General features: G+C 43.0%; 1 protein-coding gene across 5 annotated transcripts; it reads right to left on the bottom strand.

The window, feature by feature from the left end:
• Window positions 1–3,416: 3,416 nt before the first annotated feature.
• LAS1L (LAS1 like ribosome biogenesis factor) lies at window positions 3,417–23,367 on the bottom strand. Of its 5 annotated transcripts, none has more exons than XM_016123410.2 (14): window positions 23,256–23,367; window positions 22,172–22,297; window positions 21,115–21,184; window positions 20,194–20,275; window positions 19,078–19,362; window positions 18,755–18,801; window positions 17,829–17,938; window positions 16,007–16,092; window positions 15,625–15,675; window positions 15,117–15,323; window positions 14,621–14,768; window positions 9,020–9,552; window positions 5,956–6,106; window positions 3,417–3,755 (listed from the first exon to the last, which is right to left on the bottom strand). In XM_016123410.2, exons 2-14 carry the CDS (start codon window positions 22,234–22,236, stop codon window positions 3,620–3,622), a joined length of 1,971 nt encoding a protein of 656 aa, XP_015978896.2. In that variant the 5' UTR covers window positions 22,237–22,297; window positions 23,256–23,367; the 3' UTR covers window positions 3,417–3,619. The 5 variants fall into 5 exon arrangements, 4 of the variants coding, with proteins under 4 accessions (XP_015978896.2, XP_015978898.2, XP_015978895.2 ...); XM_016123412.2 differs by having other exon boundaries at window positions 23,025–23,350; XR_004952759.1 differs by lacking the exon at window positions 3,417–3,755 and adding an exon at window positions 11,763–11,878 and having other exon boundaries at window positions 5,971–6,106; window positions 23,025–23,352.
• Window positions 23,368–63,136: the final 39,769 nt, after the last annotated feature.

Here is a 63,136-nt window from a genome sequence, read left to right as displayed (position 1 = left end):
GGTGTCTGCTCTTCCTATCAGGCCTCTCTAAAGTTTCCTACTCATCCTTCCCCACTCCCTATTCCTAACTCTTACCACTCCAGGCCAGTCTCATTCTAAAGGCACAGGTGGCCACAGTGGCTGCAGGGTAGCCCAACCTAGGAGCCTTTGGGAGGCTATTCCTGAATCTGAGACTATACGTTTTTTTCTTTTATAATTCTTCTTGAGACAGTACTTATCTCTCCATGTCCTCCTCCTCTTCTGTCTGTTTACTCTTGCTGCATTCTCTCACATTTCTCCAGCATACCTGTATTAAGTTATTACTGAGTATTAAATAGGGACCTGGCCTGTACTGGGCTAGGAAGAGACCAAACAGGAGGAAACAGTTCCTGTCTTCTGGAACTTGTACTCTAGTGAGGGAACGAAGTATACTTATAAATTAATAAAGGTTTTCCTTGTTATAAAATTGTATACCTGAAATTTATATTATGTTATGTTATTAACCAATGTTGTCCCAATACATTTAACTTTATAAAAGACTTTCTTGGAGGGCGGTGGCAGCATGAAGGTAGGGGGAGTGATAAGAATAGTTAGAATCCAAAAAAAGGACAATTCAGTGTCCCATGCCTCTCCCTAATCCTGGGAGGAAAAACTAGTTTGAACATATCCCTCTTTAGCTTACCTCTTTGGCCTCAGGACCTATGTTTTTTCATTTAATCCATGTTCCAATCACCTTGGACCCTTCACAGGTGCCACAACATGACATGCTCTTTTTTTATCTTATCTCTTCCAGATTTTTAGTTTCCTTCTACTCCTTATTCTGACTAGCAAACTGTTGACTCTAAAGACTCACTGCTAATGTCACCTCCTCCATAAAGTTACTCCACCTTTGTCCGGACATTGTTAGTCCTTCCTCACAGTGGGCCTTGCACTCAACTTGAATAATACCTCTATTTTAGCACTTGTCACTCTATTATGTTGGAATGCAGACTCCCCGAAGAAACAGAGTAGGAGTCATCTTCTTCATCAAAGATGAATTATCAACTTTCAGAAGGGGTGACTCAATTACTGTTGTTAAATAATAATATGGTCTATACCCTTCGCTTGATCCCCAACCCTGTTCCACAGTTAAATGTGTGCTGTTGAAAGCCGTTTTCTAATGTCTCTATTCTCTATTCAGAAGGAAAAAGTCCAAGGACAGTGGGTTAAGGTTGCTGCCTGGCTGGTCCTCCATCACCCTCCTCCCTAACCCCAATACCCACCATCTGAAGCATCCCACACAGAAACCTGGCTTTGCAAATCCCAGGTTTCAGAATTCTAGTCAACAATAACCTTTAGCTCTTACACTCCCTGAACCTGAACTAGAAATTATAGTCCAGATAGCTCAGATAGCCTGCTCCCCATCTTTAGGCTAGTCTTTGAGGGCCAGGGAAAAACACTTTGTCCTAGGTTATATAGAGATTTGAGTCCTGAATTTAAGACCCACCAACCCTGGCATGAATCCACAACACTCATATATACAAAGCATGATAAACTTTAGAGAATATTTTCACATGTTATCTTTTTTGATCCTTATAAGAAACCTGTAAGACAATTATCCTCCTTCTACACTTGAAATTGTGGCACGATCTGCCCAAGGTTGCTCCCATTAAATGGTGGGGCTTGCCTAGAACCTAGTTCTTTGTGTAACTTTCTCCTCTACTAGTACATCTCAAACTTTAGCATACATCTGAATCACCTAAAGGGCTTGTTAAACCAGGTTACTGCCCGCTCTCAACCTCCCTGATTCAGTTACTGAGTAGGGTTCAACATTTGCATTTCTAGCAAGCACCCAGGTGATGCTGTGGTTGCAAGAAATATGGATCTACACCAGGCTATTAATGTGTTCTTTGTCCTTGGACAAATCCCTTCTTTTTGTCTGCCTCAGTGTCTCAATACATGAAATAAGGGGGCTAGACTAAAACTATGATTTCGAAACTTTAGCAGCAAAAACTCGTTTTGCAAAAAGAAAAAAAGATCCCATGTATGATACTAAATATACACAATAGATAAAATCCAGGCTGCTCTAAAGGGGTGGTAGAGCTTATAGCACCTATCTTCCCATGGAGCAGGTACTGAGTTATCACAAAATACTTTTGCAAATCCGTTGACTAGATGTGGCCTAGAGGCTCTTGAGCGCTCCTTTAGCTCTGACATTCCAGGATGCAAAAAGACAGCATGTCCTCTTGTGGCAGAAAAGGAAACTGACTTTATATTAATCAGTGCAGGAGACTGCTTTGCTCATGCCTAATGCTTGGGTCCACACAGGACAGGAAATCGTAACTGTTGAGCTGGTGGGCTCATGGATTCCTTTGATAATTGGATTTGATCTGTGGACCAGCTCTAGAAAAGATTATATTCAGGATACCCTTTAAAAGGTGTTGAAGACTCCCAAGGGTCCTGACTCAAGTTAAAAGCTCTGGCATGACATTTCCACTAAATTCCTCCTTGGCATTTTCATAGTATTAGCCCTCTCCATCATTCCTTGGCTTAGCCACTTCTTGGGCCAGCTTCTTGGCTAAAATATTGCCCGGTTCTATTCCTGTTGACAAACTTGACCCCAGAGATGCCCACTGTCTTACTCAGCTACTCTCCTCAAAGTGGAGGCAAGGAATACTGTAGCCATCAAGCAACCACCACAGTGTAAATAGCATCCCAAGAAAAACAAAGAACTGTGGCACACTAGAGCTCTGCTGAGACACTTAGCAGAGGCATCAGGTTATCATAATTGGTGACATTGTCTTTTCTCACGGGGTAGAGGGATCTGAGGGGTGAGAACATGTTTTATTCATCCCTATCTCTTAGAAGCTCAGGGCAGACACAAAGTAGTCACTCAGAGTCTGAGGCAATTGGGTGACCATAGAGGAGCTGTGGGTCAGTCTCTGAGGCATTTCTCTGGCTCCAGTGCTCACTGTGGGGAAGTCCACTCTATCTCTTCTAGGCCAAAGGAGTGGGTAAGTAACAAAGAAAGGTTTCTCTTTGGCTTTTAACTGCTGTTTGATGCCCAGGGAGGGCAGGCGGGGAAGTGAATGAGTCAGAAGCCTGCTGGGTAGCATCTGGAAGGCCTGGATCGGATCTTCCCACTGTCTGGGAGGTTCTGAGCAGATTCCCCTGATGCTGGCTGGACTCTGTGGCCAGCAATGCCTCTCTTCTGGGGTCTGATGTTTCTGAGTGAGCTGGTCTCACACTACAGCAGAGTGGAGCAAAAATGTTTTGAGTCAGGAAGAAGGTATAAGTGAAAACTGGTAGTAGAAATAATCAGGGGCAGTGGGCCCAAGGGGCCTCAGGACCCAGCTCCCACTCAAAGCCTTGTTATGATCCCACCTTCTCTGGAGCCCCCAGAATAAAGGGAGAAGTACATTGGTCTGCCCCAGCATATACCACTTCATCTCAGAAACACCAAAACAATAGTTGCCTGTTTATTTTTTTCAAAAAGAAAAAAACAAAAAAACAAAGCATGATTAAAATTCTATCATAGTGAAAGCTGAGCTGATGCGGCTGATTCAGGACGTCTCCCAGGTTGTTTCATGGAACATCAGGTGCACTGTGGGGGTGGGGGTCGAGGACTGCTGCCCCAGCACAGATGGCACCAGGGTGGGTATCAGAAGAGCTGCAGGCCAGTTTTGAGACCATGCAGCTGGCCTTGGCTCCAGAGGAGGCCCTCCAAGTTGCTGCTGCTGTTGCTGCAGTTGCCACTGCAGTTGACACTGCCGAGGCCACAGCTCAGGCCCAGGGTGCTGTGGAGAGGGTGGGGGTCAGTCAGGGAAGAAAGCAATTTTAGGCTCCGGAAAGACTAAGGGTGCTTGATGCATGTGTGTCTATGGAAAGGGCCCACCCTCCTTCCTGGCTTTACAAAGAGACTAGAGCAAATCTGAGAAACTACCTCAGATGGGCCCCTTTGGTGACTCTGCTCTCCCCTCAGTTGAGGGAGAGCGGGAAGAAGTAGAACTTTTCAAGTAGGACTTTATGCAGAGTCCCAGTATATAAACCAATTAAAGCAGAGCTATTTGGGTTGAGGTAGGAGAGGGAGACCTGTACCATCCCACCCACAGGAGGATATTGAAAGTGGCTGACTTAACAGGCCTTCTTCCAAGGCCCTAGACCTTGGGGGCCAGAGGACCCAGGGCTTGATCCCTCCCACCCTCAACAGCTGATTAAGAGGCCCAAGGCCAGTCTTAGGCTGCAGGGCTAGACCCAGTTCCCAACCCAGGATTTCAAGATTGCTCTCAGGAGACACTGCCCCCTCTCCTTCCCTGGTCCTACTCAGAACACTCCTGCTTTCCCTGCTTACTGCAGGTCAAAGGTCCTTCCAGGTAGATGGGAGTGACAGCTGAGAGCGAAGCCATCATCCCTCCTCGCAGGCAGATCCATGGTTACACTACTGCAGCTGAAAAAACCCTTATAAATCTAGTCCCCTCCCATCCTCCCCCCCCACCCCGCCCACCACCATCTTACAGATAAGGGAACTGAGGACCAGAGATGAAAAGGGACTTGCTTAAGGCATAAAGCCTAGTCCAGGCTTGAGCTGAGACATGGAGCAGGGGTGGGAATGTGTGCTCTAGGGGAGGAAGCCTCCCTAATACAGGGGGTGTGGGAGCTGGGCAAAATCAGCTTCCTTCCAGATTTAACAGCAACATCTGCCCACACTTCACTCTTGATAGTCTGGTGTTCATCAAGCCAACCTTTATCCAAGGGGAGAGAAGGTGCCGGTATCTCACATGTGTGGGCCCCACTCCCAACTACACACCACCTGGCTTCCCCAGCTGCCTCCTCTTCTCTCCAAGAAGCCTGCTGCCCCCTGACCTTGGATAGAGTCCATAGCACTGCCTTGGGCCTGGCCTGCTGCTGGGCCTCTGGGTCTATAACCCCCTTCCCAAATGTCCAGAGGAAGAGGGGCTCATCTCCCAGGGAGTGGGCAGGTTACACAGGGATACACTATCAGTTTCAGGGTCCCACAGAAGTCCATCACTGGTTACATACAGGATTCTCCTAGTTACAATGGCTCCACATTCCAGAATGTACAGGACCCCTGGACAGGCTCATTTGTGTTACCAGCAGAACCCTCTTCAGTAAGGGCTGCTTGGTTCCTGAGGCTCCCTGATAACCCAAGGGCTCTCACACCTGTGACCAGAGGTGAGTTTTGAGGGAGAACTTGAAGCTCTGTGCAGGCCTTGCTACAAAGATACCTGGACAGTGTGGGAAGTCCTACCGATTATTCTGTGCACCTTTGGACAAATCTCTTCCCCTTTCTGGGACTCAGTTTTCTCCTCAGGAACATGAGGAAGTTGTATTAGAGCATCCGTTATTGACCTTTTGGGAGTGGTAGGCCCTTTAGAGCAAGGGTCCCCAACCCCCGGGCTGTGGACCGGTACCAGTCCTTCGCCTGTTAGGAACTAGGCCACACAGCAGGAGGTGAGTGGCCGGCGACCGAGGGAAGCTTCATCTGTATTTGCAGCCGCTCTCCAGCGCTAGCATCACCGCCTCAGCTCCACCTCAGATCATCAGGCATTAGATTCTCATAGTAGCACCGGTCCCTGGTGCCAAAAAGGTTGGGGACCGCTGCTTTAGAGAATCTGTTGAAAGTTATGGAACTCTCTCCTCCCAAAATACACATGCACACATACATATACACTCACACACAGACACAAAGTGGATGGAATCCGAGAGGGGTACCAAGCCAGTTCTGCATGGCTGCCTAACTGGCACTCCCCACTAGGGGCTAGGAGTCCTGGCAAGGGCCCAGCCATTGACTGGAGCTTATACTTCACTTATTTAGGCCCTTATTTAGGCACCCCACTTTGTGTCTTCTTCCTTCCTCCCTCCCTCACTCCTTCCCTCCTTCCCTTCCTCCTCCCCTCCCTTGTTCCCTCCCTCCCTCCCTCCATCCTGCAGGAGTCAGAGAAAGGGCTGAGGAACCTTGCCGCCACGGGCACTCACCCCATCTTGCATGTTGGGGGTTCCAGCCGCTGCTCTAGCACAGGCTGGTCCAAGAGATACATGGTTTCATAATTCTCCAGCATAAGCTCTGCTGGGTCCTCAGTCTGACCTGGCATTCGGCCCAAGGGAAAGGTGTCCCACCGTACATCTTCTGTGGAGCAAAGGGAGGAGACAAGAGTGCATTGATTAGCTTGTTCTCAGGCCCACCTCCACAGGGCATGGGCTCTGTGTATCTCCAATTTCACTTCTCTCTGTAGCACTCTCCTGAGCTCCTCTACCTTATTACTCCCCACCCCTTCCCCATTTCCCCATGTACTCTTTATGGCCCTTCTTCCCCTCTATATATTTACATACACCACTACCACAACTCACCTACACACTATGCACAGAACTCCAGACACTTTTATTCCTCTTTACCCTTCTTCTCCCATGTCCCCAAACATGTCCCTACACAGACACAGACAATGATATCTGCTTCATACCTGGCTTTATCACTACCTCAACCTCTTACCCTCACCCTCACCCCTTTTTCCACACAAACATATGTCCTGGAGAGTCTGGATGCCTCAGAATTCCCACCACACCTCCTCTCCAAACCCACAGATACCTCAGAGTCTCTGAAAGATCCAGATTTCCTACTTATGTATACGTAAACTCCCTGACATGTTTGAATGCAATGCCATTTTTTAGTCACCTTGTCTTGACAGATTTACACACATACCCATATATTACCTCAGGGTAGACTCACTCTCAGAGATATTATGCTCCCCCTGCCCCCTTCAGGGTCTTATTGCCTTCTGCTGCACACAGAAAGAACATCTCTCCTTAAGGGAGGGGCTGTCTCCCTGCATACCCCCACCCCACCACCTAAGTGTATACAAAAGCACACAGAACAAGCCCTCTGTTAAAAGAATGTTCCCAGTTTCACTCCCTGCCTCCCATACTGCTCATTCACAAGCACGCAACCCAGAAATCTTAATGTCACTGCATCCCCACATATGTGTGCACACAGAGGAAGCAAAGGCTAAGGGAGAGGGAAAGGTTTTGATGTCCTAGTCTTTCCACATTCACAAACCACTCCTTCCTTACCCTCCCCATTCCCCAGATACTCCACTTGAGAATGGACTATGTTAGGCAGTCTCCACCCACTCTGTTCTATCACTTAAACACCCTCCACACAGTATTATACTAAATCTCTGTCCCCATTCTTACACCAGTATATCCAATGTTTTCATTTGAAGCTTTCACTGATTAGCTTCTCCAAGGAGACAATTTCTGGCCTGTTTTTTCCTGATATCCAAAGACTTCTCCCTGTCATAATGCATTCTAGGAAATATCGACCCTGGACTAGCTTTTCATGTTATCCATAGAAGCCCCTCAGGAAGGCCTATTCCTCTGCCTCCCTATTTCCCCGCCCTTGGCTCTTTTACAGGAAGGAAGTTGTGCCTGTCTTGATGTCCTGCATTGCCCTGTACATATAAAGATATGTGAATACACAGGACCACTTCCCCCATGTCACTGACCTGATTGTCCTCCCTCCCCATCACCAACATCCACCACCCTGTCTACATCACTGCCCATCTTTCTAGCCTGACACCCTTGTACATGTTCCTTCAGTAATGGCATGGATACACACAGGCCATCTCTGGATGGCTGTCTCACTGCCTGTTTTCACATCTTTCCATATACCCCCACCTCATTACTCCCACTTCTGTCTCTCATACACATACTTCCTGGTCCCCACGGGTCTCGGCAACCCTGCCTCCTCTTTCAAAAACATACATGACTATGGGTGTGTGTATGCACAGATGCATGTACAGGGACTTCACAATGACTTCTTTTCACAGCCCCTACTTTCTCCCCTCCACACACATTCTGCCTGTGTCAATGCCCCTAACTTTCAATATTTACAAAGACCCACAAATACAAATGTCCTTGCCCTAAGAGATTTCTGTTACTGTGCTTTGGTTTGCCCAGTATGTATAGGCACATACCCATTCCCATTCCCATTCTCTCATTCTCTCATTCTCTCATTCATTCTCTCTCTCTCTCTCTCTCTCTCTCTCTCTCTCTCTCTCTCTCTCTCTCTCTCACACACACACACACACACACACACACGCACACACACTTTCCTTACCCCTAGCACTCAGTCTTATGTCCCAACCCTTCCATACACATCCACAGAAGGAAAAAGGCTATACTTTCCCCCCTAAGTTCCTTCACTGCCTCCTCCTTCTCCCTATTGTTCCCCACCATACCCGCCCTATACCACACCCAGTCCCAGCTGTTTTCCCTCCCTCAGGCTCCATCGCATAGGCTGTGCCCCATATGTAAGTGTGTACGCATACGATATGCCCACACACACAGGCCAGACTGTTCATCCTTTGGGGTTGCCCTGCCCTAAGGTTCTTGTTCTCTAACCTAAATGAGGGTACTCAAAAGACTACCCTCAGGAGGAACACATTCATGTTCCCCCACTTTGTTATCACCCCTCTCCCTGAGCCATCCCAGCTTTGTCTCACTAACTTGTATGCACATCTGAAATCCATGTCAGTCCTTATTTTCACTCTTCTGATCTTACTTCCACTTCCTCTGACTTAATGCCCCTGGGTTCCTTCTTTTTCATACACACAGCAAAATCCTGTCTCATCACCACCCAGCCTCCATGTGTACATACACATTCATATATACACAGAAAGTACTCTTCTGTTTTGCTTTCCCTGCATCACTTCACATGAAAAACACGCAGAATCAGACATATGTCCACCCCTTAGCTCTTTCTCCTGTTTTGCTGCACAGACCTCACACCCACACCATACCCTCTGAATGTACTCTTTGCATGAAGCACCTGGCGGCATGACAGTGCTTAGGTCCCTGGCACTTACATGCTCTGTCCTAAGGGGGAAGGGAAGCTTGTCATTATCCATATACCAGGCTGCCTCCAAGGCTCACGCGGACTACCTCCTGCTACTTTCCAACACTTCTCTAGAGTGAAGGGAAGCCTCAAGAGCCAGTCAGAGAGAACAGATTGGTATGGAGAGAAATTGGATATCAGGCTTTTTACCTGAACTAACTTGCCATGCAGAGCCCTGCAAAGCTCCTCTTTTCTGGGCCAGGAGACTGACATTCTCAGCAGCAGGGGACTCCTCTACTGTAGAGAAAGGTTCCACCTGCATTCTGTCTTCCTCCTCCTCTTCCTCCTCCTCATCTTCATCATCTTCATCTTCATCATCATCATCTTCACCCTTTTCCTCCTCCCACTTCTTCCAGTCATTATTTTCCTCTTCCTCCTCCTCTTCCCCCTCTTCCACCTGGTCTTCCATGACCTCTTTCTCCTCTTTCTCATCTTTCTTGACATCATTAAGGCTGCCCTTCTCCTCCTGCTGCTGGGCTTCTCCTTCAGGCACTGAGCTGGAGTCGGCTGGTTTGAAGCTCCAATACAGGCTGTCCAGTGTATACGCAGACTTCCCAATGGGGGAGGCCTCTGAGCCCTCCTGCACCAGACTGTTTTTTCCACTCTGGGTATAAATGGAACAGATGCGCAGTAGTTTCTCCTGCTCCTCGTTTGGCAGGACCTGCTCCATGGCTTTGAAGATGCTGAGCAAAGGGAGGGATGAGGTAAAAAAGACTCAAAATCTCAAGTCACTTCATACCCAATGCTCCACGGTTTGAATTTTTATCTCTGAGCTTCCAGACCTGCCTGTGAAAGGCAGAGCAGTAGAGCAGACAGAACACAGAAACAAGACCATGGACCCTGAACAAGCTCTGTGATTCACCTCTATGGCTTACTTCTATTCTCAGTAAAATGAGGACAATAATGGCACCTGACTTATAGAATGCCTGGCACAGTGCTTGGCACATAGTGGGCATGCAATAAATGATAGCTATTATTAATCTGTACTAAAATGCTATGTAAATACACAAACTAGTCAAAAGGCCTTCAGGGCTGGACATGAGAATGGCAGGTCCTCTCTTCGTCTGGCCTAGCTGAGCAATCTGTCCTGAGCTCCAAAGATATGCCTGGAAATGTGCTGGGCTCCTTCTGCATGGAACAAGTGTGATCCCTTTCTGGGAACAACTACAGCCCAGCCTGGAATGGAGAAAAAGAAAAAAAAAAGCAGCAGTTGACAAGACAAAGCAGGATGTAGGAGGGAAGCCAGATGAGCACTGCGGAGCTCGGGCACTTGGGGAGCTTGGAGAGGCAGGAGCACAAGGACAGCAGGAGAGATCAAGGGAGGGCTTTGTGCAGACAAGAGCGAGCACACTGTGCTGTGTACATGTGGTGACAGAGCCTGGCTCAAGGGGAAGGGCTGTGCTGAGGGACTGTGGGAGGAAGAGCAGGCTGCAAAGGTTAAGTGTGTGTGTTGGGCAGAGGGGATCACCTGATGACTGGGCACAGGTGAAGGCTGCATTTCTGAAGATCACCATGGTGTCCGTGTGGAGAATGGCCACATGGAGGATGGCCTGGATGTGGCAGCCTGGAGGCAGGGAGACCAGGGAGAGCTGGTGAGGGCCGACCTAGGGCACTGGCAGTGGAGATGGGAGGGAGAGAAGCTGTGAAGGACAGATAGACAGACAGACAGACAGAGAGCAGGGCTTGAAAACTGGATGGCAGGAGTCAGGCGGAGGAGAGTTAAAGATGATGACATGGTGCACACAAAGGACAGTGCTAACAGCAAACCCACCAACAGATACAGAGCCGCTGGGAAGGAGAGTTTCTGGGGAATAAGAGTGTGAGCACCCCTTGCAGAGCCTCACACAGAACTGGGCACCTAGCCGGCCCCTGGTCACTGATAGAAGTGTGGGTGGGGTGGAGAGATGGATAGTGTCTTCCAGGTGTATCGAGTTTGATCTGTGGGCCATTCATGGAAGGACCATATATTCTCATGGGGCTGTTTTCTTGGCCACAGGAAGACTTGCTCCTGGTCACTGGCTGCTGGTTGCTGGGGGCAGGACTGAGAGCTAGTGACTCCACTGGGAAACCCTCTCTGCAGGGCTAATTTCATATTCCAAGAGGATACTGGGTCAAATTGAATTGATATTGGCTGGCTCAGACAAGCTCCTAAAAAGCTTCCAGCCTTAGAAGAAAAGCCAGAAACTTTTCCCTCTCACTGTGGTCCATTAGTATGATTAGTAATAAATATTCCCAGGCACTTGACATTGGAAAGATGCCATATCACCACTGTTTTTTACTACCCACTTGCTATCCTGAACTGTCTAGTCTGACCACTGAGGTGCAGGGGTGATACAAATCTTGAAATGCATCTCCTTCCTCGGGTTTGCTGGGAACAGTCAGGTTGGTGGAAAGAAAATTGACTTTGGACCCATGAGAGCTAGACCAAAATCCCTGCCCCATAATCAACAAACAATATGACTTTTGAATAAGTCACTTCACTCCTCAGAGCCTCAATATCTTTCTTATCTGTTAAAAAGGGTATTATACTTCCACCTCCAAAGATTGCTGTGTCAAATGAAATAATTTATATTAAAAATACAGCACCATGCCTGACACTTAATTGCCAGTAGTATCTTCTATTTTTCCTCTGGGGAAAACAAAAGCCAAGTTTTATATGTGCCTAATAATAATGCTTTTTGCAATACTGTGATCTAATGGAACACTGTAGGAAGAGTACAGGAGTAAGGGCAGGATATCTGGATTTTGGCCCTAGCTCTGACTTGCAGACTCGCTACTGACTTGTAGCATAATACCTGGGGAAATCTTGTTTCCCATTCTTTGTAATGGGGTAATTAGGACTAGATTCACTGATTATCTGGGAAAAGCAGGATCTGTGCACAAGGAACCGTACCCAAGTGAGCCGCTGTTACTGCTGGCATGTGTCGCATCCCTCTGGTATGCTTGGGTTGGGAGAAGATCTCTGTGGTCCAGACTTCTCCAAGACCAGCAGCTTCCACTCTGCAGGCACTTAGGATTGGAAAGTACCTTGAAGGCCACCTAACCAAACCTCTTCATGCTGCTCTTTTCACTCCCTCCCCCCATTACATACACATGCCGTGTTCTGGCTTTGAAACTTTATTCTTTTTTTGTACTCAAATTGCTTAAATAATTCATCTGTGATGCTTTCCTGACCCCTCCAGGCCTTTTTAGCTCTCCTCCCCATTTCCCACCCATCCATATCACTTTAGTCTAGAGCACACACATCTGGATATATGGCTGTTTGGTTCTGTCCCATCTCCAGGTCTTGCCCTGGCTGACTTTGTCTATGAGGCTATGGTTTTCTCTTATAAGCTACTACTGTGCCCCAAATAGCATCAGGGCTCATGAAAGATTCTCTGACTGTATGAGGGAATCAGGGAACTAAGAGAGTCTTGGCATCCAGACTCCCATTTCATTCATTCCCCAGGCATGGAGTCGGCTCTCCCACCAAAGATAGCACTGCTGGCAATGAGGCAGCAGAGTATAGTTTAGTTCAACAATGTTTACTGAGGCCTGTTTGGGGCCTGGACTTGTATAGTATGCTGGGGCACAGATGGCTAATGCAGAGCCCTTGTCCTTGAAAAGCTTAGTCTGACAGAGGGAAGGAGACACTAGGGAAGTAGACATGGCAACACAAAATCTCAGATTTGGGAAGTACTTGAGAGAGTCAACAGGACAAGGTAGATGGTGCCCGCATCAAGTGAGATAGGGAGTAGAGGAGGAAGACCACTTTGGGGTTGAGGTGGGGAGTGAGATGACCAATTCTGTTTTGGTCATAGTAAGGTGCCTGTGGGTCACCCAAGGGGAGATGTCTGACATACTGTTAAATATAGGAGGTTGATCTTGAGGGAAAAGTCTGGGCTAGATAAAGAGATTTGGGCCTCGGCAATTTATGGGAGCTAGTGAAAAAAAAAGCACAGGCATTTCAGGGGAGGAGTGGTAAACAGCATCAATGCAGCAGACACAGCAACGGACAAGGGCTCACTGGATTTGGTAATTAGGTCAAAGCAGCTCTGGGGGTGAACACCAAATTGTGGCAAGTTGGGGTATAAGAGGGTAGTGAGGAAATCGAGATTGTTGAGTGTAGATTACTCTTTTGAAATGTTTTGATGGGAGAGGAAGGAGTGACAAGCTGGTGATAACTCAACAGAGGGATGGCAGGGTCAAAGATTTTACTTGTGTTGTTGTTATTGTTGTTTTGTTTTAAGATGAGAAAAACTCAGGCACGTTCATAGGTTGAAGAGCAAGAGCCAGTAGAGCAAGGGAGAGGCTGGGATGAGGCCCCAGCGATGCTGGCAGAGGTGGCTCCAGAGCACAGGTGGAGGAGCAGGCTCTGAGGTGGGGCAAGACCACCTCATCCTGAGACTGGCGAGAAGGTTGAATGTAGCCGCAGATCAGTTCACGAGGACTGGACCTTGGGTCGAGGGGGCCCTGCTGGATGCCTCCATGTGCTCGAGGAAGCTAGGGTGAAATGGGAAAGGGGGAGGGGCTTGAGGTGAGTGGTAAGGGTTTAGAACAGTCAGGAAATGGGAAAGTGGGCAGAAAACAAGTAAAAGTTCAGATAAGCAGAACTGAGGCCTGGCCCAAGATTAAAAATCATACCTCTGCAGTGGCAGCAATCCGCAGGGCTATGTGGTTTTCTCCAGCAGAGCTCAGCTCCCTGGGCTGAGGAGTGGGGGAAGCAGAGTGGGGATCAATCCCAGCTTGGGGGTTTGCAAGTCAGATACGACAAAGGATGGGCAGAGCCAAGGGTGCTGATGAGTGGCTGAAGTGATCAACCACAGACAGGATTGAGGGGAAGCAAGGTTGAGGGAGGTAGGAAATGGAGGGATGGAGGTCTAGATGCAGGCAAAGAGCAAATGCTATGGGATGTGAGGGTGGGGGCTGAAAGGACAAGAGGCGGTGGTTATCGAATGAGATGCTGGGATGTCAGCTTTCAGAGATGGAACAGCTCTGAGTGTAGAAATGAGTTGCTGAGTGTTGTGGAAAATGAAGGTCACTGGAGTTGAGGAACTGCAGTGTCAGATGGGTCACTCAAATGAAACAGATATTGCTCCAGGAAGCAGAAAGAGAATAGGGTGTTAAAGCCTTTCATGAGTATGAGAGAAGGGACTAGGGGTCAGGAAATGACAGAGAAAGGAAAGGGAGACAACCATAGGTATTTACAGGAACCAGTGCAATATTCAGTTTGAACCACAGTGCCCAGGGCGGGGTTGGGTAAAGGGGAATCACAGGAGGTACAGTTACCATGATGGATTGGGGCGGAATCAGAAAGATCTTTGAATGTCAGGCTAAGAAGCCTAGACATCATCAGGAAGGCAATAGAGAGCCACTGAAGGTTGCTGAGCACCTATGAGAGGTATACTTTGGGAAGATAACAGAAGAAACAGCACTGGGCTTAGAGTCAGAAGACTGGGTTCAATAATAAACAGCAGCTACCATTTATTGTGCACTTACTCTGTACAGGCCACTGTGCTAAGCACTCTAAGGGAGTTGTGTCATCCATTCTCACATTGGACTCAGTTCAGCTAGGTCTTAAGCTGTGTGATCTTAGGCAAGAAGACCCTACCCCTCCCCTCTCTGGGACTCAGTTCTCCCATCAGTTAGCAGGAAGGAGACAGGACTAAGGTGTCCTTCCAAGGGCCCATCTAACTCTGCCATTCTAGGGTTGTGTGGCCCTGAGGCCTGCAGGGCCTCACCCTCTTACCAGATGGAATTCAAGAGACTTACAGCTGAAGGAGTTGGGGGCTGGCCCAGCAAGGTGAGCCCAAGCAGGACTCAACCACCTGGGGCCAGTCAAGGGAGGCAGAGCAGTTGAATAGCCTCCAGCTCTTTCTCGCTTCCCACTGGTGTGCAGAAAATCGGCGGGCATTCCTTCCTGAGAGAGAAGAGAGTGCCTGAGGAGAAGGAACCAGTAAGCCTACCATCCAACCTTTCTGTTTGAAAAGCTTGGCTCTGTCCCTCCCATACCCTCAGGCTCCCCACTCTATACCTCCCAATTGTTCAAAGCATTCAGGGCCCTTTGCCCCCAGCACAGTTTAGTTGCCTCTGAGATGAAAAAGTTGGAGAGAGATTTGTCCACTGCTGCCACAGGGCCCTCTTAGGCAAACCTAAACCTTTAACAAAGGATGTGTCCGCCTGGTGCTATTCAGCCGAGCTGAGGGTAGTGGCAGATGCTCTTGTCTGGGCTGCATTAAGCCCTGGGACTAGGGCTAGTCTCCCTCACCAGTCTTGGCGTTAGCCACGATCAGTTCAACGGTCCATCTGAGGATGTAGGTGGGCCGGATCCCGCTGTTCCCCAAGGCTGGCAGCTCGGAGAGCATCCTCTCTAGCAGGGACTGCGTGAAGGTCTGGGAGTGCAGGCCCCTGAGCAAGGGCTGCCAGAATTGAGAGAATGGCTTTGGCACCAGGACATCATTGAAGTCCATGTTTTCTGGTTGTGAGGGACACCCATTGAAAGAGAAAGGGGAGGGGTGGCCAAGGGGAGACAGGGAAAGGGACGGAGAGGAAAGGAGGGAGGGAGAGAAGGGGAAAACAAAAGGAAGGGAGAGGGAAAAAGAGAGGAGTCCCCACCAACAACAAAAACAGAGTTGCCACCACAGAAGAGGAGGAAAGAAGAGAGTAGAACAGCGAGGAGAAAAACTAGTTAGTGTCTGGCAATGAACAACTGACTCAAAACAGAGTATAAAAGAAAAAGAGTTCTGGTTCTAGCTTTAGCTTTGTCAATAACTCACTGTGTGACTCTGGGTCAGTACTTTCCCCTTTCTGGACCTCAGTCTGTCCATCTGTAACATGAGGATGTTGGACTAGATGACCTCACAAGGCCCTTCCAGTTCTGCTGTTCTAGCTCTCTAGCAAGTAGCTAAATCACAATTAACACAGCACAATAATGGCATTAAGACTCCCCATCCCACCCGGCCCACCCCACCCAATTCCAGACCACCTAAGGAAAGCCCAGCAAGGGCTTATCACCGAGGTTCCCTGTCCTGCTCAGCCCAGAGGGGCTTCCAGAGGCTATGGAATGGCAGGAAACAGCCCTTGCCCCCCAGCCCACCCCTGGCACTCTGGCCCAAAAAACACAATACCCTAGGCTCCAGTGAGCCCCCAGGACCCTACCTTCATACTCTATCTGCAAAGCGGCCAACTGCTCAAATGTGGGGATGAGAAAGCCATCATCCAGAAAAGCATCCAGCACAGCTTCCCTGGAGCAAGAGGACACTCAATCAAGCAAACTGAAGCAGGCAGAAGATCCTCTCCTACTCCCCAACCCACTCCTAAGGCAGCTAATGCCTCTGGCTCAAGTGGTCAAAGCAGCATGGGGAAAAAGAAAGGTAAGTTTTCAGGCCTCAGCCTCCTAGGGCATGGGCTAGGCCAGAGACATGGATCAGTGGGTTTTGAATAAGCATTTACCAAGCACACCTAAGGCCCTTAATGAAAGCGGCAGCAACTAAACGAGCTTGAAAGCACAGATAGAGAAAAATCTCAAGCCCACAATGGAGTTAAACGCTTGGGGACACAGGATCAAGGGCTTTTAGACTTTAGTTCCTGCTCAGACTTTCTCTTGACAGTCCTCCAGTCTTCTATCCCTCCCATTCTCACCAGTTGCTCTTTTTCAGATCTGAGAAGCAGAAACTTTGGGGACTCAATTGCTAAATCAAATGTGATCCTTATTCCTAAGGACTCCAGGAACCCAGAAGCAAGTAATAGAGGCTGAAAGTGTAAGCTATAGGAGTAATTCCTCATCCCCATCTAGCTAAAACTGAAACCAGCAACAGCCTAGTTCTCCAAGAGGTGCTCTCCCAGCTGAATAGGCCTAGAGGGGGAACAAAAGCTCCCAAGGTGTCTCAATGTCTGGAGAATCATCATGCTCAGATCCCTCCCTCCACCAGGCTCAAGGAGGAAAGAGTTGTCTATCCTCCCACCCATCTCCCATTTCATCACGTCAGTACCCAAGAAGAGCACTTAAAGCAGCCAGTCAGCTGCCAGCTCAGCACATCCAAGCAGATACTATACAGGGGCACAAGGATAGTATTCCCAACTACTGAGGGGGACACTCCTTTTCTGATGGGTGCAGTAACGAAGCCCAGGCTGGGCATACATTGATAGAATACCTTTGGACCTAGAAGTATCCTGGGAGTGAAGAAGATTCCAGGGACAACCCCAACCCACACTGCAGGCTCCTACCCAGGCCGACTCTGCCACCTGTACACCATCTTTATACACTCTGCTCCATCCCAGATTCCTTCCAACCTCTCTCTAGCTGGAAATATCTAGCACTGCCTCTATAGATTCTCAATGGAAGGTTACCCAAAGCCCTTCCTAGCCAAATTTAGGTAGCAAGTCTGCAAGAGCTAAGGAAGAAAGGAATGGATAGACATTATTTGGCTGCTTTGGATTGAACTAAGCACTATTTGGGAGGGAGTAAAAGAAGGCTCACAGCCATATTGAGGAAGAAGGCACTTAGTCTTTTGAAGAGCCAGGCCCTGGGAAGGCCCCAACCATGAATATCCAGGGAATGCTGATATTCTCCAATAGCATTTCAAAAGAAAAGACCAGCAGTGCCTGCCATTATCTTTTACCTCAAACTTATATGAGGGCTGGGCAGCAAGGCTGTAAGGATTAAAGGTTTTTCCTAGTTGCCAATAGCTCCACATGCCACTAGATAGAGAGGAACAAAGCTAGCTAGGGGATGGATGGCAGGAGACAATCCTGCCTCCAGTCATTTTAGTGATTCAGAGTTGGCAAGCCCCACCTGGTAGCTGGCAGGACCAGGGTAAAAGGGTCATGCAGAATGCAGGGTCACCCTATAGGGAATCAGGATCATCCCTGCAATTTCCTACAGCAGAAGTTGGCAAGCTGGGACATGGAAACTGATTTCAGTGAGGCTGCTACACTCTACCCTAGAGAGTAGGCAGCCTCTGATTACCTAGTTACACACCTGTTCTCCCATGTAATGCCCTTGAGCTCTGCCAGGATGCATTCTACAGGTGGGGACAGGTTATTCCACGCCTTAATGGCCGGAGGTAAATGCCTAAATTTCTCCAGCACCTGCCAGCAAAGAGGGTCCCATGAGAAGGCTGACTTAGCCAGTCGACCCACCCCAACCCCTCCAGGATCCCTTCCCATAGGACCTCTCAGCACCTCCCTTCAGGGGACAGGGCAGGGCATGAAGAGGTGGGCCCATGACTCCCCTATTAGCCCTGCAACTAAAAATATCCTGATCCTTAAATGCCAGACTTTCTCCTCTTCCTCCTCCTCCCCCTACCCCCAAATTCCCTATGGCTCCCAATCACCAGATACTCCAATACTGAGCAATCAGTGGGGGCATTTGGTTGGAGTTGGAAGAAAGAGAATCAGGAGACCCAAGTTCTAATCCTGGTTCTATCACTAACTGCACATGTGACCTCGGGCCAGTCCCTTCACTCATCCATGGCTTCAATTTCTTCATCTGTGAAAAGGAAGGGTCGAGCTAAATGGTTTCTAAGCTACCTCCCTTTCCTGCTAATAACAGCAGCCCCTCAAAGTTCCCCTGATCTAGGAAAGTTCCTAGGCACCATCTGCTGATCAGCTGCAGTACCGCAGGGCTATGCAACCAACTATGCCGTTATTCCCTACCACCCAGTGGAACAGATTATCCACAAACTTCCATCATCTGCTCCCTTCCATCGGTGTGGAGAATCAGCCAACTGGACTCTGCTCCTCTTGTCTCCTTCCTAGTTCCCCCCTTTCTCTTTCTGAGAAGTTCCCTCAAGCTTTGCCACTTTTCTTTCAATTTTTTTCTCAGGACTTCTCTCAGGAAGCTGGCAAGAAGGAAGAAATGGCTAGGGCAGGTGAGAACATACCAAGTCAAGGGCACTTTCTTACCTTAAACTGCTCTTCTTCATATGATACCAGCAGTTCTCGGGCTCTTTCTGAAAAGAGAAGAGGAAAACAGATAGGGCAGCCACCTCAGCCCCTTCTTCTGATGGGATTCTGAGTCTTTCTCACCTCATTTCTTGAGTAATGAGAATCCTCACCTCTCCCACTTCACAGGGCTTAAGGAAGATAGTTTGTGACAGTAATTCTTTTGAACTAAGACTCACCATAACCCCAGAGGAAATGCTGAGCCAGGAAAATAATCAGTGTCAATCCTAAGCCTGAGTCTTCCAGGTTCATGGGCCTCTCTTTATTCACTCAAGGACACCTACCATATAGCTCTTTATGTCTCCGAGCCTTTTCCAAACGTGCATCAACCTCTTTGTTGTCTTTACTGTCTCCATCAGCCCTGGCATCCAGTTCTGCATCTTTCCCCTCATCCTTAGGCTCTGGTCTCTTTTTTGTGATGTCATCAACAACAGTATTCTTTTCTTCCTCTTGGTCATCTTCATCTGTCTCTTCCTTGTCCTCCTCCAACTCCCAGGTCTCTCTCAGGCTGTTCTCCAGCTGGCGGCACCAATAGGTTTTCTGGAGCCAACCCAGGACAAAATAGCAGCCTAAAGGAGAGGAGGAAAGAAGGCAGTGTCATAAAGCAGCCACTGGCAAGAAGCATCTAGCAAATCATTTTGCAAGAACTGTGGGAAGGCCCCAGAGAAGAGGCTTGGCTCCAAGAAGGAACAAATTTCAAATATCCAGAAGCAGATATAGAAGCCCCTCCTGCTCTAGGTTATCCCTGTTCTTTGCTTTCTCCTGCTCAGTAGTACCTTTCCTAGAAAAAAAAATAACAGATTTGGAGACAGGATGCCAAAAATGGCACAGGGCTGGCAAGTAAGAGAGAAGGGATAGCCCCACTCGTTAGTTACATGGCCTTGGCCAAGTCTTTTCCCTTTTCTAGATCTTAGTTTCTCCAACACAAACAGGCTAGGCTGAATCAGGGGTTCTTAGTTGGAATAGGGTATCCAGAGAACCCCTGGGTTCTTGACACTTGCTGGCTCATGCCTCTCAACCCACCTCCTACTCATCACTTCTTCAGACACAAAATTTAAGAGAACGCCATAAAACTCAATAATTGAGATATCAAACAGGATCAGAACAGTGCCCTGCCAACCCATATCGGAGCCTAAAGCAAAAGAATTCAGTAACGCTAAACCTGTCTTCGTTTAAAATTTTGATATTTTGTTCATCATCAGTTTTTCCACATTAAAATGTTATCTATCTTGATTACTAAGCTTTTTATTTTCCTTTAAAGTTTGTGCCCAAGGCGAGTGCCTCACTTGCCTCACCCTAGTCTTGGCTGTGACCTGAGGTGGAGACCCTCCTCCCTCTCCTTCTACCCACAGTGCCACTCAACTCAGGCCTCTGGGCTTAACTGTGATAGATACACTCACCTCTGCGGCAGTCATTTATATGGGGCATTTTCTTGTGGGTCAACTCATGGCGAAGTTCAACAATCCAATCTGGAATGTTTACCTGATTGTAGGGGAGGGTGGGAGTGCAGAAATTAGAAAATATTATTAAAGCTGGAGGGGACCACAGAGATGAATTAGCCTAGCCTCTCCTCATTTTGCAAAAAGAGGAACTGAGGTCCTGAGAGGGGGTTCTGGTCTTAGTGGCTGAGTCAAGATAAGAAACCAGGTTTCTTGATTCTGTTTACTGCTCTGAAAAGGTAATCTTGAAAATCAGAAAAGATACTTGTCTCTCCTCAACCAACCACACTCCTCCAACAAAGAGATTTCTATGAAAGAGCATTAATAATCACTGTCTCCAGCCTCCTTCAGCCTTGTCTGTACTAGTCCCTTTCCCTGGGTATCCTTACCCCTCCTCCCTTCCTCCCTTCCTCCTTCCCTCCCAAACCCCTCCCAGGAAGTGTCTCTTGACTGCTGAGAACCAGCCTGCCCTCCTAGACTCTACACACCTCACATGCTCACTCAAGGCAGGAATACCTGGCATTTTCATGCTGCTTGGCTGAGCTTGTCTCCTCCCTCAGACTATCAGCTCCCAGAGGGCAGGCACTGTAACTGCCACCTCTTTCCTGTCCCCACCCAGTAATGCATTTCATTCGAGCACCTCAGCTTCACTGAGCCACTCCCAGCAAACTGGGCAGGCCAAGCCCACTGAAGATAGCAGCCATGAGCTAGGGAGCAAATCTGCTTCTTTCAAGCTGGAGGCTGAGGCTCTAGGGTTCTTGCTGGGCTTGGCTGGAGTGGTGGGATGAGCTAGTGTGACTATGTGTCCACGTCATCACATGCCCCATTTAGTGAGCTCTCCTGGGGAGAGAGAATTGAGCAAGACCACTTTATCATACGCACCTCCTGAGCCAGGAACTTGAGGGGAAGCCTGACAGACTTTGTCTTCCTCTCCGAGATAAGATTCACAAACCTAGGGTTGGGGTAAAAATAATTGGCACAGCCCAAGTATCTCTTTTATTCAAATCAGTGAGGCTTCAAAACACCTTGCTGAGTTACTGACACCTTACATTTCCATAACCTCTCCACTGACTTTTCTCTCTTGTTCTTATGGTTAGTGTCAGCCAGAGCACGAATGGTTCCATCCAGTCCAACATTTAGTGAGAGTCTGCCCTGTACTGAAGCCATCCATACAGATGAATAAGACACTGCTCTGACCTTGAAGAGTTCAGTCTAGGATAGTTATAACACAATATAGCATCTTATGCTAGAACATACTATGTTATAAATGCTAAAACAAAGTACTATGTTGAATGATATGGGGAGCACAGCTAAACAATGGAGAAGGTAAGAACAGCTAGGAAGGACCTCATGACAGACAAAGGGTATAGGATGAGATGAGCAAACTCAGTAGCGGCTTTTTTCCCAATGTACATGAGAGAACTAGAACCACTCTGAGTCCCTTTAAGTCAGGAATTCCCAGCCCATGTCTCCACTTCCATAACTCAACAACCTTTCAATGGCCATGGAGAAAAGAGGAAAGGGTGGAATGGGGTAAAGTTGGAAAATCCACATTAAATCAAGGCCAGAGACATTGAACCATTCAGGAAAGTTCCTCTGCGTGAAAGAGTTAAACGGGAAGAAAAAAAATCAAACTGTCAAAGCTGGAAGAGTCCCACAGAGATCACTTGGTCTGAACCACCCCCACCACACATTCCAAGAAAGAGAAGGGGAGAAAAATAGAAGACAAAAGGCTCTCAGGAAAAGAAAAAGAGGAATGCGTGTTGACAGGCAGTAACAAAAGCTGTCAAGTCAAGCAATCGCAGGGTAACCCATAAGCAGGAAATACAGGGATTTTTGCTTCAGGTAACACCTGAAGCCAAGATTCAATTATCACATGCTACCCCCTCCCCTTCCCTATCCCCCAAACCACCCACCACCCTACCCATGTAGGTCTTACCTGACCAACGCCATGCCATAGAGCAGTCTGAGTTCATCAGTGCCCAAGCCACCAGTTGCATCCATGAGCTTACAGCGTACCAGGTCAGCAGTAGAAGCCACTGCCAGGGGGAGTTCGTTGCCTAACCTAAAGGGCCACAGTCCAGCACCATCATAAAGGTCCCTTACACTAGTCCGCCCTCCACCTCAGAACCTGGGTTGCTGTTGGTTATTCCAAAGATATACTGGCTCAAGAGTACAGGAACAGCCACAAATCAAGAAGGTAAGAAGAAGAAGGGTGACATTCTTGGAATCCAAAGGGCAAGAGTGGCTGGCTAGGTTACACACAGGACATTTAACACAATCGACCAACAACGCAGTGTGGACATGCCCCTTTCTTTCACCCTGAAATCCTCAACTCATTTTGTTAGAGAAGACCCTTATCCCTTGTATGCTGCCAAGTCAATCTTACCAACTGTACTGCAGTGCCCCATTCAAACACGGTTTTGCAGGCAAGTCACCTGGAACCTCCCTAATTCAAATCAGAAATCCACCCTGGGGTACTAACCTACTCCTCAAGCCCTGGCTCAGCCACAGTGGTCCTTCTGGCACCTTCCCCAAGATGGGGATAAGGGTCTAAACTCAGATTTGACAAGAGGGTTGCTGAGACACACCCCCTTTCTGCAAATGGGATTAGTAAGAGAGCTTGGCTCCGACTTCCCCCCAGGCAGTTGAGAGAGAGGCAACGCCCAAACCACTCATAGGGGCATCAAGGGATAATTCTAGGGAAAACTGGAGAATAAGACCTCATAGGAATTCCACAAAGGAAGAGTTGAGATGCCATCCAGGCAGGAGGGCGGAGCCTGTTGCCTTACCTGCTCCTCCACACCGTGATGCGATTCAGCGCGTACCGCTGCAATTTATGGTCGTCACAGAATAGATATACCGTCACCTGATCCCACTCGGCCCTACTGAGCCAGGCGACCACGATGCGCTGGGCCCAGAGTGGCGACAACCCTTTCTCTTTGACACACTTCCCGCACCACGCACTACACACGCGATCCATACCCCGGGGACCCAGACCTGACCCGGCCCCGTTTTCCCACCAGAAACTGGGCTAGACGCCAAGCCTTGTGTCGCGCCACTCCACACAGCTTTCAGTCAACGTGCAAGCCTCACTCCAAACCGCCGCCGCGCCAGCAGCCAATGAGAGAGCGTGACCCCGACGCAAGTCCGCCTCCCGGCGTTAGCGTGGCAAATCGGAATGTGATAGCTAGGGGACGACAAAACCACAAGTTGGGGTTACAGCTTCGCCGGCCGGAAGTGTCCTTTTCTCAAGCAAACGTACCAGCTGCGAGTGTTCAGGCTCAAGGTTCCGCTAATTTCCTGGTTTCCCCTGCCACCTGGGGCTGTGTCTGGACAGCAGGAGGAATTTTAGTTTATGCCCCCTGGCGGGCATGGGAGGAATTGTGATTGTCATGTGTACTGGAAATGCGCTTATATTTTCATTGCCACGAATCAGCACCTGACCCAGTAAAAACACTATGGACACTGAAGCAAGACTACAGAGCAAATACCTAATATCTAAAGTTGGGTTGAAAAATCTGCTGGGTTTTCACATCTGTACAGTGAAGGGCTTAAAATGTGTGATCTCTAGGTTCTCTTCCATAGCTGAAAATTGTAGTTTACTCTGCCAGCATTCCACTACTATGTTGGTTTCAACATCCACAAAGGTATAGTTTTTCTGAGTAATTCCTTGGAATTCTGGAGTTCTGAGGGTAAAGCAATTTTATGAAGCTCTTGTGAATCTATAGGTTGCATAAAATGTGTTCAGGACTGTCCCAATCCTCACATAAGTTGTTTTCCAGACTAACACTGGAGAGAGAACTGTTGCTAGCAATCTTAACAGCATTGCTGTGAGTAGGCTCTTTTTCACTTTAGGGCAACAAATTCCAATCCATTCTCCATATTTGTTGCTTTGTCCAACCAGCTTCTCCTAACATGCAGTCTGCCAGTGGTTCTTGAATGACGGTTACTCAGCCTTGAGTAGTCATGCCAACCAGTAAACCAAATGTCTGCCAGAAACCAGATGCCCTTACACCTTAAAGTGTGCTGGCTGGAAAATTTATGTTTGGCTATCACCCATGGGCACATAGGCTATCACTCCTGGGAACGTAACATTCTAACAATAAGCCTTCTGTTTCTGTACCCCCCGCCCCCACTTGCACAGCCGACCTATGGGTTGTTAATAAAAAGAAGAAAAATAGACTCATGGGTTCAAACAGGATGAAGAATGGGGTTTAGGGCTTAAAAACCCTGTACCTCTATATTTCGGGGCTGCTTAATTTGGGGTCTGCGTACCCCTGGCAGACACAGCTGGCTGAATAAAGAGTGTGTTTCCTATAACTCACTGATTTCTGGTAGTCTGTGTGTCTATCTGGGGCTGGCAGCTACAACATTTGGAGGCCCCAGCGAGATCTCAGGGAGTGGCACTGAGATCTAAGACCAAACCGGCCTCTGAAGCGGTTGCTCTCCCTGTTACGGATTCAAAGGGGTGGCCTACCTGAGACGTTTCAGGGTCCTTGAATGCCATGACGGGGTCAATGCAATCATCAAGGACGCAACTTTTAGAACACACTCTTTGTTCCTGGTCCTGACGGGAATATCCAAAGCCTCGACAACTGGATAAAAGGCACCTTTCTGTTTCTGTTGACCAGTCATCAGGGGTCCATGGAGAGACTGGACAAAGTCATATCTCCTGGACTGTGGCCAGGCTGTGGGACGCCACCTCCTGTGCCCTGTTATCAGGTTCTGTCTATTGTCTTTGGTCTTGTCTAGGCTGTAGGTGGTGGACCTCTCCAGGTCCACCTACACCCCAGTAATTGTTCTCGTCTGAGTGTCTGTCTTGTGTTTTCCACGCAAGCGATGGGGGTAGGCCCGAGTTCACAGAAGACACTCTTGGGGTGTCTCCTGCAACATTTCAAAGAAGGGTTTGTAGAGGGAGCTGACTATGGCATAAAGTCTTCTCCAGGCAGACTAAGGATATTGTGTGAAGTTGAGCGACTGTCTTTTGGTATAAACTGGCCTCCAGAGGGTTCCTTTGACAGGGGTTTAATGAGAAATGTTTGGAAGATTGTCACGGGAGACTCGGGACATCCCAATCAGTTTCCCTACATCGATCAATGGTTAAACTTTGTTCAGAAACCCCCTCCTTGGCTTCACCGGTGTGCCCTTTCTCTAGGGGCACGAGTCTTAGTTGTGGGCACCCTGAAACATCCAAGACAGCCCCGTCCCTCAGTCCTCCAATCTCCACCAGAGGATAGTGACCTTCCCCCACCCTATAATCCAAGACAATGAGGCCAAATAGCACTGCCTCACCTCTTTGGACTCGGAGTCGGGCAGGTAACACCTATGCGCCTCCCGCTCCTGCTCCAGGCAGAGCACCAGCCAATACTGCCACTCTGGCCATCCTCCCGTTATGAGAAGTACCACCCCAGGGATATCACACAGACAGGCCCTTTATGGGTTATGTGCCTTTCTCGACAAGTGACCTGTACAACTGGAGGGCACAGAATCTGCCTTTCTCTGAGAAACCCCAGGTGTTAATGGGACTCTTAGAGAGCGTTCTTCAGACTCATCGGCCCACTTGGGATGATTGTCAACAGCTTTTAGTTATCCTCTTCACCACGGAAGAACGTGGACACATTCCGGCGGAAGCACAAATGATAGCTGCAGAGGAAGGAGAGTTGAGGAAGCATGGGAACAGGTTGAGGAGGAATTTCCCTCCACCACCCAGACTGGGGACATAATTCTCAGTCAGGGAGAACGGCATGAGATCAGTACCACCAGATTCTAAATGAGGGAATTTAGGATGGCTGCTCATCAGCCAACTAACCTTTTTAAGGTAACTGAAGTTATACAGGGACCTCAGGAATCCCCTGGAGCATTTCTTAAATGAGGTGTACTGGATATACACCCACATTGATCCTGAGGCCCCTGAGAACCAGCAGGCAATTAATATAGCCTTTGCTACTCAGACAGTCCCTGATATCTGGTGTAAATTACAAAAATTAGAAGGTTTTGCAAGGATGAACCTTTCCCAACTTGTCGAAATAGCCCAAAAGGTGTTCAACAACAGGGAGGCACAAGATGACCACAAACATATGGCTAAAATCCAAAGCTACTGTCATCATCCAGCCAAACTGTTGCCAGACCCAGACTCCAAAACCCCCTTTTATGACAGCATAGATTTCACTGATGCTGTGTGTTCCACGTGGCCAGACCTCAAAGACTCCCCTCTGCCTGAGGCTGATGAAGTTCTGTTCACAGATGGGAGCGGCTTCATGCAGGAAGGAAGGAGGTATGCTGGAGCAGCGATAGTAACTCTAACTGGCACCATCTGGTCACAAGCTCTTCCCCATAGGACTTCTGCTCAAAAGGCAGAACTCATCGCCCTCACTGAGGCACTAAGATGGGAAAAGGATAAGGCAGTCACAATATATACTGATGGCTGATACGCCTTTGCCACTGCACATGTACACGGAGCCATCTACAAGGAAAGAGGGCTTCTGACCAGCTGGGAAGGACATCAAGAACAAGGAGGAGATCTTAGCCTTACTTGAAACCATATGGATGCCTAAGGGTCTGGCTATTGTTCATTGTAAAGGGTATCAAAAAGGGAATAGTCCTGAGGCTGAGGGAAACTCACAAGCCGATGCAGAGGCAAGAACAGTGGCCACAAGGCCACTGGGGCCCCCATCACATCTACTGACTATTGTCCCTTACACAGAACTCCCTCTCTCTCCGACCTACATGGCAGAAGAGAACATATATTTTCAAGACAAGGGAGCCACTAGGAACCAACAGGGGTGGTGGACGACTCACAGGCCCTTGGAAGAACTCTCCTCACAAACTACACCAGACCACACACCTAGGGCAAACTAAGATGCTCCAAGCTTTAAACCCCTACTTTCACTTGTTAGAAGGGAGAAGAACTGCAGAGGAGACTGCCTTACGATGCCAGGCTTGTGCCCAAGTTAATCCAAAGAAGGGGAAGATAAAAAAAACCTAGACATAGGGAAAGAAGAACTTATCCAGGGGACCACAGGGAAGTCAATTTCACTGAGGTAACCCTGACTGTGGGAGGCTACAAATATTTACTTGTTTTTATAGGCACCTTTTCAGGATGGGTAGAGGCCTTCCCCACCAGGAAAGAAACTGCCTTAGAAGTTACTAAGAACTACTACAAAAAATCCTTCCTCGATTTAGTCTCTCCGGAACTTTAGGGTCAGATGGCAGGGCCAGCTTTCATAGCAAAGGTATCACAACAATTGGCTAGCTACCTAAATTTGCAATGGAAACTCCACTGTGCCTACTGGCCTCCAAATTCGGGCCAAGTAGAGTGAATGAATCGGACCCTAAAAGAGACATTAGTCAAGTCAGGATTAGAAACTGGTGGGACCTGAGTAGAACTTCTCCCCTTTGCTCTTCTCCGAGCCAGGTGTACTCCGTATATTAATAGATTCACCCCATTTGAAATTTTCTTTGGAAAACTCCCACCTTTAGTACCTAGAATAGAAGATTAGAAAAAGGCAGAACTACATAACCTTCTCTTACTTAAGTCTTTACAGGCCCTTCAAAGTGTACAGAAGGAGATTTGGTCCCAGGTTCGTGCTGCCCACTCAGCCCCGGGGGACGGACTTCCCCGTCAGTTTCAGCCTGGGGACCCTGTGTGGATCTGGAAGTTCACTTCCAGAGGACTAGAACCCAAATGGAAAGGACTCTTCACTCTCTATCTGATGACGCCCACTGCAGTTAAAGTAGACAGAATCCCATCATGGATTCATCACTCCCACGTGAAGGCAGCACGAGAGTGAACAGCTCAGGAAGGCAGGCCCTTAAGACTAAGACTCAAGCTTACATAAGTCTAACCCTCTGTTTCTTCCTTTTTTCCTCTTTAGCCCAGGCATACAGAAACATACACCGGCCTAGAGTATGGGAGCTTATAGTAACTGAGACCAGTGAAATCATTGCCCAGAACATCACCAGCCACGGTACTCAGAGATCCAAGTAGACTTGGGCTGGCTTGCCAGAGATCCCTTCACCATTACAACAGCCAGACACCACCTTGGATAGGGATCCTCCCTAGGCAGAGGGGCATACTTAAGCTACAAGGGTGGTGGTGGGGGGCGGCTGTGGCATATTATCAGATGAGAAAACCCTCTTAGGGATAAGACACTATATTTGTCCTCAGGGACATTATCCAGGGATATCTGGCCATATGGGTAATATAGGACTTGGATGTGAGGGCCAAGGCCAATTTTCTTGTGCTAACTGGGGTTATGAGACTATTTCCACTATAGCTAATTATAAAAAAAAAACAGAATGATGATTATATTAGATTAATAAGAGGACCAAGCCCCTCCACATGTTCTCTTGGGTCTAGCAATCCTATCATATTCACCGTCAAAACTGGTAGCCCTGGGGGACAACACTATTGACTCATGGGACAGACATGAGGTATCGGATTATATAAAAATGGGTATGATTCAGGATTATATTTTACTACACAGATTAAGGACCCTCCCAGAAAGACTTACCCTATAGGACCCAACAAACTACTTCTTGTTCCAGGACTACCCCAAAGTCTTACACCTAAGAAAACTTCTGTTTCCAGAGCAACTCCAACTCCAGCTCTAGCCCCTCGAAGTAGTAGCCTAACAGCTATTAAACCCCAGGCATTCAACCAGCCACAACCAGAACCAGAAGGAGCATTAATAACTATGCTAACGATAATACGCAAGGTCTTAAATAAGACTACCCCGGACATAGGACAAGATTGCTGGTTGTGCCTAAACCCAAAACCCCCTTACTATGTCGGGGTAGGAACTCCTCTAAACTTAACTGAGCTCAGCAGTGCATGGGGCTGTGAATGGGAAACTCCCCAACTCACCTTAGGAGACATACAAAAAAAAGGAACCTGCCTAATTTCAAAGAACTATTCCAAGCTGTTGGCACAGTCACCCTACTTCGATAACTGTAATCGTACTATTGAAGTACCTGTCTCAGGGGGTAAATGCTATAAGGCTCCAAATAATACTCGGTTAACATGTGCTAGTGGACTCACTCACTGTGCTGCATCCAATCTTTTCAGCTCAGGTGAGACTAATATTTGTATGTAGTCTTTGTACTCCCTCAAGTGTCCCTTTACAATGGGCCAGAAGGCAGACTCCACTTCTTGCACCAGGACAGGCTACAGAAACGGGCTGTACCAGTCTTAATACCCCCTTCTTGTAGGACTCAGAATAGCAGGCTCTGCAGCTGTAGGTACTACTGCTCTCATCAAGGGAGAAAATGAATTACATGAAATTGGAATACAGATAGATAAGGATATCAAGACCTTAAAAGACACCATCGGCAGGCTAGAACTTCAAGTTGATTCACTAACAGAAGTAGTCCTCCAAAATAGAAGAGGTTTAGATTTATTATTCTTAGAACAAGACGGATTATGTATGGCTCTAAGTGAAACCTCTTGCTTCTATGCCAATAACTCTGGAATAATTAGAAAAAGCTTACTACTAGTACAGAGAAATTTAGATGCCAGAGAAAAACAAAGACTAGAATCAGATAACTGGTTTCATAGGATGTTCAGTTGGTTGCCATGGCTAACAACCCTTCTATCTGCTGTAGCTGGACCTTTAATCCTCCTCCTCCTCTTGTTAACTTTTGGCCCATGTTTCCTCAATTTCTTGTTTGCATAGTATTACAAAATAGAAGCTATGAGCAAATTCCACATGAAGAATCAAGAATTTGATTTTCTGCTAAGGCCAGTGGTGAATGTGCTAGCTGGAAAATTACTACTTGGCTATCACCCATGGGAACATAACATTCTAACAATAAGCCTTCTGCTTCTGTATACCACCCCCACCCCCGTTTGCACAACTGACTTGTGGATTGACAATTAGTAAAAAGAAGAAAAATAGACGTGTGTTCAAACAGGATGAAGAATGGGATTTAGGGCTTAAATACCCTGTACCTCTACATTTTGGGGCTACTTAATTTGGGATCTGCATAAGCTTGGCAGACCCAGCTGGCTGAATAAAGAGTGTGTTTCCTATATCTCACTGATTTCTGGTGGTCTGTGTGTCTATCAGGGGCTGGCGGCTACAACATAGGATCTTGGCTCTGTGCAGGCAAAGACAGGAATGTAACTCATATGAACCCTGAAGATCCAGTCCAGTCAGAGAAGCTGTCATGTCTGCAGGACTTTCATTAACATTTTGGAGGTTTATAAGCTAATTATGGACAGTAATTTCCAGGTAAGAACCTCTATCCTTTCCCTTTTCCATGAAGCTGAAGGTCTCCCTACTCAATGTGTTCCAAAACACTTGACCAAAGCACATGACAAAAGTATTGTGTCTAATATGTGGCAAATGAGGCCTGAGACCTATTGAGAATTAAGGATTACTAGAACAAGTGTGTTAATTCCTTCTAATATACTCTTCATCTCAGATCATGTGTTCTTCATTTCTACTGGTTCCCTTTTATCATTTCCATTTCCATTTTTATGTTTTTTTTTATCTCTTTGTTAAAGTTCTCACTGAGTTCATCTACTCTTTCCCTAAGTTCATTGAGCACCTTTATAACCAGTGTTTTGAACTCTGCATCTGTTAGATTGCATTAGACTCTATTATTCCAGGATCTCTGCCCTGTTCTCTCATATGGTTTCTGCTTCTTTGTCTTCACATTTTGGCTACCTTTCTGTGTCTGTTTCTATGTACTAAGGAAAGTTCCTAAGTCTCCTGGTCTTATTAGCGTGGCTTTGTGTAGTAGGTGTCCAGTGGCACAGTTCTGAGAAGGGTTCAGCTGCAGGCCAAGTTTAGCCCCAGCCTGTGCCCCTCCAGGGCCACCTGTTAAGATTCAGCAAGCAATCCACAAGTGTTGTGCTTATAGTTGCCTCAAGAGACCACACCAGAAACTGAGGCCAACCACCACCAAAGTGAATCTTGGCACTGCTCAGCAAGTTTCATAGAATTCACCTAAGACATAACTGGATGTAGCCTGGGTGGGGCTGCAAGTTGGAGGAGGTGCAGTTTCAGGGAATCCTCTGGGCAGAGACCTCTGTTATCCTGTGATGACATCACGGCTATGGTGGCACTGTGTCTGGCATGCTGGTAGGGGGAAAAGCTCAACAGAGGAACGATAGATACCACCAGCCCTTCTGCCCAGGAGAGAGCCTTGCCCTTGGCCCTTGCTCTGACAACTCAATGTCCTCCTGTAAGTCCTTGGTTTCCCCAACCCCACTGCCCACAGCAGCCTACCCGGTACTGGTGCTCAGAGTGAGCGAGTCGGTCACCACGGAAGTTCGGTTGTGGACACGACACCTTTAAAAGGCATCCGCAGCTGCTGGCTGCTGCTGCTGTAACCTCTGTCCCACTCAGCCCCTCCTGACCTGGCAACCTCACGTCTTCCCTCCCTCCTACCTTCTACCACTGTAGGTTGATTAGTTATTTCTCTCTCCAGTTGTGGTGCTTCTGTTCATCTGGATCCCAGGTGTCTTTGCTTGTTTGTTTTCTCCATATTTCTGTCACAACTTTGATTTGATTGCAAGAGGAATGAACAAAGCTCCTATAATCTATGCCATTTTTTTCAAATTTGGTGGCTTTTACAACAGAAATTTATTATCTTACAGTTTCGGAAGTCAGAAGTCCAAAATCAGTATTATTTGGCTGAATTCAAGGTGTTGGAAGGACTCTAGTCCCTCTGGCTGCTCTAGGGGAGAATCCATTTCTTGTCTTTTCCAGCTTCTGGTAGCTACTGGCATTCTTTATCTTGTAGCCACATCACTCCAAAGGCCAGCATCTTCAAATGTCTCTCTGATGTGTCTTCACTTCATCTTTTCTCTCTGTGTGTAAGTTCTCTCTCAGCCTTTGTCTACTACATGTGATTGCATACAGGACCCAACTGGATAATCCAGGATAATCTCCCCATTTCAAGATTTTTAATTATATTTGCAATTAAATTTATTTTTAATTTACCTAATAAAATAGCATGTTTACTTTATTTATTTTACCATATAAAGTAGAATTCACAGGTTCCAGGAATTATGATGTAGATGTCTTTTGGTAGTGGGGGTGTGATTTCTTCAGCATACCATGGGCAGTATGGAATTCCTCCTGGCACACACTCAAGAATCTAGTGGGTTTAAATTAAATAAACACTCTCCAGGTCTAAGGTATTGCCTATTAATTCTCGAAGTTGATTAAATGTGTCTTTGAGCTGCTGCTTCCCCTTGTTTGTTTCACTATTCCCCTCCCTCTAACTCTCAAGCCTTACTTTTGTGCATCTCATTCACCTAAGGCAGTTTTGAGACCCCTACTGAGTACATACCTATATATTGATGCCATTCAAGTCTCCAACTCTGGTTCTAAACTCTCTCTGGAGATCCAGATCCATTTAATCAACTGCCTCCTGCACTCAATATTGACCTGTCTAAAACAAATACTTTCCCCATAAATATGACACCCCTTCTATACCCTTCTATCTCACTAAATGACAACACTACCCAAACTTCAGTCTCTAAACTCTGACAGTGTGGGCTTGGACTCTGCCATTACCACTTACTACGTGTGAAAACAAGAGCAAGCTATTTTTCTCCGTGTTTCATTTTTTTCATCTGAAAAGGGAGGGAAAAAAGTACTTATATGACTATTGCATAGATTAAGAGACAATTATAGAGCTCTTAGAACTATGCATGACACATTGTAAGCACTTGAAATATTAACCTGTGTTGTTATTAACATTATCATCTTTCACTATCCCACTCCCTCCTTCACCTCATGCTTCCCATCTTCACAATTACATAATATGTCCAGTAAATTCTACTTATCTTTTTAATCAGTCTTATTGACATCCTCATGGCCACTGCTCTAGTTCAGGACTTCGTCCTCTCTTGGCCATATACTACAAGCCTAGCTGTTCTCCCTGCCTCCATGCCTTACACAGCAGAGAAAGAGTTTCATAAATTAGAACCTCATCTTATTAGAGTCATACATTCCTGGACTGTTTTCCTGAAATGGTATTAAATGACTTTTCAAGGGTTTTTACAATTTGGCTCAAATCTACCTCATGTCTGTTTACTCCCTGCACCACATTGAAGTTACAGCTAATCTCTGAGTACACAAACCTCTATGAGCCTCTATGTCTTTGTATATTATATTAGAGCTATTTAGAAGGCTTTACTTTCTTCATCTTTTTGGCAAAAGAATCTTTCAGATTCTTTTCTGAACTCCCACATCATACTGCACATTAGAAGAAGGGAGATAAAGAAACCCTTATTGAATGACTACCTGGGGCTAGGCCCTAAACTAAATGCTTGACAACATTGAATTTTATCTGAGCCCTGGGCTCCACAAAAGCAACCACAGCTGAGAAAATGCCCCACTCTTTTGTGTTGCAAATAAAAAAAAGAAGGAGGAGGAGGACTAATTGTAAAGAACAACATTGCCCAGGCATATTCTGAGATAGGACCTTGTCCATACTTCCTCTTGACTCCCATAAGATGACTTGATGCCTCCTTTGTTTACCTGCCTCTTATAAAACCTTAACTTTCTTTTTTTTTCCTTTGAGCATTCTCCCTATGGCTATAGCCTGAATAAAATCATCTCCTTAATTGCCCGAATCATGTTGTCTTTCACTTGGTACTCATAATTATGTGAAGTTGGTTTTGTTCTCTTCAGTTTACAGATGACAAAACAGAAATGAGCTGCATAGCCTAAGGTGGTGCCATTAAGAAAGGAGAAAATGTGATTCCCTCCTAGATCTGTGGCTCTGAAGCCTAGGTTCTTTCTACAACACACAGACAGGGACTGTGATTTACCTGTTCACCAGTCTGCTTCTGACCATGAGAGCTGAAAAAGCAGGGGCATCCAAGGCTCCAATTAGACTTAATTCTTGTTTGCTGAATGAATTCCTGAATAAACCACATCAACTCCCAATAAGACAATGTTGCAGTGTTTTTCAAACATTCTTTTTAACCCAGGCATCTTTTGGTAAGTAGGAAAAACAAATGTGAATGGCTAAAATTCTGAGCCAAAGGAGAATTTATACTTTAAGATGGAGAAATAGTGCTTTATCCAAAGTAATGGGCTCTCAAGAATTTCAGGCCTGATAGGCGGCATGAGGGCTAATGTCCCTTTCAATACCTCCAGGTTTCTAAAGCCCTGAAATGGCAGAATTTCCTTGAAGAAGTAAATAACCCACATGCGACTGGAAGCTCTTCAATGGTCATTGTGCCACATTTGTCATTCTACACAACAATACCTCAGAATCAGGTGCCGGGAGATGATAGCAGATAAACACAACTCAGGATAATTGCCTGCTTCTGTTGTAAGATTCTCTTTAGAATCATAATATCCTTCCAATTAAGGGGGCTGCAGAGATCATTTTAGTCTGTCCCCAGACTAAGTAGGTTGCATCTCAGTGAAATAGGAACCTATACCTTCTTAAGGATTTGTTTAAGACTCTAACAATGCTCACAGTAGGAAGTCATCATTTGTGTTTAGCCTCTGTCTTTTGCGATGCATTAACAATGTAAATTCTTTCTGCTTTCTGACAAAATGGTGGATAGCCTTATAGATTCAAAGTTCCCACTCAACTCTTAATCTTCCTGAACAGGTCCTCTGTTCCAATTTCCAGATTATGTATTCTTTTCTAACACAGCCAGATAGTCCTCTATTGCTAGAATGAAAGGTTAGATTGGAGCAGTGGATATGAGAGATCAACCCTCTTAGGGATCTATCAGCATTTCTCTAAGGTAGTAGATTTTAAACATTTCTGGATCCATATCCATTTTAAGAAATACATTTTATTTCATGATTTGTTTCACACATACATATGTATAACCGAAACAAAATTTTTGCAAAACAATACTTACTTTTACTACATGCAATTCAACCCTAGTTTATTCAGTTCTATATTTTGAAAAACACTGGTCATCATTGTCATGTAAGTGGATCATGGACATACAACACTAGCACTTGAGAACCAAAACATTCTATCTCCATACTTAACCTGGATGTTGAGAAGTGAACCCACACATTACTGCCTGTGCTAATGTCATTTTGCTCTTCTACTCTTTTCATTACTGTGACTTTACTTTTCCAGGACTCCCTGCTCAGGCAAATGGTTCATTAACAGAGCATCCTGAAAAACCCAACAATTACCTCTTCATTGGAAAACATCAACAGAGATTTTGAAATGCTCTTTGAGTCTTTAAATCCCTTACTTCAAAATTCTCATTTTGCTGTTTCCACCAATCCTGGGCTGTTATAATATGATCTTACCTAATTCTAATCAAGTCTCTGCATTGAAAGACCTACCTCAAACCAAACTTTCAATTCTCAAGTTTTAACCTTGCCTTCCCTTCCTCTGTGATACCTCTACTGCAGCTTTGCAGAGGTGATGTTCTCCTTTACCCAGTAAGCAAGAAACTCAGCTTATTCTTATCAACAGGCTGTGTTGGTGATATTTGAGGATCTAGCTTTCCATATGCCAAAGGGTACAGACACAACATGGAATATATTGGGGGAAAACTTACAAGCAAGCTGAGAAGTAGCAGAGCGCAGTCTCCCGAACTCTCCTTATTCCATGGAAAAGGCCAGTTACAGATATTCTGTATGCACGAAGGCCAAAGTCAAAGCAAAGTGAACGGGAGCTCCACCTCCGCACTGGGAAAAGGGGCTAAGGCGACACCTAGTTTCTCTAAGTAACAAGAAATGTATCAATGATCTCTTAGATCAGGAACAGTGCTAAGGAGTGTGCATGATCAGGGCCAAGGTCTGCATACCAAGGGCCCTAAGAAGATTCTTGCTTGCCAGGAACACTGACATCAGCCAAAGGCCTTGTCTTTCCGCAGCTGGCTCAGTATAGCACAATAAGCTCTCAGCTAAGCTACTGAAAAGGGGAAGGAAATGAGGCTCCAGGGATATCCAGATTTGTCTCTCACCAATCACCCCAAAAGTGATTCCTCAAATGAGTATTAGTTTCAGTCTGCAGTTCAAAAAACAGTGCTCTAACTTTTGGGGTGATTAATATGTTCATTATATTGATTGTGGCTGTCTATGGCCATGCTACCTCAAACAAGTATGATCTCGTGTGATCTCAGAAGCTAAGCAGGATCAGGCCTTGGTAGTACTTAGATGGGAGACCATCTAGGAAGACCAGGTGCTGTTAGATGTGTAAATAAACAAACAAACAAATAAATAAATAAATAAATAAATAAATAAATAGGGATTGTGAGCTGGCAAGGTCCTTGCAATCTGAGATCAACTAAAGGTTGGCTTGCCTAAAAATAAATAAATAAATAAATAAATAAATACATAAATAAATAAATAAATAAAATATAAAACAATATGTTTTGTGATTGTGGCCATAGTTTTAAGAGTATGCACATACACCAAAACTCATCACATTTTACACTTTAAATATATGCAGTGTATTTTATAAAAATTATACCTTATTTAAGCTGTGAAAAATTAATAATAGGGATGAGCAAGTGTGGAGGATGTACACACAACAAGAAGGGTTGCATGTTGATAATTGTTAAAACTACTTTTGCCTTTTTTCCTGTGTTTGAAAACTTAAATTTTTAAATAAATTTAACCATGCAAATGTGAAAAAAAATAAAAAACAAAACAAAACAAAGAACCTGTTCTAAGGATCTGAATCATCGCTGCATAGTTATTATGAGAGTGGAGAGTGAAAGTTACTCCAAAACTCAAGCAGAAATAAATTACTTTATGTAAGTAGCCTTCTGTTACCCTGATGAAAGAATTTCTAATATCTTAAGGGCAAATTAGAAATATGAGGACTAAGTGGTATTTATGCATTCAACAATTCATGAAGAAATATTAATCGAACACTCATGTTCTAGGCACTGTTGTAGGTACTGGGGATGCAACAGTGAACAGAACAAAGTCCTGGCCCTCATGTAGCTTACTACATTCTAGTGGAAAGAGAAAGACTACCCGCAATAAAACAAATACTGAATGATATAATTTAAGGTAATGATAAGAGTTATATAAAAAAAGAAATAGGTACAGGGATAAGAGAGTTACAGAGTTCAGGGAAGACCTCTAAAGAATGGGCTCAATCTAGAGTTAGGAGTGAAACATTGGAAATGGAGACATGGGAAGGAACAAGAAAAAGGGATTAAATACTAGAAATGAATGTATTTCCTAGATATTGGAGGGAAAGCGCTAAAGATAAGGGAGATACTGCTTAAGTGAAATGTGTCAAAGCCCCTGCCCTTACCCTACTACTAGAGGGGGATAAACACAGGGTTTTGGGAGGCTAAGTCCTAAAGAGTTGGGGCTCAGGAGTCTAGTCCTGGCACAATCCTGGGACCCTTAGGAAACACGCAACTTCCTTATGTCTGGGCCGGTTCTGTTAGAGTTGAAACAATACACCTGGTTTCTGGGTGATCAACTTTCTGTGTCATTTTTTACTTGTCCAAAGAGCCAGCTGTGCCCTATAGTGCTCAGACATTGACTGAAAAGTCAGAAAACCAGAGCTTGGGGGCTGGACATCTAGGAACTAAGAATTGTTAAATCCTGGTCAAGGAAAAGGACCTGCTCCACTTGAGGGAGTGTGACCTCAGATGAATCCTCAGTACTATTGCCATGCCTACTACCACTCTACTACCTGCCAATTTTATATTGTTTTAATTATATTCTTCCAAACAGGTTCATAGTTATAGAATATGTAAATTGCTACTAATTATGTAAGTCTGACTATATAAATATTGGGGATAATTTGAATAGTCTTCTTTTGTGGGAATTGTCCTTCCCATCATTCCCATAATCTATGTTGCTATGTTATTATATATCTTTCCTTGCACATAACCAGATATTTCATGCATAGATGTACATATTGTTTTTTTTTCTGAAATGAGATCATATTACAAAGCCTTTTCTACATATTGCCTTCAACAATATCTCATTAAAGCCCCTTCAAGTCATCTAGTACAGCTGCAATTATTTCTTTTTCATGGCAGCATAATATTCCATGGCAGGCATGTACTAATTTTTTCAACCACCCCCCCATCATTAAGCATTCACTTTGTTACTAATTTTTTGCCATTAAAGGATATGATGCAATAATACTCTTGTACAAATTTGCTGGAGAGGCAGTGTTGTAGTACATAACTCACAGGATTATATCTGGTGGCCATGCTAGGAAAGGTAAACAGGCTCTTAGATTAAAAAAAAACTGACTTGTACTGTTTGATATTTCCATAGTTTAAATACTTTCATCATAGCTGATGTCAAGCTACCAATGTGAAAATACTGAATTCGGAGTTGGGAAGGGATGCACACAATTGGCTCCAGTCAGTATAAACCCATTCCAGAACATCACTGTGAGGACTAGTAAGAAATGTGGAGTTCTTTATGGTTTTTATTTGTTAATTTATTTTCATGGCAAGAAGAAAAACAGCACCCTTACTAGTAGGTCTGCACTGCATAACTCTATATGGCACCATTCACATCTACATAAAGGGAGTTGTGTGAAGCACAACTGTTCTCTATAGCCCTACTTCCTAGTATCTCTAAAATGATACCATTTTGCTTCTTTGTAAGGCTTACTTGAGGGTACAAAGCAGAAGTTCTCAAAGTTTAGCATGTAGCAGAATCATCCAGGGTGCTGGTTAAAAGCAAGATTACTGGGCTTAACCTTCAGGGACTCTGATGCTATAAGTCTGGAGCCAGGCATGATATTTTGCATTTCTAACAAGTTCCCAGGTGGTGGTAACATTGTTGATTTAGGGACCACCTTTTGAGAACCACTGGTATATAGTAAACTAGGTGTTTTCTCTGTGAGCAGGATATACATTGCTGGAATACTCAGTTAAACTGTCTGCCTTTGGGAAAAAGGCTCACAGTAGAGTGGGGTTCAAACTCAGATGCCTATTGAGTCTGGCAGGTAACAGAAGTATGTGTAGGGACTAGCTGGGGTATAGAAAATGTTACATTTAGAATTAATTCATTTGCTTTGAGATTTAGTTATGTTAAAGAAAAAATTCCATTGAGCAAATTCGAAGATCTAATTGGCTTTATTAAACAATTCACAAATCTGGCAACTTCCCATTTAACATTAGAAGAGTGCTCTAAGGGGTGGTACCCAATGGAAGGTTTTTATAGGAAGAGGTGTGTGACAGGGTAGCTATTAACAACATAAAAGAAAGGGTTGTTTTTAGATCAAGACAGCATCTTTTGGGGAGAAGGGATCAGCAAGTTTTATTGTGCAGATTGCCTATTCTTGAGGAGGTACAGGATAAAGAGGGCCCATGTGACAGATTATCTTATTGGTGTTGACCAGAAAATTCCACAGTGGTTGATTAAGATTTTATATTTCTGGCGAAGGTCAAAACTACAATTAGATCAGGTATTAAGTCTAGGTTTTGTATCATTAAGTAACACCATTTTGGGCCTGTGGACTTCTGTTTAGAAGGAACTTTAAAAAGGACAAATTGACCAAGGTCAAGGGCTCTGTGGGGAATGGGAGCTAGACAATGAGGCAGGGGGATGGGGTTGAGATGAGACAGAGTCAACAGCTTGGGACCACAGTGTAAAAGAAATATCAAAAGGGAAGAAGGAGGGCCTACAGCCTCCTTCTTTTCTAATACTCCCCTATCTCCATACCTTAACATCTGCCTCAGGATCTTCAAATTCCAAGGTATGAAGTGAGCCTGCTGAGTGAGAATTAAGGATACAGAAGTGTGAGGAAGTGTATTGGCTTGCACTCACCACTAATGTGGAAGGGCATCTTTGGACTTCAGGCCTCAGATTCCAGAGAATACAGTGACATGAGCTCTGCACTAGGTGGCAGGACACCATAGTGTTTCTGTCTCTCTTCTGCCTCAAGACAGTGAGCCAGACTCTTCTCTGGACTTCTCTATCCATAAAATGAGAGCTTTGGGGTAGATTACATCAACAAGTCACTTCTACGAGCTCTACGGTGCAAGATGTGGCCCCTTTTGAGGGCTGGCTTTGGAATCAGGAGCTGGAAACATTCTTGTGGAAGCCAAGGGGCTGGAGGAATGGACTTGCTGCCTCCTCATAACTGACTATCTTTCCACTCTTACTTCCCCAGCTGTTACTTCCCTCCAGGTCTTTCAGGGAGCCCAACAAATGACCAAATCCTCATTGATATTATCCCTTGTGCAGTGTGTGTGTGGGGGGGGGGCATGGGGTAGGGTGCAGGGTACAAAGCTAAAAGTGATTAAGAAGTTAATAACCTGAGTTTTGGAGACTCCATCTTGTCATCTTGAACATGAGCTGTGTCTCATCATGACAGGGATGTGATACCCCCAAATCATGTGACAAACAAAACATTTCACAATAGCATTGCAATATTGTAAGAAAAGGACTGGATTCAGAGTCAACCAGTCTGGGTTTGAATACTATTTGGGCCACTTTCCAGAAATTTGACTTTGAGCTACTTATCTCTCTCAGCCTCTGAGTCTTTGTAGCATCTATTGAGCTAATAATATCCACTAGACCAGTGTTTTTCAACCTCAGCACTATCAACATTTTAACCCAAATAATTTGTTGTTGTAATAATTTGTTGTGTATTGCGGGATGCTTAGCAGCATCCTTGGCCCCTACACACTAAATGCCAGTAGCACTCTTCTCCCCTTAGGTTTTGGCAACAACAAAAAAAATGCCTCCAGACATTGAAGGTTAAATTACCTCGGTTCAGAAGCACTGCCCTAGAACATAGAGTCATCAGGAAGACTGGACATTAGAAGCACGTTGTAATTTGTTGGACTTATGTACTTGTTATAAATGTTTAGGATTTTAATTAGAGAAATACAGAAGTATATTAGTTTGTGAGTCAAAGAAATGAGGACACGAGATAGTTGTATTGTGCTTTCATTTGGGAAGTTGAAAAGAGAGGATGAAAAACAGAGTTACCAATTGTCTTGTCTGCCAGAACTCAAGGAGTTTCCCATATAAGACTTTCAGTGCTAGAACCAGGAAAGTCCTGAGCAAACAGGAATGTCGCCTAGTCAAAATAGGCAACATCAGTATGTACTATATGCTAGGCATTGCATTAGGCACTTTACAAATATCGTTCAATCCTTACAACAAGCTTGTGACAAAAGTAACCTCCCTATTTCCTTGGACAGACAACTGAAACTCAATACGGTTGAATGGTCTAGCCACAGGCATTTGGGAAAATCTACTCAAAGGAGGTGGGATAGCCTTCCAAAAACCCAATGGAGCAATCCAGACCCTTCCAACCCACTCTGGGGTCTTCCTCTCCCTCTGTCCTTGGCCCAGGAGCAAAGGAGGCCTATCGGCATATAGCCAGTGACTTACTAGTGACGGTGTGGGAACATAATTCTGAACATACCATGCCCAAAGCCTTTTGCATAAAGTGGGCTGGAGTAGGCCTCCTCAAAGTATACTACTCCACACTGGCAAAATCATCTTCAGGCTAAGGAGATGGTCACAAGAAAAGGAGTCCTAGGAAGATGCATCTGCAAGATTGTCTTGGCTTTGTTTAGGGACATTACCTTGAATGTGAGGAGGTAGGATAAAAGAGTTGAGTGGGGTAACTTGGGGCAGAAAAGAGACAGCAAATCTACTGTGCCATTCTGGAGCTCACCTTTCCTCAGTGCACCATTATTTCCCAGCAATTCTCAACACTCCACTCCAAATTCTATGGGGAAAAAAATTGTTTTGTCTCTGGAAATTATTGCCTAATAATCTGGCATCACAAGCCCTTGCCAGGCCTTTTGGAAGGAAGCTATCTTTCCTGGGATGAGGAATTTCCTTTAGGAGTCTGGGTTTTTCTCTGCTGCTTGCTAGAAAATAAGCTGTTTGTCTCTTATGCTCTCCTTCCTGCCTGCATTTTTATATTCTAAACAGCTATCCTCACTCTAGCCTTAGTAATCTGAAAACAAACTTGCCTTCGCTCCTAGTACCCACAGTGGAATCTATGTGTTGCTTACTACTTTCCCATGAGTATCTTTTGATTAAAGACCAGGATTTATTAGTGCTGTTGTTTGCCTAACAGAAACTACTCACTCTCGTCACAGTTTTACATGTTCTCTGAAATCCAAGGCTGCCAGAAAATAATATTCTTTGGTGTATCCTCTTTCCATTTCCCGGATGCAATCTCTTGGTGTCCAAACCAGCAATACTTCAGAAGGGCTGGCCTTGTCTCTGGGCCAGCGATGCTATCAGAAACATGATAACTCAGATCTATCTTTACACTTAAAATTTCTGAGGCGAACTCTCCCAGAAGCAAGGACTATTGGAGCTGGAAGGACCTTTAGAAGATCACCCAGTTTAACCTCCTAATCTTGGAAAAAGGGAGCCAATGATGATCAGAAAAGCCAATGGCCCAGCCTGAGATCACTCAGTGAGTTGGGGACTGAGCCTGGCATGAGAATCTATAGCTGCTGAAATTTAAATTATTGTTCAAAAGACTTATTTTCTGAACATCATCCTAGCCCTGGTAGAGATTAATGGATTAGAATTTCTAGTCAGGAGTCTGACTGCATGATACCTTGAGCTAAAGAGCAGCCTGCTGATCCCTTGCTCCTTAGAAAGGTCAGTGTCCTCACACAAGTGCCTAGCCCCAGCAGGACAGACTTGGAGCAGGGAGTAAGGAAGCCAGATGATCAGAGATTGGTGAGGTAACTCATTTGCTTAGCTTGGCACAATTAAATTAAATAATTGAGTTTCCACTATTTAGTTTTTTTTTTTACTTCTGTAAATCTCTGTTAAACTACCACAACTAGCCACCAATGTGTGTTAAGATAAAGGATTTGAGCCATTTCTCTCCTCCTCCTCCTCCTTCTCCTCCTTCTCCTCCTTCTCCTCCTTCTCCTCCTTCTCCTCCTCCTCCTCCTCCGTCTTCTTCGTCTGCTTCTTCTTCGTCGTCTGGTTCTGCTTCTTCTTCTTCTTCTTCGTCTTCTTCTTCTTCGTCTTCGTCTTCGTCTTCTTCATCTTCTTCTTTGTCTTCTTCTTTTTAATGGACATATATATGTGCTGTGGGTTGCGATTTCATTTTTTTATTTTTACTGATTATTTATTTTTATGGTGACATTGGTTAACAAAATCCAATAAGTTTCAGCTGTACATTTTAACAGTAAGGTGTATATATATATATATTTGCACTGTGGTTCACCTCCCAAAGTTAGATTTCTTTCTGTCACCACATATGTGGGTTGCAATTTTAGACATGTGTATATGTTGTCTGTTGGAAAATTTTTTCATGGTTTTTATGAAAGAATGAAATAAAGAGCAGGAACATTGAACACTAACAGATGTGTTAGTTCCAGCCTCAGTTTGAACTAACTGTATAAACTTGGGTGAGTTGCTAAATCTTTCTGAGCCTTGATTTCTCTAACTTCAAAATGGAGTCTATCATACTCACTTCAGTGGGTTGTTGGGAGGATTATATGAAATGTTAGTGCCTCACACATGCACTGAATGTGTGTCCAGCCAATAGGATCTATTATCATCATTGTTATGGTCCAGATATGCTGCTAAGAGCACTGGGAACTGTAGGTATGTTGCAGCCACTACCCTCGGAAGCAGTACACTATTCCCCTAAGCCCTATCCCAGCTTTCTCATTCCTATTCTGTACTCCAAAACTGTAGCTGAGCCCCATGTAATTTTAATGCATTTTTGACAACTAGAATTAAGTAACTTAATTCTTAATTATAACATAGGTATAGGCTTTAATTAAATATTTTAATTGGTTTGGTTGTCACATAGCTTATAGTCAAAGATTAAGAAAGTATATTTATAGTCATGTTTGAAAAACTGCACTGTTTTTTTTTTTACTTGTAAAGCAAGTTCCAGGTGAAACGTCTAAAAGTACCCTTTGCTTGAGATAATAATAAAAAAACATATATAGTTAGTTGAGCACAAAACAATGAGAGCTTAAATAAAGTCACAAGATGTCTAGTTTCTGCTTTTTTGCTTTAAAGATAATGTCACTGACAAACAATTAGATATTTTGCAGAATCTTGGTTCTCCACCCAGCACCCCTTGTTCTCAAAATATAATTTTGTGTTTCTTTGTCAAGTAGGAGATAACTTCAAAGTCTCAAGGAGAATTTATGAGTTTGTTTTTCAGAAGGAAAGAATGTTTTCAAGGTGCTACAACCAGCTGCTGATGCTCAGGAGTCTGATACGAAAAAAGCATCATCTATTACTAAAGAAACAGACTTCTCTTTCAGTTCTCAGTAACTCTCTCCAGTCCCCGCTAGCTGCATAAAAACTCCCTACTTTTGCTTTTTGGGAGAAAGGAATTTGAGAGATCTTGCTCTACTGTCTTCTTGCTTTAGCCAAATCAAACAAACCTTTGTCTTACCTCTAAGCACCAGTCTCACTGTTTTGGCTTTACCTGCTTATTGTGATGCAGAACAGGGTAAATTTTCCCGAGTGGTGGGGGGAGACCAAGCCCTGTACCGAGGGAAGTGGATCCTTTGGTGGAGAGTGTAGAAAGAATTCAACACACACTGAAGTTTGAGTCAAAAGGAAAGTTTTTTTGGAAAAGGGATAACACTCCACAGACAGAATGTAGTTTCCTCATAGAGGCAGAGAAAGAGGGGGACAGTGAGAAGGAGACAGAGTAAAGGTACTGAGAGGGACCAGAGTGTTCAGGGAATTCAGTTTACATGTCTTTCTTTAGTTCCCATTTCCTTTGATATGGACATACAGTGAGGAAGGAGAAGGGTGGATAGCATAAAAAGATAAGAATATGTAGAGTAAAAGGCCTGTTGGCAGTTCCTACCCTTTTATCTGTAGAGTCCCCATGGTTTTAGCCATAAGGAATGACTCGATTCCCGCTTCCCCTTCCACAGGTGTGGGAAATGGGTTGTTAGTAATCCCAACAGAAAATCTTCCTTTGTTCTGAAGATGTCCTCCTGGCCTGGCTGTATGGATGATCAGCATATTTCAGTCTCTGAATGTGGCTTGATAAACATTTTTAATTCTCTTGCCTCCTCTCTATAATAATTGGGCACATGAACCTGAACTTTGGGACATGATTCTGCAATAAAACCAGTTTTTGAGTAAGGCTAGGCTAAAGGGAAGTATAGCAATTAAAAGTACCCCTTGCCCTCTACTAGCTTAACTACTTTACTAATATCATGAGTATGCATATTAACCTCTGCGTTTTGCATTGTTTTAGAATTATCTGTTCATGTAGTTGTATCTGTCTAGCTAGATTTTAAATGAGGTCAAAAACTGTCTTAATTATTTCTGATCCACCATGGACCAGCATTAAACCTAAACAGACCACTGCTCAGAAAGTAATTAAGTAAATTAACAAATGAATGAGCCCCAGAATTGAAGGACTGAATACTCAAACTCTTTATAATTGTAGGAGAGTCTACATCTTTCCTTAGATCACCATCTGTCTACCCGAAAAGTCCCAGATGAATCTGGTAGGTTGGTTCTAAGCCATTTTGAGATGCTTTTTTTCCCCACCAAAACCCATTCCATTTGAGTTTACTTCCTGTTCCTCTTTGTGTACACATAATTTTACACCTTTATTCTGGAACTTAACAGTCAGAGTTAAAGTACAGTGTATTGTATATTTCAATTCAGTCCCCCTTTAAGAGCGGCAACTCCAGGTGAGTGTGTTTGGCTTTGGAATCTTATGGTTTGGATTGAAATTCTGGCTCTACCACTCATTTATTAGCTGGATGACTTTCAACAAGTGGCTTAACCTCTTGAATCCAGTATCTGTATTTGCAAAATGATATAAAAGATTTGTAAAAATCTTATTTAATTACTGTGATAGCCCTATGGGGGTATAGAATTGTCACAAGAATTAAATAAGATAATATGTGCAAAGTGCCCAAAATAGTGTTTGGCACATAATAGATATTCGACCAATATTAGCCTATCACCAGTTTCTGAAAAATAACTGCCATATTACAGAAAAAAATGTAGAGAATAGAGAAAAGAAGAAAAAGTATTTGTAGTTCTGCTACCTTCACATAACAATGTTTGGCCTTAGGGTGTTTTCAAGTGTCTTACTCACTTTTGTAATCCCCATAGTGCCTGGCACATAGTGGGCACTCAGTCAATGTATTCTATTCAATTGACTAAGAAGAAAGAAGTAAATAAATGGTAAGCATATGTAGAGATCTTTGCATTTTACAAAATTCATGTCCATTACACATTTTTTTTTTACACACACCAACACTTTGAGGCTAGTAGACTGCCATTCCTTCCATTTTATTGAGGAAGAAATTGAGACTCAAAGAAGTACAAGTGATTTGCTTGAGTCCACACAGCCAATAAATAAATGGCAGGACCTGGATTCTGGCTCAGGGTTTTTAACTCCCAAGCCTGGGCATTGGCCACTGTTTATAGCTCACTCCCTCAGCCCAGTCTTCCCTGAGAAAGCCTAAATTGCCATTCCTGCTACTAGGTGTATAACATTCCAGGCAAACTGCCCAACTATGCTCCTTCTTTAATCTTGTCCCCTAGGACTTGGGTTGGGGAAAAGAGATGATGGTGGATGGAGGGGATCTTGGATCTGCCAGCCCAGAAAGAGAAGGAGAAAAGGCATGCCCAGAAGGGCCTGGAGACATTTCCACTGGGAGAGGAAGGAGAGGAATTAACCTTAGAGAATGTACAGTCGGTCTTAGACCAGCAAACTTTAGGAGAAAGTGAGCTCCGCCTTGAAGCTTTTGTCCAGACAATTGGAAAGGGATTCTGGGCCACTTTAGGTTATCTTCATCTCTAGTGCTGGGAGCAGGCCTATGTTCCTGAGGTAACCCTACTTCTACTTTGCCTTTGCCCTTGGCCAACCTTTTCTTGTATTTAAATCCCCACCCTAAGTTGTGGGCCTTTGCAACTGCTCCCAGTTGAACTAAGCTAAGACTCAAAGGAAGCCACTTCTCCCCCATACATTAGCCCCTGTTTCCATTCCCATACTCTATTGCAGGAAGCTGATCTCCATACCCGTGAGGCCCTCTCTGGCCTATCTTGATCCCTGAGATCTAAGTATGTTTGCACAGATTGATGAAATGTCCCTGCAGATACCCATTGAGAAAATCCAGATGATAGAATTCCAGTAGGAGTTCAGCAAGTGTAGATACAGCTCTACCAGAAAGTTCTTAGAGAAGGGTGGCAGCAAGGAAAGTGGGATTAATATAGGAATGAGGAAAAAGAACTAAAATGTTAAATCTAGCTATATTAAGAGACTGCAATATGCTGGTCAGCCTTAAAGTCAACCACTAGGAAACCTACAGAACAAAGGAAGATTTCTGCTGGTATTGCTAACAAGCCATTTCCCCACACTGTAAAGAGAAAACAGAACAACAGAGTCCTTAAGTGGCTGTCATTCGTTCCATTTTATCATTAATAAAATTATTCATTCCCTATAGCAAAAATCATGGGGAAACTGTGGATCAAAGCCTGGAAATTGCCAGCAGGGCTTTCATGCTACATATTCTGACCTTTTTGCACTACATACTCATCCCTTCTCACTATACGCCCATATCAAAGGAAAATAAGTAAACAAAGACTTTTATTTATTTATCTATTTATTTATTTATTTATTTATTTATTATTTTTAATTCAATTTTATGGTGACATTGGTTAACTAAATCCAATAAGTTTCAGCTGTACACTTTAACAGTAAGACATATTATATATATATATATATATATATATATATATATATATATATATATATATTTACACTGTGTGTTCACCTCCCATAGTTAGATTTCTTTCTGTCACCACATATTTGACCCCCTTTACCCTGTCTACTTCCCCTCTCCTCCCCCACCCCTTACCCTCTGGTAACCACTAGTCTATAGTCCATGTCCATGAGTCTCTGTTTGTTTGTCCTGTTCATTTGTTGCTTTTAGGTTTATATCCCACATATACATGTCTGGCTTATTTCGCTTAGCATGATTATCTCAAGGTCCATCCATGTTGGTTCAAATGGCGGTATTTCATCTTTTCTTATGGCTGAGTAATATTCCATTGCATATATGTACCACAGCTAAACAAAGTCTTTAAACTGTAATTCACAGGAGCTAAGAATGATATATAAACCAAATTCCCCTACTCCAGCTTTTTTTCTTGTCTAGGCTTTTTGTCTTTGCTTTCTCTTTTCTTTGCTTTTCCCCTTCTCTAATAAATGATCTTTTTGACTAACTTTGACAGGTGTTTGAATTCTTTCCTATGCTCAGGAAAAACAAAAACAAAAACAAAAAAACCTTTCTCTCTCAGTGCAAGGGTTGAGAGATCCCCCAGACTTGGGAATTTGCCCTGTCCTTCATTGGAATGCATCGGGAGCTGGAGGTTGGAGATGCACGGCCATACTTATTTGCTTCTAGTCTGCTAAGTGTGGTTTGCCTTCCTGGGCCTTAAATGCTACGTGAGTTTAAAGAAAAGGACTCCCAGAGTGTTCGAATTTGGATGAACTTCAGAGGTCTTATTCCGCCCGAGACTTGGAGACTTGGAGACTTGACCAAGTAAGTTAATGTCAGAGTTGGGATTTGAATCCAAGGAAAAATGCCTAGACAGTGCCCAGAACAGAGTTGGAACTCAAATGTTCATCCCTTTCTTCTTCCTGACTTTTTGGCTAGGATTCTTTTTAGGATGACCAACTTGTCCTTGTTTCCAAGGGATTTTCTCAGTTTTAGCATTGATAGTCTTGAGTGTTGGGAATCTCCCTCAGTCCTGGCAGACCAGAAACATTTGTTACCCTAGATTCCTTACTGTTTTCCTCTCACCACCCTGCTTCCCTTCTTCCCTTTGGGAACTTCGAGCTTGCAGACAGAGTTGAAATTACTTCTTGAGAAAACAGAATATATATATTTTCACCTGAGTCTAGCATGTTTCATCAGCATTGTGTCTTTGGATTCATAGATCACTTTATGATTTTTAAAGGTATTTATAGACATTATCTGGTTTGATCTTTCCCCTAGCTATGAGAAGAAGATGATCATCAGCCTATTTTACAGATAAGGTATTGTGGACTTAAAAAAAAAAGGACACATACTAAGGTGACAAGCTCAAGGGAGGCCAGTATGGTGGGCCCTACAAAGTCATAGTCTAAAAGTAACCACGTAGGATGGTCTGAACATTAAAAAAGGTTTTATTCAAATGCATGTCATGGCAGGTAGTCATATCCTGGACCTGTAGCTTTCTCTTCGCAAATGTCAATCTTTACCTTAAGTGAACCTGTCTTTTTTTTTGTTTGCATCTAAGATAACATACCACAGGAATGTCAGAGTAATTATTTTTTGCTAGAAACCTCAGGGCACACACACTGCACCAAAACACAAGAGCACAGAATTCCTCATGGCTATCTCGCCCCCTTGCATACCATCTATATAAATGCTGTAAATGTTAATTATTAATTCCCATGTACCAACCAATGTAAAAGACGTATGTATCCCTCTGTTGTACTTTTTATCAAGTCCCAGAGCTTTCTTCGCTTTACTTTCTCCCACTCCCTTAATCTAACACCAATGAACCCGCCTTATGTCTCCTTCCTTGATTCTAATGTATAAAATAAACTGCAAAACTGCCATTCTCTGGAATATTTTTTTAATCCATTGGATTTTGCTTCTTGGCAATTGACCTCAGTTTGGCTCAAATAAACTCATTAAAATTCTCAACAGGTGTGGACATTTCCTACATTGACAGTACCTGTGGCTAAGTACTCATGGGTTAGTTTGTTTGCCTAAGGTCATAAATGTGTCTGTGGTGTAGAGGACAGGGGCACAAACAAGCACAGGGTGGCGGCGGCTGCTGCTGCTGCTGCTGCTTCTTCTTCTTCTTCTTCTTCTTCTTCTTCTTCTTCTTCTTCTTCTTCTTCTATTTTTCCCATCCCACGGCTTTATGGAAATATAATAATTAGCTACTCATATTTACATTGCACAATTCAATGAGTTTTTTTTCAATTATAGGTGGCATATAATAATATACCAGCTTCAGTTGTATAGCATAATAATCAGAGATCCACATAACTACCAAGGAGATCACCATACTAAATCTAGTACCCCTCTTCCTCCTTACACATTTATTACAGCACTGTTAACTCTCTTCCTCATGCTACACTCTATATCTCAATGTTTATTCTGCAACTATCCATTTGTACCTCTTAATTCATTTGCCCTTTTTTGGCTGTCACCCCAATACCCCTCCCATCTAGTAGCCCTCAAAATATTCTCTGTATCTATGGGTTCTGTCTGCTTTTATTGCCATTGTTGTTTATTTTGTTCTTCAGATTCCACATGTACATGAAATCATGCAATATTTGTTTTTCTCTATCTGACCCTCTAGGTCCATCAAGGCACTATCTTCTTCCATCCCCTTCCTTTTAGTCTATGTCTTTTAATCTGAAGTGCATCTCTTGTAGGCAGTATATGTAGGGGTCTCGTTTTCTCATCCATTCAGCTTTCCCATCTTTTGGTTTGGGCACTTATTTCTTTTCCATTTGAGGTACTTGTTGTCGAAGCGAGGGCAAGAGGAGAGACTTTCTCCAGGCAGAAGTGCCAGTGATATCCATTATCCCATTAACGACATTGAGGAATGTCGTTATTACCATTCTTTACTCATGTTTTTGATACATGTTTTTTCTTCCTAAAGAAGTCCCTCCAATATTTCCTATAATACTGGCTTGGTGTTGATAAACTAATTCCTTTAGTTTATTTTTGTCTGAGAAGCTCTTTATCTCTCCTTCGACTCTAAATGATAGCTTTTCCGGATAAAGTATTCTTGGTTGTAGATCTTGGATTTTCATCATGTTGACTATTTTGTGCCAAGTCCTTCTGTCCTGCATAGTTTCTTTTGAGAAATCAGCTGCCAGTCTTATGGGTGCTCCCTTGTAGGTAACTAACTGCATTTCCCTTGCTGCTTTTAAGATTCTCTCTTTGTATTTAACCTTTGACATTTTAATTATGATGTGTCTTGGTATGAGCCTCTTTGGGTTTCTCATTCTTGGGACTCTCTGATCCTCCTGGGGTTTTATGTCTATTTCCTTTACCAGGTTAGGGAACTTTTCCATCATTATTCCTTCGAATAGCTCTTTAACATCCTGTTTTCCATCAGGTACCCCTATGACACAGATGTTTTCACACATAATTTTGTCCCATAGGCTTCTTAAATTATTATTATACTCTTAGCTTCTTTTTTCTTGCCATTCTGATTGAGTGTCCTTGTTTTCACCATCCTCTATATCGGTGGTTTGATCTTCCTCTTCATCCACTCTGTTTAGTCCCTCTAATATACTCTTCATCTCAGATGTCTTCTTCATTTCTGACTGGTTCTTCTTTATAATTTCCATTTCCATTTTTATGTTTTCTACCTCTTTTTTAAAGTTCTCACTGAGTTCATCTACTCTACTCTTCCCCTAAGTTCATTGAACATCTTTAAAAGCAGTGTTTTGAACTCTAAATGTGTTAATTGTTCGATTCCATTATTCCTGGATCTCTGTTGTAGTTTCTCATATGGTTTCTGCTTATTTGATTCCCATTTTGGCTGCCTTTCTGTTTCTGTTTCTATGTACTAAGCAAAACTCCTAAGTCTCCCAGTCTTATTAGTGTGGCGTTGTGTAGTAGGTGTTCAGAGGCACAGTCCTGAGAGTGGTGTAACTGCAGGGCAAGTTTAGCCCAAGCCTGTGCCCCTCTAGGGCCACCTGTTGAGATTTAGCAAGCAATCCATAGATGCTGTGTTTATAGTTACCTCAAGAAACCAAGGACAGCTACCACCAGTGTGTCTTGGTGCTGCTCAGCAAGGAGTACCTAATTTTCAAAGGACACACCTTGATGTGGCTTTGGTGGGGCAAGGAGTTAAAGGAGGTGGTTTCAGGGAATCCTCTGTTATCCAGTTTGATGATGTTTCAGCTATGTCTGCACACTGTGAGGGGAAAGGACTCAACAGAGGGTTAATGGATATCACTGGCACTTCTGCCTGGGAGAAAGTCTCTCCTCTGGCCCTCGCTTCGACAACTCAGGCCCCTCTGTAAATCTCTGGCATCCCCCAAGCACATGACCAGTGCTGGTGCTCAGAGGGAGCAGGTCTGTCACCATTAAAATCTGCTCGCAGGCACGGCCACTTTAAAAGGCATCTGCAGCTGCCGGCTGCCATAGCCTCTGCCCCTTCAGCTGCTTAGGACCAGGCAGCCTCATGTAGCAGGTTGATTAATTATTTCTCTCCATAGTTGTAGTTTTTCTATTCATCCAGATCCCAGGTGACTGCTTGCTGTTTGCTCTGTGTTTCTGTCACAACTTTGATTTGGTTGCAAGAGGACTGAAGAAAGCCTCTATCATCTATGACACAAACCCAGGGTTTCTGACACTAAGTCCAGTGTGTTTCCCATGACACTTCCCATGGGAAACACACAAAGATGCAAGTGGGTGCAGTCAAGAGTCCAATTTTTAGGGACTCTTGACTGCACCCACTTGCATCTTTGGGTATTCTCTGAGGTCAGAGGCTAGGGCTGTGCATACAATGTATACTCAGCAAGAGTGCTGCTTGCCCACATGGTGGTTTTGTGTGTGGTTGTGGACTGAACAATTGAAGAGGGCTGGTATCTTGCTGGTTCTGGGAATTTATAGGGAGCCTCATCTTGCAAGTCTCCAGGACCCTCGAGATCCCTTTCTATCTGCTGGTAGCCTGCCCCTCGCTCCCCATCCCCACCAATCTCCTGTTACAGTTCCAGTATCTTTACAGGCTGGGATTGTTCTGAGGGTGTCAGATAATGTATATCTAGCATAAGAGCACATCAGAAGCATGATGGAGATGAGTCACCACTTGGTGTGCCAGTGGGAAGTGAGTACTCAGGGAAGGAGTTGAGGGACCCCAGCACACTTCACTCTTACAAACACCTCTGTACTCTTACTCCATACTCTATCAATGGTTTCTGGGAATGAGAGCTGGTGGAAGAAGGCTGGGAGGGTACAAAGGGCATGGGTTCAGGAGTAAAGAAAACAGAAATTAACCCTAACTCTCTCCCTCAACTGCTACATGTCTTTGGGTAAGCCACTCCACATTTTAGGGGCTCAATTTTCACCTCTGTACAGAGCAAGGACTGATGAGTCCCACATAATCCCTGAAGTCTTTGTCAGCATTAAAATTTTGTTTGCGGAGTTTGGAAAAAAATGGTGGAGAGAGACATCCCTAGATTTCTTCCTTTGAAACAAAAATAAACTAAACATCTAAAACTCACCAAAAACCACCCAAACTGCACACCACCATGTCTGAGCGTGGGATCTGCGCATAAGAGCTAGCAGAGTTTGGAACCCTGGGTGTCAGGTGGTGGACTTGGAGAAATAAAAAAAACCTGCCTGTCACTGCCTCCAGAGCTCCCTTTAGGAAGAGGGGGAGAAGAGAAGGTGCGGAGAGTTCTCCAAACAGCCATGCCTAGGAGAGCTGTGAGCTCCACGCGGCCGCCAGCAGGGCCTAGTCATCAGGGTAGAAAGCAGAGAAGTGAGACTGCAGAGAAACAACAATTAATTTTTTCACCGCCCACGGTTGCAAAACCAAGGTTGAGCCGCAGCTACCAACTCTTAACCCAGAGGGCCCCTCCCCTTATACCCTCTGACACCAAACACTGGAGACCCCCAGGGGAATCTGAGCGAACACTACCAAAACTGTCACTAACACTGAAAGGGACTGAGACTGAGAGTAGCTAGCATGATTAAACATCTATAAGAAGGGGGAAAAGGCATTTTTAAGGCTTTATATAAAGGAGGGATCCAAGAGGCTTAGATGCCACCTACTGGAAATCAAAAGAAAATTGCCTTCTTTGCAACAGGCTAAAGAGAGACCTTTATATAATGAAATCTTTATTCTGGAAAAATAGCAGGATACACTTCCATTAATACCCAGGTGTAGAAATAGTCCATGAACAACCGAGGTGACAAGGCATCTCAGAAAGGAGAAAAATCTCCAGAAAATAAGCTTACATACATAGAAATATGTAACTAAAATAACAGAGAATTCAGGACGATACTTCTGAAAAAACTCAGCAAGTTCTGAAACAAGTAATATCAACAATTTCAGGAATTGAAAAAAAACTAGATGAGCATAAAGAGTTCTTTAGCAAGGGGACTGAAACCCTCAAAAAGAACAGAATAGATCTTCTAGAAATAAAACACACACTGCAAAAGTTGAAAAATGAAATAGCAAGCTTGGGAAATAGAGTTGACCAAAAGAAGGAAAAGATCAGTGATATCGAAGACAGAAATCTAACAATAAATCAAAAGGAAGAAGAGAGAAACCAAAGAATGAAAAATAATTAAAGAAATTCAAGAACTAGCTGATATCATCAGGAGAGGAAACAAGAATAATGGGTGTTTTCGAAGCTGAGAAAAAGGAGCAGGGACTAGAAAGTATTTTCAGACAAATAGTGGATGAGAATTTTCCAAATTTAAAGAATGAACTGGAGCTTGGAATTCAAGAAGTCAACGGAATATCCAATTATATCAAACCAAAAAGGCCTTCACCAAGACACATAGTGTTAAAATTATCAAAAATCAATAACAAAGACAGAATTCTCAGCATAGCCAAGGAGAAAAAAACTGTAATTTATAAAGGAAAACCCATTAGATTATCATCAAACTTCTCAGTGCAAACTTTACAAGCCAGGAAAAAGTGGAATCACATATTCAAAATATTAAGTGAAAGGAACTAGCAGCTAAGTTCTCCTTAAATATGAAGGAGAAATAGAGACCTTTCCAGACATATACAAAGTGAGGGAATTCTCCACTAAGTGGAGTATTTCTGCATTACAGGAAATATTAAAAGGGATCAGTTCACCTAAAACGAAATGATCAAAAAAATCATAATTAGGAGTAAAGTGACTATTGGGCAAGTAGAAGCAGAGGAATGAAACCCTTACTAAGAATAGGACATTATAAGGTTAAAAAAATAAGAGAATTATGGTAGCAAGATAGTAAAGAACATTCAGCATTCACAGGGACAAATGGAGACAACAATGACAGAAAAGGAGAGGATTCAAAGATCCAAATTTGCGAAGGGGAATGCAGCTAAGGCATGTGCAGAAGAAAATGGGTGACGATAGATAGATAGATAGATAGATAGATAGATAGATAGATAGATAGATAGACAGACAGATAGATAGACAGACAGATGGTGGAAACCACATATCAAAGATTCATAACTGAAGTATATAACATAAAACAAGAAGAACCAGAGGGAAAACCCACAAAATCCAACCAAAATAAAGAAAACAGACACAAGAACAAGAAAGCAATGGAAACACAGAGCTATCAGAAAGAAAAAGATAAAATGACTATAGGAAGACCTCATATTTCAATAATCACCCTAAATGTAAATAGACTGAACTCACCAATAAAACAGCACAGAGTTGCAGAATGAATCAAAAAACAAAACCGAACCATATGCTGCCATCAGGAGACACGTCTCAGCTCCAAAGACAAATATAGACTCAGAGTGAAATGGTGAAAAATGATATTTCAAGCAAATGGCATTTGGAAAAAAGCGGGAGTAGGGGTACTAACATCGGACGAAATAGACTTCAAAATAAAAAAGGTGCAGAAAGATATTGAGGGACACTTCATAATGATAAAGGCAATTATGCACCAAGAAGACATAACACTTATTAATATCTATGCTCCCAATCAGGGAGCCTCGAAATATGTAAAGCTATTACTAACAGAACTAAAGAGAGAAACAGACCGACACTATCATTGTAGTGGACCTAAATACCCCACTGTCAGATATGGACAGATCAACCAAAGAGAAAATCAATAAGGAAATAACATTCTTAAATGATACATTAGACTAATTGGACATAATGAATATTTACAGAACCTTGCAATCCAAAACAACTCCTTATATATTCCTCTGTAGTGTACATGGAACTTTCTCAAGAATCGAACACATACTGGGACACAGAGATAGCCTCAACAAATATGAGTGTTGAACTTATACCAATCTTAATATCTGATCATAATGCTTTAAAACTAGAGATTAATTGCAGAAAGAAAGCAGGAAGAAACAAAAATACACAGAGATTAAACAACATGCTACTGAAAAATAACTGGCTCAGAGAAAAAAATAAAAAGAGATAGAGAGATTAATCTCTCTCTTAAGAGAGATTAAGAGATTCATAGAAACCAATGGTAACGATAGTACAACATACCAAAACTTTTGGGACTTGGCAAAAGCAGTCATAAGAGTAAAGCTTCTATCACTGCAGGGCTATCTCCAAAAACAAGAATGAGCCCAAATTAACAACTTAATGCTTCGTCTTAAAAAACTAGAAAAGGAAGAACAAATGAAGCCTGAAGGCAGCAGAAGGAAAGAAATAATCAAAATTAGAGCAGAAATAAAGGAAATTGAAAAAAAAAACAATAGAAAAAATTAATGTAACAAAGAGCTGGTTCTTTGAGAAGGTTAATAAAATAGACACACTCCTGGCTAGACTCACTAAAGATAAAAGGGAAAGGACACAAATAAACAGAATCAAGGATGAAAGAAAGGAAAGTATGACTGACATCACAGAAATACAAAGGATCATACAAGAATACTATGAAAAAGTATATAACGCCAAATTTAATGACCTAGAAGAAATGAACCGATACTTAGAAAATTACAACCTTCCTAGATTGAATCAAGAAGAACTGGAAAATCTAAATAGTCTTATCAGCAGTATGTAAATTGAGACAATCATCAAAAACCTACCAAAAAGTAAAAGTCCAGGATGAGATGGCTTCACCAGTGAATTCTACCAAACATTCAAAGAAGATTTAATACTATTTTCTTCAAACTCTTCCAAAAAATCAAAGAGGAGGCACTACTTCTCCAACTCATTTTATGAGGCCAATATTACCCTGATAGCAAAAACTAGTAAAGATAACACGCAAAAAGAAAACTACAGACTAATATCTCTCATGAACACAGATGCAAAAATCCTAAATAAGATACTAGTAAACCAAATACAGCAACATGTTAAAAAGATTATATGCCACAATCAAATGTGCTTCAGCATATGCATGTCGATTAATGTGATACATCATATAAACAAATTAAAAACTAGAATCATATGATTCTATCAATAAATGTAGAAAAAGCCTTTGACAAGATACGGCATCCATTTATGATCAAAACACTAAACAAAATCGAGACAGAAGGAAAGCACCTTAACATAATAAAGGCCATGTATGATAAATCCTCAGCCAACACTATACTTAATGGTGAAAAACTAAAAACCTTTCCTCTAAGATCAGGAACAAGGCAAGGCTGTCCACTATTGCCACTGTTAATCAATATACCATTGGAGGTCCTAGCGAGTGCAATTAGGCAAAAGTCATCCAAATAGGAAACGAAGAAGTCAAACTGCCACCATTTGCAGATGACATGATTCTCTATATAGAAAACCTTAAAGACTCAACAAGAACTCCATTAGAAAAAATAAGCAAATATAGTAAGGTCTCTGGATATAAAATCATGTTCAAAAGTCTATAACTTTCCTATACTCCAAAAAGGAAGTGTCAGGAAAAGAAGTGGGAAAATAATTCCTTTTGCAATTGCGACAAAAAGAATAAAATACCTAGGAATAAATTTAATGAAACAAGTGAAGGACCTATGTAATGAACTATAAGACCCTATTAAAAGAAATCGAAGAAGATACAAAAAAAATGAAAAGATATTTCGAGTTCTTGGATTGGAAGAACTAACATAGTTAAAATGACCATATTACCTAAAGCATTATATAGATTTAATGCAATCCCCATCATCAAAATCTCTTCAGCATTTTTTTAAAGAAATAGAACAAAAAATCATCAGATTTATATGGAAACACAAAAGACCGCAAATTGCCAAAGCCGTTCTGAGAAAAAAGAACGAGGCTAGCGGCATCACTCTGCCTAACTTCAAATTATACCAAAAAGTGACAGCAATCCAAACGACATGGTATGGGCAGCAAAACAGACACATAGATCAGTGGTACAGAATCAAGAGTCCAGAAGTAAACCCATATTTATATGGGCAAATAATTTTTGACAAAGAAGCCAAAGACATACAGTGGAGAAAGGAAAGCCTCTTTAATAAATGGTACTGGGAAAACTGGAAAGCCACCTGCAGAAGAATGAAACTAGTCTGTTGTCTATCAGCACACACCAAAATGAACTCAAAATGGATTAAAGACCTAAATATAAGACCTGAAACAATAAAATGCATAGAAGAAAACATAGGAACTAAACTGAAGGATCTTGGACTTAAAGGAGGATTTTGTGAATTTGACCTCAAAAACAAGGGAAGTAAAAGCAAAAATAAATAAATGGGACTACATTAAACTAAAAAGCTTTGGCTCAGCCAAAGAAATCATCAACAAGGTAAGAGACAACCATCCAAATGGGAAAATATATTTTCAGGAATGCCTTCAAATAAGGGCCTAATATCCAAAATATACAAAGAACTTATACATATCAATAACAACAACAACAACAAAATGATCCAATCAAAAAATGGGCAGAGCATCTAAACAGACACTTCTCCCTAGAGGACATACAAATGGCCAACAAATATATGAAAGGATGCTCAACATTGCTAGCTATTAGGGAAATGAAAATCAAAACCACAATGAGATACCATCTCACACCTGTTAGAATAGCTATAATCAACAGGACAAGTAATTTCAAATGCTGGAGAAGATGCAGAGAGAAAGAAACCCTTATACACTGTTGTTGGGAGTGCAAATTATTACAGCCACTATGGAAAACAGTATGGAGTTTCCTCAAAAAACTAAGAATTGATCTACCATATGATCCAGCAATTCCTCTACTGAATATTTACCCCAAAGACTTAAAAACACATATCCATAAAGATATTTGCACATTGATGTTCACAGGAGCATTATTCATAGTAGCCAGGACATGTATATAATAAAAAAAAAACAGGAAGAACCAGAAGGAAAACATACAAAAACCAACCAAATAAAGAAAACATAAACACAAAGACAAAGAAACAATCGAAAACCTGAGATACCAGAAAGCAAAAGATAAAATGGCTATAAGAAGATCTCATATTTCAATAATCACTCTAAATGAAAATGGACTTAACTCACCAATAAAAAGGCTCAGAGTTGCAGAATAGATCAAAAAACAAAACCCAACCATATGCTGTCACCAGAAGACATATCTCAGCTCCAAAGAGAACTATAGCCTCAAAGTGAAAGGGTAGAAAATGATATTCCAAGCAAATGGTATTCAGAGAAAAGCAGGAGTAGCAGTACTAACATTGCACATAATAGAGTTCAAAATAAAGAAGGTAAAGAAAATACTGAAGGACACTTCATTATGATAAAGGCAATCATGCATCAAGACATAACACTTATTAATATCTATGCACCCAATCAAGAAGCCCCACAATATGTAAAGCAATTACTAATTTAACTAAAGGGAGAAACAGAACAAAACACTGTCATAGTTGTGGACCTAAATACTTCACTGTCAAACATGGACAGATCTTCCAAACAAAAATTCAATAAATAAATAACATCCTTAAATGACACTTTAGTCCAAGTGGACATATTTGACATTTACAGAGCCTTCCACCCCAAAAGTTCTGCTTATATATTCGTCTCTAGTGAAGATGAAACATTTTCAAGAATCAACCACATACTGGGACACAGTGATAGCCTCAAGAAATATAAGAGGTTTGAAATCATACCAACCATTATCTCTGATCATAATGCTTTGAAACTAGAGATCAACAGCAAAAAGAAATTATGAAGAACCACAAATACATGGAAATCAAAAGATATGCTACTGAAGAATAACTTACTCAAAGAAGAAATAAAAAAGAGAGATCAAGAGATATATAGAAACAAATGATAATGATAGTACGACATATTAAAACTTTTGGCACATTACAAAAGTGGTCATTAGAGGAAAGTTTATATCATTACAGATCTATCTCCAAAAAAAGAATGAGCTCAAATAAACAACCTAACACTTTATCTTAAAAAACTAGAAAAGGAAGAACAAATGAAGTGTAAAGTCAGCAGAAGGAAAGAAATAATCAAAATTAGAGCAGAAATAAATGAAATCGAAAACAAAAAATAACAATAGAAAAACTAAATGCTATAAAGAGCTGGTTCTTTGAGAAGGTTAATAAAATTGACAAACCCCTGGCAAGACTTACTAAAGAAAAAAGTGAAAGGACACAAATAAACAAAATCAGGAATGAAAGAGGGAAAATTATGACTGACATCGCAGAAATACAAAGGATCATACAAGAATATTATGAAAAATTACGTAACACCAAGTCTAGTAACCTAGAAGAAATGAATCAGTACTTAGAAAAATACAATCTTCTTAGACTGAATCAAGAAGAACTGGAAAATCTAAATAGTTTATCGGCAGTATGGAAATTGAAAGAATCATCAAAAAACTACTAAAAAGTAAAAGTCCAGGAACAGATGGCTTCACCAGTCAATTCTGCCTAACATACGAAGAAGTTTAATACCTATTCTCTTCAAATTGTTCTAAAAAATCAAAGAGGAGGCCATACTTCCCAATTCATTTTATGAGGACAGCATTACTTTGATACCACAATCTGATAAGGATAATATAAAAATAAAAAAAGAAAGAAAGAAAGAACAGTACAGACCAATATCTCTTATAAACACAGCTGCAAAAATCCTAAATAAGATACTAGCGAACCAAATACAGCAACATATTAAAAAAGATTATACGCCACGATCAAGTGGGCTTCATCCCAGGGTCACAGGGATGGTTCAACATATTCAAATCGATTAATGTGATACACCACATAAATAAATTAAAAAATAAGAATCCTATGATCATATGAATAATGCAGAAAAACCTTTGACAAGATACAGCATCCATTTATGATCTAAACACTTAACAGTATTGGTGTAGAAAGAAAGCACCTTAACATAATTAAGGCCAACTCTGACAAACCCTCAGCCAACATTATACTTAATGGTAAAAATCTAAAAACCTTCCCTCTAAGATCAGGAGCAAGTCAAGGCTGTCCACAATTGCCACTGTTATTCAATGTAACATTGGAAGTCCTAGTGAGTGCAATCAGACAAGAGAAAGCTATAAAAGGCATACAACTAGGAAACAAAGAAGCCAAACTCATTATTTGAGGATGACATGATTCTCTACATAGAAAACCCTAAAGACTCCACAAGAACACTACTAGAAACAATAAACAAATACAGGAAAGTTTCTGGATAAAAAATGGACGTTCAAAAATCTATAACATTCCTACACTGTAATAATGAAATGTCAGAAAAAGAAGTGGAAAAATAGTTTTTTTTTTGCAATTACAACAAAAAGAATAAACTACTTAGGAATAAATTTAATGAAACATGTGAAGGACTTATATAATGAAAACTACAAGACCTTATCAAAAGAAATTGAAGAAGATACAAAGAAATAAAAAAAAATCTGTGTTTATGAATTGGAAGAACAACATAGTTAAAATGACCATATTACCTAAAGCATTATATAGATTTAATGCAATCCCCACCAAAATCACATCGGCATTTTTTAAAGAAATAGAATGAAAAAATATTAGATTTGTATGAAAACACAAAAGACCCTGAATTGCCAAAGCCATCCTGAAAAAAAAAGAACAAGGCTGGAGGCATCACTCTGCTTAACTTCAAATTATACTACAAAGTGACAGTAATTAAAACAGCATGCTGTTGTCAGAAAAACAGACATATGGACCAGTGGAACAGAAGAGTCCAGCAGTAAACCCATGTTTATATGAGCAAATAATTTTTGACAAAAAAAGCCAAAAATATGCAGTGGAGAAAGGAAAGCCTCTTCAATAGATGGTGCTGGGAAAACTGGAAAGCCACCTTCAAAAGAATGACACTAGACTGTTGTCTATCACCACCACCAAAATGAACTCAAAATGGATTACAGACATGAATATAAGACCTGAAACAATAAAATTCATAGAAGAAAACATAGAAACTAAACTTAAGGACCTTGGACTTATAGAGGATTTTATGAGTTTTACCTCAAAAGTCAGGGATATAAAAGCTAAAATAAATGAATAGGGCATCAAACTAAAAAGCTTCTGCTCAGCCAAGGAAATCACCAAGAAGGTAAAGAGACAGCCATCCAAATGGGAAAATATATTTGCAAGCAATGCCTCCAATAAGGGCCTACCTAATATCCAAAATTTGCAAAGAATTCATACAACTCCTTAACATAAAAAAAAAACACAAATGATCCAGTCAAGAAATGGGCAGAGGACTTGAACAGATACTTTTCCCTAGAGGATATATAAATGGCCAACAAATATTTGAATAGATGCTCAACATTGTCGGCTATTAGAAAAATGCAAATTGAAACCACGATGACATACCATCTCACACCTGCTAGAATAGCTATAATCAACAGGACAAGTGATAACAAATGCTGGAGAGGATACAGAGAAAAAGGAACCCTCATACACTGCGAGTGGGACTGCAAATTGGTACAGCTACTATGGAAAACTGTATGGAGGTTCCTCAGAAAGCTAAGAATTGATCTACCATATGATCCAGCAATCCCTCTACTGAGTATTTACTCCAAAGACTTGAACACTCATATCTGAAAAGATATTTGCACACCGATGTTCACAGGAGCATTGTTCACATTGGCCAGGCTATGGAAGCAATCAATGTGTTCTACAATAGATGATTGGCTAAAGAAGTGGTGGTACATATACACAATGGAATATTACTCAGCCATAAGAAGAAATTAAATACCACCATTTGCGACAATATGGACGGACCTCGAGAAAATCATGCTAAGTGAAATAAGGCAGACAGAAAAAGTTGAAAATCACATGATATCGGTTATATGTGGGACATAAACCTAAAAGGTACAAATGAACAGGACAAACAAACAGAGACTCATAGATATGGTCTATAGATGAGTGGCTACCAGATGATAGGG

Source organism: Rousettus aegyptiacus, unplaced genomic scaffold (genome assembly GCF_014176215.1).
Source record: "Rousettus aegyptiacus isolate mRouAeg1 unplaced genomic scaffold, mRouAeg1.p scaffold_m13_p_9, whole genome shotgun sequence".
NCBI lineage: Eukaryota > Metazoa > Chordata > Mammalia > Chiroptera > Pteropodidae > Rousettus > Rousettus aegyptiacus.
This window is presented reverse-complemented; position numbering and strand designations above follow the sequence as displayed.

What these genes read in the sequence shown, in the direction of transcription:
- LAS1L (XM_016123412.2), bottom strand. Translation starts at nt 23,215, where the DNA reads ATGGATCGCGTGTGTAGTGCGTGGTGCGGGAAGTGTGTCAAAGAGAAA. An exon ending in ATGAAGAAGAGCAGTTTAAG is followed by an intron (nt 17,939 to 18,754) that starts GTAAGAAAGTGC and finishes CTTTGCTGGCAG; the next exon opens with GTGCTGGAGAAATTTAGGCA. An exon ending in CCCCCAACATGCAAGATGGG is followed by an intron (nt 3,756 to 5,955) that starts GTGAGTGCCCGT and finishes CCCTCTCCACAG; the next exon opens with CACCCTGGGCCTGAGCTGTG.